Source organism: Drosophila sechellia, chromosome 2L (genome assembly GCF_004382195.2).
Source record: "Drosophila sechellia strain sech25 chromosome 2L, ASM438219v1, whole genome shotgun sequence".
NCBI lineage: Eukaryota > Metazoa > Arthropoda > Insecta > Diptera > Drosophilidae > Drosophila > Drosophila sechellia.
In genome coordinates this window covers 20099461-20171549 of record NC_045949.1, presented here as the reverse complement: position 1 = coordinate 20171549, position 72089 = coordinate 20099461, and the positions used below count along the sequence as shown (strand labels likewise).

The 72089-nt window shown below is 42.6% G+C and overlaps 4 protein-coding genes across 4 annotated transcripts; 2 read left to right on the top strand and 2 right to left on the bottom strand.

The window, feature by feature from the left end:
* Nucleotides 1–194: 194 nt before the first annotated feature.
* Nucleotides 195–846, bottom strand: LOC6618165. The gene is made up of 2 exons (XM_002042407.2): nucleotides 775–846; nucleotides 195–707 (listed from the first exon to the last, which is right to left on the bottom strand). Exons 1-2 carry the CDS (start codon nucleotides 818–820, stop codon nucleotides 271–273), a joined length of 483 nt encoding a protein of 160 aa, XP_002042443.1. The 5' UTR covers nucleotides 821–846; the 3' UTR covers nucleotides 195–270.
* An 18769-nt stretch (nucleotides 847–19615) lies between these two features.
* LOC6618162 (protein spalten) lies at nucleotides 19616–69142 on the bottom strand. Its single transcript, XM_002042406.2, has 5 exons — nucleotides 68708–69142; nucleotides 56472–56573; nucleotides 36045–36100; nucleotides 24765–25109; nucleotides 19616–20471 (listed from the first exon to the last, which is right to left on the bottom strand). The coding sequence occupies exon 5, from the start codon at nucleotides 20446–20448 to the stop codon at nucleotides 19744–19746; it is 705 nt and encodes a 234-aa protein (XP_002042442.1). The 5' UTR covers nucleotides 20449–20471; nucleotides 24765–25109; nucleotides 36045–36100; nucleotides 56472–56573; nucleotides 68708–69142; the 3' UTR covers nucleotides 19616–19743.
* Nucleotides 30757–31221, top strand: LOC6618161. Its single transcript, XM_002042405.2, is given in 3 exon segments — nucleotides 30757–30975; nucleotides 30977–31142; nucleotides 31145–31221. Coding segments are annotated over 3 exon segments (462 nt in total).
* LOC116801439 (uncharacterized protein K02A2.6-like) lies at nucleotides 42239–43168 on the top strand. The gene has a single exon (XM_032721002.1). The coding sequence runs from the start codon at nucleotides 42265–42267 to the stop codon at nucleotides 43120–43122; it is 858 nt and encodes a 285-aa protein (XP_032576893.1). The 5' UTR covers nucleotides 42239–42264; the 3' UTR covers nucleotides 43123–43168.
* Nucleotides 69143–72089: the final 2947 nt, after the last annotated feature.

Below are 72089 nucleotides of genomic sequence, written 5' to 3'. Positions count from 1 at the left end.
TAATATATCTACCGCAGCTAAGCCTAGGCCCCCTGGTTGTAGGTTAAAAATCTGACTTCAGACATCCGACGCCAAAAACCAGAGCGGTTTTAAATGAAACAATATAACATGCTCCAGTCGAGTTTCTCGACAATCAGATACCCATTTGTCGGCTGGTCGGAGTGCGAACAAAAATTTTCAAAAATATTTTGGTATATTAGTATTGGTAGGTGTTCGGTACAGGTTAACCAAAAGCGAGCTTTTATTTGATTTCATTGGACATATTTATAATCAATAGCCTCCATAGTAATCGTAATCATATCCTTGTATCTCCGGTCGTGCAGGGCATTCCATCCCATTATTTATATACAGCTCTTGCTTTCTCTGATTGGAGAGCTTGTAGGCATTTTTAAGTTCGTTTTCCTGATGCTGGTAGAATCGAACACATCTCTTGCCCCCTTTTCTTAATGATATTAGAGATCTGAGCGTGTTCAAGCGCTGAGTAATGTTATCTTCAAGCAATTGGCGTTGCTTATCGTATTGTTTGAATTCACTTTCTGTGTCCAACCTTGCTTCTAAGCTTCTTTGGGCAGCCACGTTGTTTATTTTTTCAATCCACTGGGAGAACTCGGAGTTTCCGGTGGCCAAGTATTTATACTTGTCTACAATATTTCGAAGCCTCCACGTCACCAGCCTGTCGTGTTCTTCATATAACTTGTTACTTAGGGCTGTGGAATGTGTTGTAATTTCCTGTTACATTAGAGGCTGATATCTGAATATCTGCAATGAACTCACCAATACCACCGAGATTAGCCAATACTAAGAGTGCTATTATCTTCATTCCGCTAACTAGTAAAGCCTACTGATACGGTTATTTTAAATATTGTTTATTTATAAAGCTAAAATAATTTATAAAAAAGTGTAGCAAACCAATTCGGCAAGCCTGATAATTGTATACAATTGATTTTTTACACTCTTCGAGGATATGCAAAGAAAATGCTAAGTAAAGAAGACTTGAAGATATTTGACCGTTTAACCCAACTAATAAATTCTATACAAACATGTTATGTTAATGATAGCCGAATACAAGTTAGCAAACTTAGTAACTCTTGCCCTAACAACTAAGTTGCTTTACATTCAATTCGGACGAATGTGGAAAGCTACGCCACGCTATATTGGTGGACCTTACATACCGATGACAATTCAACAATTCAACAATTCAACAATTCATATACATTCAACAAACATTTTTTAAAAGTAATTACGTTCTCATTAGAATCAATATGGGATTTTCCTGAAACTAATTGAGTTTCTCATATGTTCATGGTTTATTTAATTAGTCTTACACTCTGTTCAAATATGCTATAGATTAATTTATTTTCAATTGATTCGCGCGATTACAGTATTTTCTAAATAAGAACTATTTGGTAAGTAAAGCAAGCTAGTTAAACTAATTAGTGTGCTAAAATAACCAAGCCCATGTAACGAGTACACCAAAAACCATACATTTCATTAACTTAAAAAAGAAAAAATGCAATCATCAAATAGCAAATGTTATCTTTTTAGTCTTTTCTACCAGTTTTTTTTTTCAAATGCCAAGGACCAACAGAGGGACCGACAGCGAGACCGACCCGCTCTCGGTCAGGATCTCGGTCCCGTTGTTGGTCCCTTTGTCGGTCCCGCTGTTGGTCCCGTTGTGCGTCCCGCTCTCGGTCGCGCTGTCGGTCCCGTTGTTGGTCCCGTTGTGCGTCCCGCTGTCGGTCCCGTTGTCGGTCCCTCTCTCGGTCCCGCTCTCGGACCCGATCTTTGTCGGGAACAAATTGTTGCCACGCTCACTCTCACTCTACGAGTAAAGGGTTTACTAATTTTAAAACGTTTGTAAGTACATTAATGAAGGATTTTCTAATTTGTATAGACACATTTTTTTTTTACTTTTATTAGATTTACTTAATATTAAACTGCATGAAAAAATTCGATGTCACCCAGCCAAGATGCATTCAGAGCAATCAGCCTTAAATGGACCGCTCAGCTGCCACGCCCTGATCGGCCACTATCCTTTCCGCCATGACCCCAAACCGGGGGCCATCAACATCATCATTATCATTACCGTTATCATCGTCGGTCGGCTGGCATTTCCGCTGGGCTCGAGAGTTGGCCAAGGGCCATTACAGAAGTTGACCAACTTTTAATACCCGCACTGGCCATGTTGCGCATGTGTAATCCCATTAAAATCCAATAAGTTAAATTATTTCCATTATTATTATGTGAACGCACTTTGTCGCCGTCCGTCCATCAGCTTATCTGCCCGCTCCCCCTGCTCCCACTCTTTTGTGTCCTGCGTGATAACTGTTCATGTGGGCGTTTATCTCTCCTGTGGCTTTTGTCCTCCGCTGCCGTTTTCCTCCTCACCTCTACACTTGAAATGTTTTTAGAGAACTTCCCAATTTCATTTCGAATTTGAACGCTATTTTTGTTAGTTTCGAGGACTATTAGAAGTCGGTTAGTGCGCCTTCGATATTGAGAGAGATGGACACATAGTTCTCTTGGTTCCCTGTTTTTTAGACTCCTATGATTTACTCTTATTTGCCAAATTCTTAGTATATATTTCATACATATTTCCATAAACTTTGCCCACGTGAGTTGAAGAGTTAAATTTCAGTGTACTGAGGGTTTTAAATCCGACGGCAGCACTTTTGACCAATGTCTGCAACACTTCAAATTGTGCTGGCTGATTCTGTTTCATCTGCTGGTCGTTGTCCGAGTGTGGTCACGCCCCTCAATTCCCGCCCCCGTCGTTGGTCCCGTGTTTGTTAGCCATTAAATTGCATTACGTTCGTGCAATCATAATGATTGTCATTGCCATTGCCGTTGTTGTTTCCATTGTGTCGAGTAATTTGCGTATATTTTTTAATTACTTGGATGCTGGCTTTGAAGCTTAAGTGCGGCTGGGGTTTTGATGGGAATTAACTAAGATAATAGATTTTTCCGATGAGGCATCCTCAGAAGATTCTGGATAACTGGGAAATACATCCTGCTATCTTAAGCTCAAAATCAGATGAAGCCTAAAAAAGTTTAAATAACATCTTTTTTTTCTATTAATAACCTAAAATTTAGTTTGTGAACTAAGAGTTGGGTTTGCTTTTGTTTTAATACCAGCAACTATTTTGACCGAAATACCAAATAAACCAGATATAAGCCAGTAATGCCTTCTTGAAATATTCCAATAAATGGGTATTACATGGTATTGAGAACCTGGCCGGAACTTGCCCTTTCATAACTTGCTTTAAATGGCATCGTTAATGGCCAGATCCACTGGACGGATGCAATCACCACCAATATCAGGCAATCAATACTCGATGAGCCAATCGAAGGCAAACCAGACCATAAATGCCTGTGAGCCACTTGAAAGCCATCAAAGCTGTTATCTAATGGAATTCTTAACTTTTGTTGGTTATTTTCCTTTCTTTGACCATTTCTGCAACCAAAAGGGTCCGTAATTAAAGATGCAACGCATAATGGAGCTCTAATGGCTAATGAATGGGGGACTGGATTTTTTTGGGTGGCTTGGGAGGATTGGAAAGCGGAAGGAGATGGAATGCAAGATGCCAGACGGTGTAAAATTTGCATTTTTCTCCGCCGCGGCAATGGAATTCAAAATTAACTCATTAAACTTGACGGTGGCCAACGCGTTGTATACGTAATGGGCCAAGATCTCGCCAAAGATTAATGATTTTCCCAGTGACAGCGAGCGGTGGAGAGCAGGAAAACGGCCGATATACATCTCCGGGCTGGCGAGAATTTCCATGGAATTATTTCCATATCAACTTCAATGCGCCGTGAAAAGTCTCGCGATGAGCAGGAGCAATGAAAAACCGATTTGCTGTTGTGACAATAGTAATTTTTCACTCGCTTGCCTTCATTGTCCGAGTTAAACTGATGGTGCCACTGGCACTGCCATTGACACGACCACAGCCACTTCCTCAGCTCCAGCTCCTCAGTTCCTGAGATAATCAGAGGTTCGTCGCCGGGGCTTTCCTCCTCTGAATTTCATTTAAATGATTACGGTTTTCCATTTCCCTTTTCGCTACTGGCGCTTGGCCATCACGTGAGGCATACATTTTTCATTAGCCGCCCGTCTTTCGGGCATATTTTGCACTCCATTGGCAACTGGTCCGGGGGATGACCAATTGGCTTGATGACCCATTCCGACACACTTAATTCCTGCCGTTTATGTTGGTTTTCTTTTACGAGCCCCTTTTATTTTGTTAATCAATTTCTGTTTGCGTATTGCGCGGCGAACAGGCCTAAAACAACATTTTCGCAGAACTCAATAGTAACTTTCAGCTTTTACTGCACACTTCTTACATCCTGACCCGAATTTTCGAACTGCTTAATAGTTTTGAGCCTAAACTTACAACTTTGACATCTCAGAACTACGTTTGGACTTGCCTTTTAAAATGCATTTTTAGTCAGGCTAAAAAAAACTGCTTGACTTAATCAGAAATTCAATAAGACACAAACCCCTTTAATGCAATATGTCTTCTCTATTATTTCTATTCTATTCTATTCTAGCATTCTATCATACACAAATATGAATATAGTTTTACTTGCGGTTTGACTAAAAACTTGGCACGCATCAATTATGCAAATTCATTTTTCGCTTTTTTGGCCTCAACGCAATGCCCCCAAGTGTTTCGAAACGTTTTTATAAATTCATTAGAAAATAAGTTTCGTGTAGACCCAATGTCCTTTGCATCTTTCACCTCCCGCATAAAATGGTTAGAAACTACAAAAGTTGAGTTGGAAGTTTAGTTAAATTAGGCTAAAGTGGTGTGGGGGACAAAAAATGCAAATAGTTGTGTAAAAGTTGCCACGTGAATAAATTTAAAAATTTAAATGTTAAATGTAGCTAAAACTGAAAACTGCGTCCGTCGAACAAAGTGTATATTAAATCTAGATACCACTGATAACAAACGTTCCCCCAATGTGAAATATAGCTTAAAACTAAATTTCAATTACCGAATGATGGGCACTTATGAAATATTAATAATATAATTTATAAATAGGATTCGTGACCGCACAGCAGACATGATACAAAAGTAAGTGCAACATTTTTGAAATATCCGCAGCTCTTTTGTTGCCCGTCCAGAGCGACCGCAGCCAGTTCCCAAACATTGGACCAAAAGCCAAGGATCGAGGAGCGAAGGACCAAAGGAGCACAGGAACCAAGACCGAGGACCGAGGACAGAGGACCGGTCTCTGTCCCGGTGATGGGGCACTGAGTAATATTTATTATCACAAAACATTTGTGCAAATGTCCTGCTCGCATAAGCAACGGCGCTGTCGGCCAGTCCTTGGAGAACATTTATCTTATTATCTTTGCATATAGCGGCGGCAGCAGCAACAAAGTCGCATAAATAAGACTTAGCACGGCAACAACAATGCGATGATGAGCAACATTAGGCAAGGACAAACAGCGCAGGACGAAGGATTCAGCAGGGCTCAGGGAAAACCAAAAGTCAAGTCAAGCCAACAGACCGCAGAGACAACAATACAGGGCGGAAAGTTGAAATTTTTGGCAAGGCCTTGCCCACATGGCATTTGGTGGGAGGGGGGAGAGGGCAGGCGACAGGGGAGCAGCCGCAAAAGTTGCTCATACGCCCCGTGGCCCCCATTTTGTATTTGATTTGGTTTGCTTTTGCCATAGCACACACTTGCACACACTCGCACACATGGCAACTTTCTGCCTGTGGAAATTTTTTAATTGATTAAAGCCGCATTTGCATTGCAGCTTACAAGAAGCTTAACAATTTGCGTGTTCCCCCATATTATTTTTGGGGCTTTGGCGTTTATTTGGTTTTATTTTTGCTTGTTGTTTGCTTTCAAAAGCTGCAGCTGCATTTGTTGTGGCGCTTTCCTTCTGCATTTGCCATTTCTGGCCAATGCAACTACTGTAATTAAAAATATACCCCAAGCTAATGGAACTCGTTGGAATGTACATTTTGTATGAAATATTTACACAATTCCCCAATTCCTCGACAAATTTGTTGGCCTTGGAAATATAACAAAATACCTATATTTAATGTGGAATATTGCAAAATGTTTTTCCAGCTGTGGCTGTGTGTATGAAAAATATATTTTTTTGCTGCCCTGGCATTGCACCACTACTTATACAATTTAGTTTGTTCTCATCGGATGATATAACTATTACAATTGTAAAGAATGCTACTCATATACTAAATGTTTGCATTACTTTCCAAACTACTTTTTTCTTTTGATTTAAATAATATAACAAGAGAAGTAATATTTACGGGCTAAGCATATTTTTTATCAGTTTCTGTGACATTTTTTGAGCCAAAGCACCAAGGACGGGAAAAGGTGAAAAAACGGAATAAACAAATGGCTTCCAAATTGCCCACGGGGATTGCAGCTCTCCTGGGTTCCTTGACTGGGCCTAAGCCAATCTGCTGCAAATGGAAAAATAATAAAATCAAAAGGCCAAAGTGGAAGTCAGACCAAAACACCAAAAACCCAGCCAAAGGGGCCGCAATAAGCTAAACGAAAAACTTGGATTCATAATCAGGTCGAGCATTTCCTTGTGGCTGGCAGTGATTTTAGACCAGGGAAAAAGGATCCGAATCTTAAAGGTTGTTTCCCACGAGTGTTTGCATTGATTTTTGAAACATTTGTCATGTACAGCGACTTCAAGTCGCTATATAATAGATACATTTACCTATGTTTTGAGTTTATTTTCCGCAGAAATGCATGATGGTAGCATCCTAGCCATATTTATGCAGTCCCAAAACCCCGGGCCAGCAACAAAAACACCATCAACTGTGGAAAAACCAGCAAAAACAAGGGACAGGTCGGTCGCATGTTGAACATGCAAAACATTTGGCCATTTTATCAGCGCTTCTGCTTACATTATTATCATTGTTGTTATTGCGCCATTTTGCCAGATACGTTTTCGGCATTTGCTGTTTTTCAATATTTTCAATGCTGTGGTCACTGCAGTAATATTATAATATTCACAATGCCTTTCGTTATAACTGAGAGTAGAATCAGCAAAGTACTACTATATATTCATTTAGCTACAAATGTTAAAAGATGAAATATTCAATATGTTTGAGGATTTATAGTAAAATCAAATGATTAACATTCCTGTTTCATTTTACTTAAAATATGCATTACTTTGATTGGATAACAAGGCTCTTTCGGTTAACCTCAACACCAAGAGAATAAAGAGAACACCTTGAATTTTCCTCAATTTTCTTGGCTCTGCAGATTTCCATTTTCGCTAATACTGCGTCGATTTTTCCAGCGCCGTTCGAACGATTTCCATTGTCAGTTGTGTGTTTTGTGTTTGCTGCGCTTCGCTACTAATTTTTGCCGCATGTTCATGAACCAAAAAATTGCTGTTTCCATTGGCAATCCCGAATGCCACGCCCCCTGCATCGCAGCTCCCTTTGCTGGCGTACGCGGCGTATGCGTGTTGGCCAACTTGTCGCTTTTGTTGTTGTGGGTTTTGTTGTCTGGCAGTTGGCAGGAAAAATATTAACGATGCCACAGCGCTTTTAAAACACACATACCTACATCCACACAGTTCCTGTTTTTTTTTCGGGTTTGGTGGAAAATATTTACTGTGCTTTAACCGGTATTCTCGGTTGGTTATGTTCCTGTTTTTTCCGTTGTCGTTCGCACAGTTTTCAACTATTTTCGTAATTGCGGCGCATTGTCGCTGCCATTAGTTTTCCCTTACTGTTTTTCCCTTTTCACTCGGTGTTTATGGATCTTTTTTCCATTTATTTATGTTTGAAGTTGGTACTAACTATGTTTGAGGATTTATGAATTTATTTTCGGCGCTGTATAATTGAATTATTTTTTGACTGCTTCCCAACGCAGTTTTCCAGTACTATTGCCATCTTTTTATCTTTTAAAAATGGCGGCCATTCAATGGCCCACGAAATCGATGATGAAATATAGCAAGTTCTCGATTTTGGCTTGTGGGATCCATCCTCAGGGAGTAATTGAAATTCCATCGTTCTACCGATAAGGGAGAACTGAACCATCAACGGACGTTGGGGAAATGCACGATAAGTTCTTCTGACGTGGCCAATCATTTGGCTCGAATCCCCCCCTCACCTCTCTTGGGCCACCGCTGCTTTTCTACGTGTTTCGCGTTGCAATTTTCAGCTGAGCTCATGTGCAAACGAGCAATTTTCGTCAGCCCGAAAGAAGAAACTCCGATGCAGCCTGAGTTTGATTTTGAGCTGCAGATGCAGCTTGCATTCAATCAGCAAAGCTGATCGACAATTGAATGAAATGCGATTTGCTCCGACAGAACGATGCAGGACCCTCAATATTCTGTCCTCACTTGCGTATTCATTTTCCAATTTGGGGAAGGGCAGCGCGGACTAATTGGTCTCGTTTTAATGGGAGCTAGTGAACTAGTCTGTCCACTTCTGAGCTGCACAGGAAGGAATGTTGGTAAATAAGAAGATATTTTTCATAAAAATGAAATAATATGATAAGACACCATCGATTTTAACTTGAAATAAAAAAACGCTAATCCTAATAAGTATATTTTGAAAGCGCTTCTTCCTTTTCTTCCTGTGTAATTCCTAGTGTAACCCGCTTTCAGAATTTATATGAAGCCCTCGCCTCACCACATTCGACTGCCATCTTACTGGGGATCATTTGAAGTTCTTCTGGTCACTCCGATGAAAGTGCACTCCACCCAACGGCTGTTCATCCTGCTCTGCGGCGTCAAGGAAAAACTGCGATGAACTGTCTTTAGTCCCAATTGTAGATGCTATTAAGACTTGGAACGCACAAGAGTGCACTGAACTTACAATTAGATAACACTTACAATTTTGCTAAGAGAAAAAAATCCCTAGTAGGCCTAACTTAATTTTTGTATTTTTTTAAGTTATCACATATACTTCTAAGCTCGTTTGATAGTGATTATTAAATGCACATGTAGGTCCATAAAGTTTTCTTATTAAAATATAACAGACAAACAAACAAGAAGGCACAAGAAATATTGTCAACAAGGAAAAAGTCAGATTTTCCACTTTCTTTTAAGTATTAAATACATCAAAGAGAGATGCTTGGTAATTTTTAACAAATTAAGAACCTTTCAAATAAATCTGAACTAGCTCCTTTTTTTATTTATGAGCTGTAGTTATTGTGTTTTGTCGTTATTTAAAGTTTCAATATGTTTAGATGAGTGCTAGAATTCAATTAAGCTCCACTTTCTGCGCTGTGGTTTGCATTTTTCTCCGCCCACGTTCGTTGCTTTGAAATGTTAAAGTTCTCACATTCTCACATTACGCATACGCCACGTGGGCTGTTGCAAGTGCGTGTTCGTGAGCCGCTCTGGGTGTTTCGTTTGCGATGCGGTTCATTTGGTTAATGCACCTCATCTGGGTCAGCCTTTTATTCACGGTTGCATTGTATGATGACAATTTCTCCGAGTAGTGTGTGTTGTGTGTGTGTGAGAGAGGGTGGGCGCATCTGTGCATGGACAATGCACATGAGTGTGCGTCACAGGCACCAATGTGTGCGTGGCTTTGTTGCCTGGCAGGCTTTTTGTTTTGGCCTACTAAACTTTCGATGGTGGCTTCGTATCTCAAATGCCGAGGCAACCACCACCTGGAACTCATGCCATTTTTGACAAGGTCTTACGTTCCAATGATGGCAGAAAACAATAGGTGCACGCACTAAAGAGCTTAAAATGTTTACGGTACTTAAGTGCATTATATTAACTTAATTCTGTTAGTTGTATAAGCGTGTAATAAAATGAAACTATTTGAAAAGGTGAATACCAGCCATAGTGTTGTTGTTCCGCTTCCTAAAGAATGTTGCTAATATATGAGAACTCGCTTGCAGGGGAGTGGAAATAAATTTAAAAAAGCTACTAAAATAATAATTAGGTACCCGCTCAAGGTAACGCCCTTTTCGGCTTCTGTTGGTGGCACCTCATATGCATTTTTCCCAGCATCCGACTCACATATATCCTTGTTTATGGACGCGGATGAGCGGGCCATTGTGTTAATGAAATTTCGTGGCCGCGTGCGCGAAAAGGGCTTTCAATAAATAAAGCGCGGGCAGCGGTCGAGTGCTCGAGCATAATTACGCGTTAAAAAATTACAATAATTTTTAATTAACATTGCGAACGGGCTGCACTTTCGACCAGGTAAATGAAAGAAAAATACAAGAGAGGGCTATTTATAAATGCGCATTATGCAAATGCACTTGCTTGCAGAGAAAGAACAGAAGCTTTGGCAAAATTGGTGAAAAATCAAAGAAAGTGTGTGGATAAATCTAATTAAATAAATGTTTGGCTTAATAACGTCTTAAGCACGAGTGAAACAAAACAAATGTGGGAAATCGACTGAATCGGGGTCTGCCATTTGGGATTCGGCCGAGATTGCAGCTGCTCGAGGATTGCATTTCCACCACTCAAGAGAAAGTCCTTTTTCCTTTCCTCAATTGTCAAGGAGCACTTTCGAGTCAGCCACGCCCCTCACTAATTTTATCTATTTCTTGCACTTTGGCCAAAAAGGAATTGTCTTAGACAACGTTTCATCATCGAGGCAGACGTTGCCGCCCTCGAGTGGAAAAGGGCGTGGAAAACGGGGTGCTGGGTGGAAAAGCGGAAAAGTGGCGAGGGGCTGGGCGAAGGGCACTTGAGCTTGAGCTTGTTGAAAATCAATTTCTTGCATCATTGTTTGCCAAGTGAAGTGCACTGGAAAATTTCTTCGTAACCAACAGAGCAGCGCTCCACACTCCGCTCAATCCTCGCTGCGATTTCCCCTGCCGGCTGTATTAAAAATCAACGTATATTGATGCATCGAGTGCAAAGCCAAATGAAAGCAATTAAGCTGCTCAACTTTTCGACTCTGTTCACAGAGCCATCACAGGGAAATCAGGGAAGGTGCGGGGAGGGGATCGGGCTAGAAAAGGTGCTGGGAGGGGGCTTAGTGACCCCTGCTGAAGGACGCATTTTCTTTTTGCTGATTACTTTTGGCCAATTGCCGTCGTTGTTGCTGTGGCCCCAAAGCCTGCATCGAAGTTGGCTCTAACGAATCGTAATAAAGGAATTAGCCTGGCCAAAAAGTCCTGGTCGTGTGAGGATCCAAAATCTCAGCTTTCTGAAACAATACCTGACATGGTCCCCGTGTCACTCGACTATGGAAAACGTGGGACGTGCTCAAACTTCGGATACAAAATGATATATAAAAATATACCCTTTATAGAAGGAGTATATGCTGAAATTGGGGAGTTTTGGCTTTTCTGAGGCAATTGCCAGTTGTATGCCTACAAATAATTAAACTGACATTCGTGTAATTTCCTTTGACTAGCCAATAAAGCTTGGAATGTTTTTATGGCTATAATACCGGAGCTCGTTTCGCCTAGAGTATCTTATCTCTCGTCATTTGGCTTATCCTTTTCCCAAGGCTGCTTTGTTATGGCTGACACCGCCATTCATTTCGTTGCACTAATTTGAGGAACACAAGCGCCAATTCCTTTTCGGGAAACAGGCGAACGGACAAATTTGCCCTAGACATCCTGTTCGCAGTGCCTTCCTCGTCATCTTCCTTTTCGTCCTGGGCGAAAAAGTTGTAATTCTATTTTCAAAATTCGTTTAGTCCTCTGTTTGTGCAGGAATACGTTATTTTCTTTGTGTGCCGAACCCCTCCAAAGGACCCATTCCTGTCACTCGAAAACACGAAATGAAGTTGCAAACTTTTCACTCTTTACTCATTTCTGTTTCGCCATTTTCGTTTCCTACCCTCGAAAAGGGTTGTATCTTTTTGTATCCGGTCTTGGCATTTTGGCCTGGTCGATCGAACATATTGCTAAAAGTCAGATAAAATCTACATCGGCAAAAAACTCAGAAATAGGATTTTTCATTTGTATAATCGATCTGATCTCTTAAATATAAACATTTATTTGTTTTTATATTTATGGGTGTAGAAAATAATCACATTTATTTTAATTTCTGTACATATTTTTACTCTCCTTCTGTTTTTAGGTGGAAACCTTAGTCTAGTTTGTCCATGCGTAGATCAGGGAGTGGATTTTCACCAGGTGGTTCCACTGGGCGTTCCTTGGGGAGTTTTGTGGGTGGTTCCATGGGTGGTGCAGGGGCACTAACATCGGTGGGTCGTCTCAACCGCCGCTGTCATGTCATCATCATGTTGATGAAGCAACCGGATGATGAATGGACGTGCGCCACAGTGGAACTTCAATTGATGCAATCAGCGTAAAGTGACAGTTTTTTTTGCAGCCACCCATTTTTTTTTGGCTCGTTTTTCGCTGTCCTGAAGGTTCTTGGTGTTCTGGTTGTTGTTTCTGCGGGATTGTGTTGCATGTCGCACGTTGTTCGGTTTGTTAGATGTCTGCGTTGTTGCCATTGTTGTTCCTATTGTTGTTGTCACTGGTTATATGACTGGCGGTTTGATGAGTTCGATGCGATTCGCCTTGGTTGTTTTTTTCACCCTTTGAGATGAGGAATTCAGAAAGACGGCCCAAAGTTTCTCAAAATTAATTCATTTGGCACAAAGAACATTAAGTAATTTAATAGCGATTTTTTCGCATGCAAAAGTTAGTCTAGTAGCAATCGGAATGAAAGGAAGGAATTTAGTATATAATGAAGGTCTTTCTTCTAATATTCCTAGTCCCAAATCTACTCATCTTAGTTATAGATATAGATAAGTTGCATCCCTTTTTAGTCTCGATGACATATTAGAGTGGACCCCATCAAATCAACTATTTGGCCAGCCAAACGAACTCAACCTATATAATCAGCTCCATTTTCGAAAAGCAGGATAAGCCAGCATTTTTCTTTATATTGCCCATCCAATCGCAAAATATGAAAAGCTTAAAAAAGTAGTTATATTGTTTGACCAATGGTCTTTTTCTACTGCCACCGCTATCTGCAGGACAACAAATTCAACTTTTCTGTGCGATATGAAGAAATAGAAATTGCTTTTTGCCCAAATACACGCTAGTGGAAATCGCAATGGAAGCCAGGAGCAAAAGGAACGGGGACAAACAGCAAAAAAAAAAAATGGAAATTAAGTTGCCACAAAGCAGATATTCCAAGAGGCAGGCGGCAGTCGACAGTCGGCCTGAATAAATGCCCGAAATCAGCATAATGTAATGGAAACAATTTTTATGACAACAGACCAAACGAATCGGACGTCGGATGGGATCGGATGGAGATGGCACTGGCACGGGATGGACTCGGAATGGCCATGGCCATGGGAGGATGTTGTCTTCCCGGGGCACTGAATCAAGTCCCTGCTTTCGGATCCGGACCAATGTCAGCGTAAAACTGACAAATTAGCATTTTTTCCATTTTCCGGACCCGCCCATTTCGACCGGCCCGCCGACTAAATATTTGTTCGCCGACCGCAGCTCACAGAATGTGTATCTGCGTATAAAAAGAGTGACTGGTAAAATAGTTGAGTTGAGTTATTTTTGCAGCTGACCTAATTTTATAATGGAAAACTTGCGATAAGTCGGACATCGCAAAAAGTGCGCAAATGGGGGAGGCAAAGGATCTGGATCTGATACACTTACAGATGGAACATGCGGCGCAAAATGGGCTACAACATCAAAATATGGATTCCATAAATGGAAACACTATTTTAACTGCTGGATTCAGATAAAATAAAAGGGGGGAAATTAGTCAGGGTAGCATAGAATTCTACAATAGAATGGAATTCACTTCCGCGATTAGGATAGTGGATAAATTAGGATGAGCAGTTATCGTAGTCCAGATTCTCCTTATAAGGGGAATGGGAAAACTACGAAAGGGCGACGACAAAAAAATAGATGGACATGGAAGGGGATTTGAAGCCGAAGATGATGATGATGGGATGGAGATGGAGGAGAAGTAGCTCCCGGCGAATAAATAGCCGCTTGGCCTTTTCATTTCATTCCATTGCATAGAACTTAAGAGCGAGCGGGACGGATGGAGCGGTGCGACAGGGAGGGCGATAGGCGGCCAAATAAATCTCTTTGTGCGGACCTGAATTTAATTTCCACATGCTCATGAATAATTTTCAAATTTTCAAATTCAGTAAAACGTGAAGCGTATTTCCGGAGCAAAAAAGTCCACCCCCCGCAAGGACGACGTCGGCAACAGGGGCTGGTACTCATCTGAGACTCAGTCCTTTTAGTCCTTTTTGGGCATAAAAAGTTATGTCAGCAGGAAGATATATGGCCATATTAGGAGGGCCCGCAAATCCGCCACCACCATCCACCTGCTGAGATTTCAGCCTTCAAAGTCCTTTACATGAGTTATTTGACCAGGATTTGCGACGGGAAAAAAGAGGCAAGGGGACCCGCCCAAAATCAACTCGAATTCCTTAAATGCGAAAAATCCCTTTATTATTTTTACGCTTCTTTGTGGTTGGAAAACTGCTGCTATAAATAACATCCACTTATTATATCTTTAATAGCTCTCCGGAACGACCGCGCTCGGTTCATTTAAAATTATTTAAAATACTCACCATTAAATGCGAAATATTTCATGTGGCACTTCAATTAATGCGAATGTTGCGAGTGACAAAACAACGATAATTGTATGGCTGAGAGCGTCCGCCGTGTGAATGTGAATCAATTTTAATGGCCAGTCAGACAGGTGCGATCCATAACTATAAATTAGTCTCGGTTTAATACGAAATCGGGTCGATTAAGTTTGTTAATTGGAAGCGAATAGTTGGCAGTTGGCAGTTACAAAAGTGTGAAGATAATGACCCACATAAAACAACATTAAATGACCAAAACATCAAATATATTATTATTATTATTACGATAGCAGTTTGCAGTATTATTTATTGATTCCTTGATTAGCCCAAAAGTTGATCTTTATCTTTAAGATAAGATAACTCATCTCAAAACAACTGGAAATTTATACGCAGATATGTGGCAGCTTCCTTAAAATAAATTATAAATTTATTCCTGATTTGAAATATCAAGATGACGGTTTTTTTTAAAAGGATTTCACTATTTAATCAGCGAATCAACAGCAATGGCTTTTTAATAATGTGCCACACTTTTGTGTCGGAAACTGCATGAGTATTATAATTGATACAAACAAACTTGGTTAATGAGAGTGCGTTTTCTTTAAGTTGAGTTATTCGGTTAACCATAATGGCACTCATATTGATAGTAAATTATCGAAAAGTGGTTATGAAGTGAACATTATTATTTTTGCATTTTCACGCACCATTTTTAAGAACTGCTACATCGGTGAGACTATTAGCAGTGAAACCAGTAAGAAAGATTCGTGCGACTCAAATATTTACCCCCTTTAACATTAAACTGTTGGCAAAAACACACATTAGTTTGGACTCCGAGGATTGTGTTCCACTTTGCTGTGACAAGTGGGCATAAAATAATACTCGGCAAAATGAGGCAAAATATTTATGAACCGCTGACGTCGACAGCCGGTAAAGGGGAGAAACGGGGTGCGTTAAGCCCACTTCAATGCATTTATTTTGCGAATTTCATTTATCAGCGAGCTCTTCAGACGTCAGAGCATCTGGAAAATCCCCTTTGCCCACTGGTTCTGGGAAATCAAGGACCACAGAGAAGCTTATCGTGGCAAATCCTATTGTCGTCATATTGACATAACCGCACAACCGTCCGCACCCCGAATGTAATCCACCACTGGAACCACTTTCCCGTTTATTCTGTCGCGCACCACCGACCATTCGTCTTCCCAGAAATTTGGTAGCGATACAACTCGCCACCGTCCTTTGTCCTTCGAGCCATCTTTGCGGTCGCCAGGAACTCTGGAGTGTCGAAGTGGCAAATGGCTGTGGCACTCCCACTTGCAGATGTGGCACCTTTCGATACATTTTCTTTATATCCGAAGAATGCTCCTTCGGACTTCGAACAAAAACCATTTTAATTTGTTCATTTTCATTTTCATATTTCATTTTCGAAAGAACATTGGTCACGGTCCTTAGTAGACTCCTTTCTGGTAATTTCAGCAGCTTCCCCTTTAATCCTTGCTGTTGGAAGTCCTTATTTTCCACCACTGCTGTTCCTTGGCATCCTCGTCCTGTAGTGTGTATCCTCCGCTTCAGTGGCTTAAGTTCGTACTTGGCGCGACTTATCTTCTACGGCGACTTGTTTGCAAAATGACAAAATGAATGGTGCGGTCATCTCGTTCGTCGAGGTACTTCCATTATCCTTGGCGCTGCATTGGATTCCAAAGGATTTCCTTTGGAGAATGTTTCGCATTGCAATGACAAATGAATTGGTAGAGAATGCAACTAGCATTTGGTCCTGGCCTTAACACAGATGGGTGGACTCGCGATGGATTTGTTTTGTGTGCTCGACGGGGATATAATAAATATAGTTTACAACTATTTAGACATCGAGAAAGTCAAAATTAGATGTGTAAGCCAGAATAAATGTTGTATAAGGTGGAAAGCCAATACAAAATGGCTTCATTTGTACAATTTCGACACAACCGTTGAAAAACTGAACGTATGCGTAATCATCTTAAATTGGGCTTTTATTCCCTTGCAAATTCTCCATTATGTAAGTTCATTTTTTTTTTGGGGAATTGCACACTTTTGGCATCGTATAAATTTGCGGCCGGCCGCACACACTTTTTATTCGTGGCCAAAATGCAAAGTGTGTGCCATCATGTTGCCAACGATTCCGGATTCGCAACACCTATCCCCGAATCCCCCGGAGTTCCAGCTCCCAGTTCCGATCCCGGCGAGGAATGAGGCTGGAATTCCGGGTGCCGGTCATGTCGTAATTAGCGGAGCACGGCATTGCCGGCGATAATTAATGACGGTGGTCACGTTGGTTTCATGTCGATTTCATTTCATGACACGGCCGCAGGCACCTCCCAGTCCACCCCACAGTCCTTGCAATCCTCCCCAGCCACCCACTTCCTCCTGTCCAGGCGGTGATTTGTCAAACGTTTTCATTGGAAAAAAGAAAAACTGCTTCGACCTCGGCGACTGCATGTAAATCCACATTAAATTGAATTTCTATTACCCGAAAAAAGCGAGAGACTTTGGCATTTTATTTTATTTGGCACTTCTGCTCCATTTCGCTGGGCCTTCATTAAGCGCTGACCATTTTGAAATTCAATGCAATTTGAACTTTCAATTCAGTTGAGTTGAGTTCAGCTCAGCTCGATTCGATTCGATTCGTTCCGATTCGATTCAGGCTGCGCATAATTGAATAATTTATGGACGTGCTCAGCCAAAGTTGTCTTTGATTAAGTTTTCCCAGCGGAGGGGTTTCTTTTTTACAAATCCTTTTGTATTAATGTTTTAAAATGTCCTTAACTAACTTCTTGACCAAATGAGGAAAAGGAGCAATAATAAATAAATTTCTATTCTGCTTGAATGAATATATTTTTAAATGCGTTTCAAATAGTTAATGAGCTCTTCTACTTCATCGAGTTTTATCAAATGAGCTTTGTTTCAGAATCGGGCATATTTACATATCACTTGATTTGCCACATTTTCTGATTAGAGTGCGAATGCCAACACAGCTTGTTAACTAATTGAGTGGCCTTTCACCACATGGCTATAAAATTAATTAAATTCGCTTTGTTTGATAACCCGCGCATATGGAAATGCTCAGTTTCAAAGCGATGGATGGAAATCAGTGATGAAGTGAATAATCCAAATTGTTTGATTTTCTTGAGCTCCCGTGTTTGCCATAGCTAGAGTTTTATCAAATATTTGCATTCAAAGCATAAAAGCATACAATGACCATCACTGCGTTTCTGTGTGTGCGAATATAGTTGGTCGGTAAATACTTAATGCTCTTAGCCTTAATGCACTCGACATGAAAATGAGTTATTTGGATCCCCGAAATGCATTTATCAAATTGTCTGCGCAGCAAAACCAGCTGATTTTTACCTCGCAGGAAGCTAGCAAATGCATTTCGGTCAAATCCTATCTTCTGCAGAAAATCTTTTGAATCCACTAAGCGACTTACGCTGACTTTCTAAACTGATTATTGTATTGTTTTATCCCGAAATGGTATTTATATTTATTAAGCATCAACTTGAAGACACTTTTTGCCAACTCGCTTGTCAATAAGTAATTTATTCGTTTATCAACTGGGATTTTCTCAACAGAGTTATGGCATGTAGTTGTAATCGGCCATAACTGAGCAATTATCCTTCGTCCTTCGTCGCTCGCCTGTGGGTCAGGATTATTTGCATAGCTGCTCGTTGGAATGCCTGCATAGCAATGCTGGAAAATAACAATCAGGGATCTGAAAAATGCGGAAAATGAGTAATAGAACAGACATACCATATTTTGCATACACTCGCAGGCCTTATTTGCATATTTGGATTAATAAGAGTGTTTATCTGAGCTGTCCATATTTCACGGATTAATACAGCTCACCTGGAAAATAATAATCCATCGCAGTTCGCTAGGCTTTCGATGTCAGCAACCACTGGCTACAGCTGGTTGAAGGGGACCAAATGCTTAAAAAACAGATCTGACCCGATGTCAACCAGCTACACACAGCGTTGCAGGTGCAAATCTCGAATGTGGCGAAAGCGAGCCGAGTTTCATTAGGGCGCTGTTTGCATTTCATTAAGCACGTTGTGCCACACATTCAGATCGGTGATATCAATGGCATAAATCAATTCGCACTAATTACGGCCTTTGTTGTAAAACGGTTTTATTATTAGTCTTCTTGAACGACAAAAATGAATTGAATAAAATATGCACGCGCACTGGCAATAAATCACAATGCATCGGTCAGTCGACATTGACAACCATTTTTTCTCGCCCGGAAAAGCGATCTATAGAAGTTGCTAGATGAATACACTACACTACACTCACCGCGGATTATTGTTATTCAGTTAAATCAATATATCATCATATTTACTCACTGGAAATTAATAACTAATGCTAAATGTGAATTGAACTCTGAAGGCAGCCTGTCTAATTAGCAATACATTCCCCCTAATGAAGAGATTCTGAAATTTAATTCGCCAGCTTTAATGGTTTGTCACGACCAGGATCACACATCCTGCCCACCCCCCACCCCCTCGTCCTTTCTGCCACTCATTCAGCCGATTGTTGTTTTGCATGCGGCACATTAGCTTCATTTCTTCTATTGTTTTGATTATGATTTACAATGCCCAGTGCGCAGCTTTTGTTGTTCTGCTGAATGGGCGTTGTGAGTGTATTGGTAAGTGTGCGAGAGTGTGGGTGCGCAGATGGATGTGTGCGTGAGTTTGTGTTGAACAAAGAGCAATACATTTGCATAGGGGAAAAAGAAAGAGAGTGCGGCATTTGGACCACACAATAAATTTCATTTTATCCCTATAGAACATTACCCACTATTTAAATGGTCCTTTGTACAGCGTTTTTTCTCGTTTCAGCCAAACACTCACAAAAGTGTTATAAACGCTCATTACACTCCTGGGTTTGAATTCCCTTAGGGAAAAAACATAAATTGTGTACATTTAACAATTTAAACTGAGGGACAAACGTCACTGCACCAGATTTGTATGAACGGATTAAAGGTTCATTGTCAATTTAGATCGAAAGACTTAGTATGAAAATTTAAAGTAGAAAGAGAAATTTATTTATTTAATAATTTACCATTCCGGTTATCACGAGAATTTCAAATGAATCAACCGCTGAAATTTAATGTTAACTAATAAAAGTACTTCAAATTTGGCCAGGAATCGTATAATATCACAATAATTTTTGCATTCGGAAAATCCGAAAATATTTACTTTTCCCTGTTGGAGTTTGAGCTGCCAGAGGCAGTGCGGTTCTGGTTCGGAAAAAAGTGGTCCTCCAGTTTCTGGACACCATCGGGAGTGCTCAGATCAAAGGCGAACTGCAGGTACTTGTCGAAGTAGTTCTTGGTGCGATTGGGGTTCTGGCGGGCTACATTTCCCTTCAGATCTTTGGATTCCTTGGGTTCCTTAGGCGCCTTGCGTTCCTTAGGCTCCTTGGGTTCCTTCTGGTCTTTGGGCTCTTTAACATGCCTGAAGTCCTTTGGTTCCATGGCAGCTCGCGCCTCTTTGAGATCCTTGAAGATGAGTTCCCTGGTTTCCTTACAATCCCTGACCTCCTTTGAAGCCAGATTTGGAGCAGTGGCTCTGGGGACTGTTGATCGAACAGGTGCGTTGCTCACACTAACCGCGACCTGGTACTTTGGGGCCACTTGAGTATTTCCTCCTCCAGCAGCTCTGATCGGATTTTTGGAAGCCCGGGTTAGATCAAAGTAGTTGCATATTCTCGCATTATCGTGAATGGAGTCCTTGGGTGCTGGCTCTGCTGTCTGGGTCTTGGATGGTCTGGTGAACCGTTTGGTACTCATTTTGGGAACTTTCTCCTTGGCAAGTCCACAGCCGTTTCCCAGCTGTGGAAACGTTGGTGTCATCCCAGAATTCTGCGCTTTGCGCTGCAGTGTTGAATTGTGAGCCATTTAGTGTTTGAGACCTCGATGAACTGCAACGAATGATAAAATGAGTTTTAGAGGTTATTGTAGAAATGTAGAAATGAGTCAGGGCCAATTAGACCACTTGATGGCAAATTCAAGGATTGTATGAAAAATTTCGATGTGGTGCCTAAACTATAAATATGTTATGAATTTTAATTAAAGCTCTTGGGATATTGATTTGAGCTTCGCCAACTTGCTTTTTGGACTCTTTGCTTTACGATCAATATATTATTCTTTAGAATTTAAAATATACAACATTAGAATTAAGATTAATTCTGGGGAATATAACCCGGAAAGTGTTTCTAGAAAGGGTTAGGAATCCATTGTGAATACTTCTATTCTCCTTTTTCATGTACGACAAAAAGTCATGGATTAAAATGCGAGTAATTTACCAAAGAGAAATGTAGAGATAAAAAGACTTTATTTTTGCTGGATTACTTTTTCAGGACAGCTGCTAAAATGGAAGGAACAACAAAAACAATTAATTCCGGATAAACACATTTTATAATTAAAAAATTCCTTCGCTGGGTATATTTGGTTTTTGTGTGAGCTTGCAAAAACAAAGGCAGCGTGTAAAGTGAAGGAGTCAGGGAAAATGAGTGCAAAGGAAAAAGGAAGTGGAAAAAGGAGCTTACAGGAGTGACAGCTGAAAAGGAGCGAAGCGAAGACCATCAAACCAGGACATAGCCGAAAGTCCAGCCGCACACGGCGTATACGCAATATTCCTTTGATTTTGACACAGAAATTTAATCATCTTTTCCGAGCAAAGCAAAAAGTCCACTAAGCTGATTAGGGTCTCTTTTAACTAATTTCTTTCTTATTTTCCTGCAGTTTATTTCTTTTTTTTCGTCTGCGCCCTCCTTTTGTATCTTCTGGACCAAGTAATTTATTGTTTGTTGTACGTAATTAACCCGCTTCGTGGTCGCGTTCTTGGCTTTCACACTTTCCGCTGCAGCCTTTTGCCTAACGACGTAGTGCCGGCCCGGAGGCAAATTCTCCCTCCTGTTATGCCGTAAAAGAAATTTCATTTCATTTCGGTGATTAAAGCCTTATCGGCGTGTAAAGTCGTCGTCCACGTAATTAGTTTCATTCCAGCCTCCTTTTTTGCTGCCCCCAGATTGCGACCTGTGCCAGTTTTTCCCCTTTTTTGCGCTTACATTTCACAAAATGTGCGCAGCTCAACCGAAAGCCTGGGAGTAAGGCGGAGAAAGGTGGGAGTGGCAGTTGACGGGTCCAAATGTCAGCTTAGCCCTTGCAGGATATGCGAAATGACAGGCAAATTAAAGCTGAGTAGACGGGCACACAATTTATCAGAGATACATAGAACATGATAAAGGTATAAAAATGGCCACTTGCAAGAAATGTACGGGTTAGTCTCCCTGACAGTTACTAAAAATGGTTCCGAACCGAACAAGTTGCTTACAAGTTGCTCACTTGTTAAAGGGATTTTCGAAAGGATATGCTTGTGAAGCTCTGTCGAGGAATTGTAGCCCAAAGAAAACTGCTTTTGCTCCCAGTATTACTATACTGAATTTAATCTGTTCATTAACAAACTACTTTCAAGTAAGATAAAACCATCAAATTATTTGTCAAATATACTTAACTTTAAAGCCCTTTCCTTGCACCGCCATTAAAGTTTCCTAAAAAAGTAGGAGCCTAGCGAGTTGCCCTTTGTCTTCCACGGAATCGTACCCCCATTTTCCTACTAATGCCTTAACTTTCCCTAACAGACTTAGGGCGTAAGAACAAAGACAAAGCTTAAGGAGGGAATTGTCCTGAAGGAGTTCTTGTTCTTGGGCCGCCTGTTGCCGATTGTCGAGCAAATAACTATTTACTTGACATTTGCAAAGGAATGTGTTCTGGCGGGGGACCCCTCTTCACTGGCATTCTCCTCGTTCACTCAGGTCCTTTGTTGTCCTCTTTGCCTCTTTTCCGTGATCATTTCTGCTACAGTAAGGACTTAAAAACTTGAAAAAATTACTTAACTGCTGCATGTGGTGCACATAAAGTAAATGTGACTGGGAATCCATTATTAAAATGGCATACACTTTTCAACGTTTTCAAGACCAAAATGGAACACTTTCTTTAAAAACCTGTTTCTATCGGTGCAGTTTCCACCTCCAGCTCCCTGAGGTATCGATGTCAACAGAGCGTTGCAGCCACTTTTCACCTGCCTCGACTTGTTTTTTGCACTGAATATTTGCCAGCTCGACTGACAGTCAATTGCAGTTTGCCGAAAAGGGGGAAATCGAGGAGCACATATATAAATTGCAACATAAATTATACGCACATGGCTGGGGGAAATCGAGCTGGGATAGCTTGTCCCATGTGCTTAACCGGAAATCGTGTGCAAAATGAAAATTCGGGAGGAGAAAAGCCAGCGCCCACCCCTGCGTTTCCCTTCCCTTCCTTTCTGCTTTCTCCTTTCTCCTGTCGCCGGCGCCATTCGTTGCTGTTAACATTTCCGCTTTATTTGTCTGCCTGCCCTTTCACCCGCGCTTTATCTATCCAGAGATATATATATAAACGAGTATATATGTCCGCTTTTGAGCCCGACATTCCACCTACATTTGTTTGGATTTTTGTTGCTGCAGCTGCAGTTTTATTTTTGCAGTCCTCAGCTCGGTTTTTATCTCTTTTGTGTCGCCGCTGACGTTGTCTAATGTTTTACATATTAACTCGAATATAATGCAGAAAATAAAAACATAAATCAACGCAGAATCGCATTTGGATTTCTTTTCAATCTGAACAAGTACAGATAGAGCCGGAGTAACTTTTCCCTTTTGTTGCTTTGGCTTGTTTGGAGACCATAAATTATTCACACACAAGTTTATCTCTAAATGCGATAGTCAGGGTGCTCTCGGCTTTGCTCCTTGGGGTTTATTTTAGAAATAATCAGGATGCACTGGAAGGGAGTGGAAGGATAAATACCTTGCCCTATAAAGGTATTTAAATAAAGGTAATCCTTGTTCTGCACCAGAGGAATTTCGGCGTTTCTTTAGCAGTAAGTAGATTTCGATTGACCGTCATATATTTCGTTTAAAAATATTAACGAAGGAAGTCAGTACACGTTGAAGTGTCGAAAAGGCAATTTTCCAGGTGGACATTTCCATCGATTTGGCCTGTCACTAGTTTCCTTCGACTACTCATTGCATTAACATCACTCGCTCCTGTCTGCTGACTTGCTCGCATTTCCCCACTGGCCAAGGGAAAGTGACAGTCGAATTTCCCGGTAAGTCTCGCACCCTGATGGGCGATCAATCAAAGGTGGCATGCAAAGCGGGCCACCCACCCAGGATTGCCCCTCCCGCTCTTTGCTGGCTTCTTGCGAGCTGGAACGTGAGATGTGGATGCATCCGCTCTCCAGCTTCCACCTGGCCACTTAGCCACACGAAGCAGTTAATTAAATGATGAAAGCATTGACGTGTCGCAGGGACTAAATGGCCGGGAGCAGCCGGAGTGCCAGTCCGAGTTGGCCAGTGGTGTGCGAGAAGTGCCGACATGCCTGGCTGGAAGGCCTGCTGCCTGGCTGTCTGGCTGTCTGGGGGCCATGTCCTTGGCCAGGACTCGCAGCCTGACAGACGCACGTCGGCGAGTCCATATTGCAGCAGGGAGCTTGGAGTTCTGCGTGATATAGCCACGGAACTCGGGGAGCTTAGATAGTAAAGTAAATTTTGGCATTTTCCAAAGTTTAGAAGTGCTAATAATACACTAATACTAGTTTAAAAAACAATTATTTTGATAAACGAATTATACAAATGCAAAGGTTGCCATTTTAAGTGGAACCTCACTATCTTTAAAAGGTGTTCGTGAATATATTTCCAAGTTTCTTAACTCAAAATGGATGGATGAGCTTAAAGCGCCACTACTCGCACCACTGTGGTTGCACTGGGTTGCCTTTCGGGTGGAGTTGGTGGGATTCTGTGCTCATCGGGGTCACGTAGACGCTTCAGTTGCATGTAACACGCCGCTTGATTGGTTGCCTGATTCGTTGATTGCCTAGCTCTCCGCTCACGTGACAACGCGTAGCCCTCGGGCATTGTCCAAGGATCCAGATCCCGAACCACCAGCTCCGCCTGCTTCTCCTGCTCCACCGGCTCCACAGCCACACAAAACTCACTTGTCAGGCCGTCATTCAGTCAGTCGATCTGGGTGAGTGTGTGTGTGTGTGCTCATTCTAATTTTCATTTCATTTCCACTCGACAGCCGCAAACGCAAACTAACCGAACCGATGTTGGCCAAGTCAGTTGGCCAGTTTGCTGATTTGATTGATGGCCGGTCTCTGCTGCTAATGAACTTACATAAGTGAAACCGTTAACAAGTTCCTGGTGGGCCAACAGTGGCTCATGTTGGGAGTGTAAACAGATTTTGGACTAGTTTCTGGTTGGCCCTCTGGATAAAAAACTACGAGCGGCGAAGAGGAAACGCTGTTAATTAGCAAAGTTGATAAATCTACGCAGATTTAACATCAAGTGGGTGGCAAAGTTAGCATTTCCTCTCTCTGATGTTGGCCGTTGTAGGTGAAGTTTTTCCAGTTACTTTTTTTCGGACATGCGTGCAGGTACATTTGTGTTACCATCATAAAGTTGTTGGCCATGTCCTGGGATTTTTCGGCCGCCAGAGGTTGGACATTAATATGTGGTTTCCTGTAAGTACAGAAATATGAGGAACATAATTAGTACATTGCGTATACGCAGACTTGACCGGAGGGAAATATTTGAACAAGTGTGCTGGCAGTTGGGATCAAGTTGAGAACATAAATTGGGACTAACTAATTGGTTGTTACTAATATTTACATTTCACTGAAGCTGAATTAAACTTTAAAATCACATTTTCAAGCAACACATTTTCTATTCTTGTGCATATTTTATAAACTACATCTTGTTGTTCTTGCCAACAAATAACTATTTTAACTGCATTATCAAATCAATTGTTTGTTTTCCATTTATGTGTTACATTGCATTCTTAGAAATAGTTAGTCCCAAATGAATCCAGTTTCATTTATAAGATTTCTCTTCTAGCTGCCCACATCCTACTTATTTATTTAGTATCTGTTTTACGTAATTATTTATTTGGGCAAACTCTGCTGACTCTCCAATGAATTCAATTCAATTAACCAACTTTCATATTCAAGTTGCCCAGCCTGCCTGTCAGCTGTTCAGCATGACAAGCACACTCTGGCTAACTTCTTTTCTGCAACTTTGCTGGTCAAGGACGTATACATATGTGGGTGGCCGAGTCAACACTTGACAGCCAAACGATAATTTTCTTAACTAAATTGTCCAGGCAGGGAAAACAAGAGTTGGGCAAACAAATAAACTCGTCGAAGACATCAGGCCATTAGGTTCACTTAGAGTAGTTGGGCAAACAAACGGATGGGAGTGGTGACGAACAGGTGGAAAAGTGGGTGGAAAACCCACTAAGTTGCCTAAGTCAATCGCTTCAACTTTAGCATGTTCCACTGAGCACTTTTCCCTTCCATTTTTTTCGTGTTTGTTCTTCAATGAAAGGTTAACTCCGGAACAACTCCAGAACTCAACTGCATTGACTGACAAGTGGTCTTTTCCTCCATATTTTCCTCTTTTCGCGCTGGCAGACCCGGGATTTTGTAGCTCCAAGGCGAGACAACATAAATCATGAACAGACACAGACGCAGCGGAAAACTGGTGGAAACTGCAAAATTGTGAGCTGGCCACAAAACTGCGGCAGTAAAGCCGCAGTGGAAGAAGCAGAAGGAGCAGCTGGGAAAACCGCAAAGCGTTTTTGGTCTTTTGCTGTTTTGGCGGTGGCGCTGGCGGAAAACTTGCTTGGCTTTAAAAGGCCATCAACTCTAGAATTTTCCTCATGAACTCTAGAATTTCCTCGCCGAGCGGCAAACTTTGTTTGTGGCAGCTGCAGTTTGTCTGTGCAAATTGGCGATGGCAACTAAATTGAAAAGTGCCGGGCTAAACGCCCGAAAGTAGGCAATGGTTTCTGCTGCTCAGCAGGATCCATTTCGCTTCAGTTTGCGCCAAACCGCAGAAAGGATGTTTTGCTTAAAGTTCCCGACTCCTCGGGCTCCATTTCTTTTTTCGACTGTCTGCCCCGAACATTTCCCCCACTCGTCCTGTTTTTTTTTTGGGATACTGGCATACCAGGATGTTTAGCCATTGAAATGGTTTCTGTTCGTCCTTCTGGAAACTATTAATTTGAGTCGCTCTGCTCTCTTCAGCAATTTGTATTATTTATTATGTTTCAATTTCGTTTCGGCATTCACTTGATTTGTGGCTCGTTTTCCAGATTTTTCTTGGCCAAGAACATTTAATAAACTCCTCCAATTTCATTTCTTCCCTGTTGCTTTGGTCGCTATTTTTAACATACAATACCTTAAGTGAATATCTTAGATGTGCATTTCAAAAATGGTTTAATTAGCTTTAATGGAAAACATGAAAAGATTAATTCAAACTTAACCGAACTCGAATTTAAAGCGCTTTTCCGCAACTATTGTGGCAGCATACTTTCCCGTTTTGGGTTCGTCAAAAGCGAACGCTAATTGAAATTCCTTTCTCGAAAAAACCGAACAATAAATGCTGGGGCAATTCTGTCTGAAAACACACACACTGAAAATGGGTATCGATGCATCCGGCAGCTGTGGCAACTTCCGGTCGACTTCAGATTTCGATTCGGGACATTCAATGAGCGCGACAGATTAGCCGCTCGCCAACCACAAAAAGCCAGTGGGAAAGCGGGAAAATGCGAGGAAAAGAAGGCAAATTGGAGGCGGGCATGGCAGAGATGGCGGGAAAAATGAGACCGACAAAAGCGACAGAGTCCGTAATGATGCGGAAGTGGACAAAAGGCAGCCACAGTCTCACAAAAGCTAAAAGCTGTAGCTGCCAATTCCACAGCGCATTTGGATGCCCATGACCATGGCAAAAGGCATTCTAAAACTGCGGTCAATTGAAATGGCAATCAAGTTAGCGAGCTCGTCCTTGGTCCTTGTCAAAAGGCCACATACCCAGCCCAAGGAGCAACTGGAATGGGACGACTGTCCTGCCGTTGGCTGACATTCACACCACAGAAGAAAGCCAAAGTTCCCAGGCAATAATTACAAAGGACATGCCCTACGAACTGAAATTGATCCGTGATACAACAGGGATTGATGATTTAATTTATTATGTAATAAATTTAGTGAGGCATATCAAAGTTATTTTCTAAGATATTATGTTTTCATTACTTATCTGGTTAGCAAACTATTTTTCATAAATGGTAGGAACAAATGTTTTTCTCCCTTTAGTCTCTTAAGTGATTTTCATTAGTAAACGCAATAAATAAAACGGCCAACCGGAAATAGCTCCTAGGATTGATTGTCTAGTTATTGTTTTCGTTCGGCTGGCAAATGGAAAATCAGATAAAAATGGCCTGCCAGCGCGAAATGTCCAGCCTTTTCCGCAACGTACATCAAGTATATGCAACTACAGAAAGTTGAAATTCCAAGGGCCTTGCCGTCCGCCACTCTGGCACTCTGGTTCCCCTGCCTTTCCGCATTTCCACATTTAAGTGGGAAATTCTTCACCCAGTTTCCCGAGCACTTTAAGCCCGATTATGGCGTGGCTCATTTCTTTAACGCCTTTTGTTTGGGCCGCGCTCTTTTTGTTTGCCGCGCACGTATCACTGCACAAAGGAAAAGAAGAAGGAAAAGCGGGAGGTCATTACGTGTTCAGCCAAGTGTGTGTGTGTGTGTGTGTGCGAGAGTTTTCCGCACTCCATGTGCGAGTGCGCCTGCAATAATGATTGGAAAGTTTCGCTTTGCAGTGGGAAATGGGATATATACTGCAACCGAACACGCCCCGAGTCGTAAATATTTGGCAGGCCAAGAGGTCATTTGCATAACAAAACTGCATGCGGTGCAGCCATTAAATAATTAGAAATGTTCCTTCTCCCAATGCATATCGAAGGGAAAACTCTGCGAGGGGAGGCCAAAAACTTTGTGCAGCGCCTCGGCCATTAAAGCGCAATCAACTTTCGACATCATTGGCGCCGAGCGAAAGCCGCAAAGAGTGGAAATATTTTGAACCTACTTGGCAAACGGAATTTCAAATGCTCTTCGGGCTTATAAGTTGCCATTACTTATAGGCCAGATACAGATAGGATTAGAATCTCGTTGCATAATATTAAGCCCCTTTACTATAGCCATTGTGATAATGGGTTTGGAGTCCCATTAAAATAGTTACTCATAAAAATACACTTAATAATATTTTAGTTGCCCTATCCTAGGAAAGGGTATTGCTTAAACTTTGGCGCAGCATTTGGGTCGTAATGCCGCCTGGGTGGCATTCACATTTTGAGGTTAGTTGCTGTCATAAATTTTTAGTGCCCTGACTTGGCTTTTGTTTCGGAACTGCCTCCCCCCTTTTATCAAGGAAATTCTTTTGTTCCTTCGCCTGTTCTAATTGGCAGCATTTGATAAATGCAATTGACTTGCATTTTCCCTCTTTGTACAGTTTGCTTTTTTTGTGCTTAGCTGGTGATTTTAATTGCCCGTTAAGTAGTTTTAATGGGTGCGTGTGGCTTCATGGACTGCAGCTCCATTGTTGAGTCATTGCGAGTGCATTGGAGCCGGAGCTTTTAAGCCGGGCCATAACATTGTGGCCAAGAACTAAGCCAATCTGAGGCAGCCGCGAGATGTTGCTGCACTGGCTGGGAAAGCGGAAAGCCAGAAGGTGAGGAGAAGCATGCTGGAAAATTGTCAACGACAAGCAGCGACAACCACAACTCGAATTGACTTTGGCGCTTTTGGCTTTGACACGTTGACATACAATAAAGGTATTTGCCTTGGCCACGCCCGAAGCTCAGCCCGCCCCCGCATATAGCTTACAGCGATTGTCACATGGAATTTTCATCACCCGAAACGACGACGTGTCACTCAAACCTCGGAAAAGTGGGGAGCAGCCAAACGGAGGTGGAGTCTTCAGCCAGGAGAGCCCCATGTCATCGTGTATACTGAACTTAAGCAGGGCTTCGTCCTTTATCAATACCTCTTATTTGGATAGCTTAATCTATAAGGTACCTTGCATTTGATATAGAACTTGCTTCCAAGGTGAGTCTTGTTCATTTTCATAGGCTGAAAATTCCGAATATTCTGATCTATTTTATAAATTAAATAAGCTAGGTAAATACATTAGTTAAACGGCTATATGTAAGTCCCTTAATGGGTATATTGTATTCGAAAGACCTTTTTCTAGCTCCTCGCGTTTTTCTTTGCCCAGAGCTTTTCCTTTTTCTTTGACTTGTGCTGGTTTCACACTGATTACACAAACGTGAGTAAGCTGCTTTCAGCATCGCGTTCCACATGCAAACACCAGTTCATGCATTTATTCATGTACTCACTCATTCATTCATTCATTCACTGCTCCGACGATGTAGTCATTCATTTTCATCATTTGTATGTTGTTAAGTCAGCAGAAGGAGGGAAGGAAAACGTGGGGAAAACTTGCTTGACGCACTTTTTCCTGATTTGCACTTACCCATCCCCTCCTGAATCCCAGTCGCCTGATTTTCTTATCTGGACGAGTGTGTGTGGGATTTCCTTGAAGTTCTTTTCTGTTTGGTCATGCCAGCAGATTGAAAATGGCAACTTTATTTGGCCAGCTTTTAGGCCAGGCTGCCGGAGCCGAAGTTTGTTAATAATTTTAAGTGATTTGCCAGAATGAAGCCAACAGTTTTTTAATTGCTCTTCCTAGTTGAAGATTTTCCGAGAACACTTATCCCAGCAATGAAAAGCTTCAGTTTATTTTTAGCAAAGTTTGCGATGATTTTGGTCTCGTGCGTCAGCACTTTTGAATGAGCCCAGTTAGGTAAAGTGTTTTCAACCTCGAAAGTTGTTGAAAAACAGTCAAGAACGGCTTCTATTAATCCTGTCTGAGGCACAGTATTTGCCTAATTGGAAACGCAATTCCGTGTAATTGCTTCAAAATAGTATATTAATAGGTTTTAAGCACCTGCCTTCTGTTTAGGCCATTTCAATAGCTCACTTTTTACCAAAGGTGAGCACAAACCATGCACAGCTAATTGCTTTCATCTACATCTGCTTCAAGTCTCCTTTTTCGAATCATAGCCATACTGAATTTCTAATGGCATTCAAAGCCAAATCATCCTGCAATCCCAGCTGAAAAATGGAAAATGGAATATAGGCCTGGGAATGTACGCTTTAATTGACGAGCAAACAAACTAACGCACACAGATCAAATTCCAATATGCTAATACCTCAAAAAAGGAGTGGAACAGGCTGTGGAGCCTTGTGGCATTTCGAGAATGCAAATTAACGCTCGAGATGGGATTCAAATGAATAAGGCTCCTGGCCAGAATAGAATATTGATGTTATCCCCAACTAGACCAGTTAGCTGCCGACGTTGTGTGGTTATCAATATGGCCAATATTCCAATCCACAGCACATCCGCACACCAGCTGAGATACAAAGAGCCACACTCGCATATTGTATCTGCATTTATGAAGATGCAAACTACAAGTACGGGGCCGGGGGAAAACGCCAGCTGAAACTATCAAAATGCATGCCAAGAGGCAAACAACAAAAGCAGGCAACACGAGCTGCCGCAACATGGCAAACATGAAACCGAAACCGAAAACTGTAACTAAAACTGCGGCCAAAATCACCGCCCATGCCACCCCCTCGAATGCTAACTCCAGGCAGCAAAAAAGCGAGAACGGGCGAAATTTGCATGCATATTTACCAACTTTCGTTCGGAAAAGTCAGAATAATGGCAGTACAGTTGGGACATTTTTTTTTTAATTTTAAAGCGATGCTAACGAGACGTTTCGTACATCTGTGAATTTTTAAAAAAATATTTTCGCACTTTTTGGAATTTATGGGCACATATCTGAAAATTGGATCGTAATGAAGTATCACATTTCCTACATAAATATTTATATTTATCTAGCTGCAATGCCATGTTTTTCAGAGTGTTGGGACACCCCCACATAGACCTCCCCCTCCCCTCGACATCCCGCCCCTCTGTCAAGCCGCATTTGATGTTCGTTTTGGCAACTATTTGCAAATGCAAATTGCAAACATGCAACAGGGACATGTTGCGTAAATGTCAACGTTGCAACAAAACCCCAACCAGCCAACAAGCAAATACACATGCAAATGTCTCACTGCCAATCTCTCCATGGATTTTCCCCAGTAAGTGTACATATGTATATATGTATGTGGCTCCTCCATTGATAAGGAAGTAAGTTTTGTGCCGTGGGGCTCCTCCCTCACAGGAGCTGAATAACAAAGGGAAAGAAATTCCAAATGGCTGGGTGGCTGTCACTCGATTGACAGGGGAGTTGCATAGCCAATGCATGCCATATTAGTGGGCGTGGCCGCGACGAGGGGGCGTGGCATGATTCGAATGACGAAAATTGTTGACCACGAATAAATGAGTAGAACAGTCGGTAGATTATGCGAATTTAATCTCTTGCTAATTTGATAAATAAGTAAATATTCTTCTAAGAATTCTAAATTATGAAAGAAACGCTGGAAGTAGCCCCTAAAAATATAAAATTCAAGGAAATTTAACAAGTCCAAGTCGAATTTGTTGCTGGATGTAGATGGAAAAGAATGGGGGATACATAAGTCGAAGCCCCATTCATTTTGCATACGCTACAATATATTTTTGGAGCACATTTATGTAAGATTGCCAGCAAACTGATCTGAAAAAGCCCGAAAACAGAACATTTATTTCCACAATTTTGGGGCCATCGCTGGCACAGAGTTTCCATTTGTTTATGACCGTTCGGCCCGTAGATGTTTTCCCCATTCCACGCCCCATTTTTTATGTTTTCCCGTTCGCGAGCGGGCTTTTCTCTTTATCAGCAGTTTGTTATGCCAACTGGTCCACTCCGACATCCTTTATCTTTGTATGTTTGAGTGGGGATTTAATTTTATGCCCGCTCAATATTTCATATTTACTCTACGCACATAAACGCCACACATGTATGCATAAGTGAAATTTGCGAATAAAAATTGAAATATTTATGTGTGTGTTTGCCCTCGCTTATTTCTGAGTTTTGTTCCTGCCCTCGCTGTGCTCTTTAGCATTGTCCTTACGATGTCCTTGCCGGCCACACTGTCATTTGCTTCAAGTGCCAAACGCTGCTGAGTGGCCAACGATGTCGCCATTTCTGCTTGTCGCCCCTGGTTTCCTGTCTTTTCCGCCTGTTCCTCCTCCGCCGCCCCTTTCTTTCCCTCACTTTTCTTGCCAGAGATGAAAATTTGGCAATTTCTAGTTGTATTTGGCTTTATTCTCGTCCTCCATTATGCATAACCACTTTGCCTGTAACATACTGCCATTTTTATATGCGTAATATTTTTAAATATTTTACATTTTTAAAGGGTAACATTTTAAATGAACTTTTTTACTTTGAACAATCTACATTCCTTTTAAGCTATTTTTTTTTAAGAAATACTTTATTAAGATTCTTAGGAATGCTTTGTTAACCCATTTGATTTGATAAGAACATATATAAGAAGTACTGCAGGTAATTTTGTTCTAGCCTTTGATATATATGAAAATAATTCACTTCACTTTGTTCTGGATACTCTACGTTATCCTTGGTGACCAGTACTGTTCCCGGAGTCCACCTCTGGTTTCCCCCCGCCCATTTTCCGGGGTTTATTTGCGTTGGCGGCAAAGTGTCTCGTCGCCTGGGTCGCCTTCTTTTCCTTTTTGGTGCCATCTGAGAATTTTGTGTTTGTTTTGCATTTTCCGCTTTTCTCCTGCGGTTGTCCTTGTCCCTTTTCCCTGTCCCCGTTCCCGGTCCCGCAGATATATATTCAGATATTTTCCAACGCTGCTCTTCCCTTTTCCGCATATCTTATGAAATTGTTTATTTTTCTCGCTGTGTTGCAGGGTGGGTGTTGGGTGGTTTGGCGAGTGGGCCCGTAAAATGTGTTTATGCTGCCCAAGTGCCATTTACCCTCTCGATAGCATCGTACTTTCCACTTTCCACAGAACCCAACGTTTATGTGGAGTGCATAATGGTTGTTTACTTGTTAGCCTGCCCGCTCTCCTCCACATTTTGTGAAGTTCCCCATCGGGTTTTCTTACGATTTTCATTCACTTTGAAGTCTGTCGCTGTCATTCCAGTTTTCTGCTGGCAAATTTTATTTGCCTCGCTCCGCACAAGGACGTTGATTGAAGCCGAGCTGGCGAATTAATCTGATTCTTGGTTATGATTTGGGGTTCCAGACGAACGAAAAAAAGGTGAAGGCAACACTGGGTGGTTGTAAATTCGCAAACGGCATAATATAAAATGTAAATTAACTCATTTCTACATAGTCGAAGTATAGTCCAAATTTATGTTTTAAATACAGAATTCTGTTTTTAGATACTTGCTTCCTTTCAATATTTGGATGCTTTCCCTAGTTTTAACGATGGTTTCAGTGTTCCCTACTTCTTTGCTTATTATCCTCAGTTGTTCATCAAATTTTCGTACTCGGCTTACTGCACTATGCTTATCATTTTATTCTCTATGTGCCAGCATCACTTTCAGGTCTTTTTTAGCACTTTGAGCACTGGCACTTGCGCAAAACGACGCCGGCAAAGTGTCCTTAAAATAGTCATCAAATAACAAGCACACTGCTACAATGGCAGGACTCCTTCTCGTCCTTTGAATTTTGTATGCATGTGCATGCGCCGGGCTCTTCATAAAAGGTGTTGAATTCAATGCCTGCTTTGAATTACAGACGGCCTCCGTGGAGAGGGGGATTTGCACGGGCTTTAAGTCTTTAATTTGCCGAGAGCCGTGTTCCAGGAAGAGGATTTCCAGGATGCCGGGCAGCAGCAGGCGGTCCGTGGACCGGCCAACACTAATTGGTCGTGTCGCAGTCACGTAGAGAACTCAGTGTCCCAGTATCTGAATCTGTATGTGTCGGATGGACCGACACAAGCCACAGATGGCCGAACATGTGTATATCGTTTATTTTATTTGTCATCTAGAACAAAAGTCGAATGCTTTGTATGCAAATAGCAAAAACCAAGTTACAGGAAATCTGAGCATATGCCAGTGCAGTTGTCTTGTTGCCAATGTATCTGGCCAATGTATCTTTTACTTGAGCCAGTTCGTCCGTCATTTCGGCTTATTCAGTATTTGCTGTTTTATGTTTTCGGTTTTTGGTTTTGTGAAAAATCTGGCTTTGTTTGCGCATTGAAATAAATAAATGCATGGGTGCCGGCTTGTTTATTATGCAATATGCATGACCACTTTTTCCTGCTAAGGATGTGTGCAGCTCAAAGGATCACAACGAAAAGTGACTGGCCGGCGGCTCCTTTCCTTTCAAACTGGTAAAATATTGCTATTTGCATACGGCATTTCAGTGCGTTTTCTAATACAATTAAGGCCAACTGTCCTGTGCTCCTCTTTTCCATGTAATCGGATGATCTCTTATTTGACTTGATTCGTTACTAGCATTCTTCCATTTGCCATGGTTAGTTGCAAAATTTTGGCAAATTTCTCATGCATATATGCAGATGTGAATGTCCTTTTTACGGTCACACAAGCACGAACATGGCAAAGGACATCCTTGAACAAACAGCCATGGAAATGTGGAGAAAAGTCAAGCCGCCCATGCGGATTAGAATAAAGGATTCCATGCGGCATATGCAGGCTCTCGAGCTATTGTTCATATTTTACAGTGCACACCGCTCTTAATTTAAAGCAGACCCAGGCTGTAGTCAAAAGTAAATATTTCTTCAGCCGAGTGTGTGTGCCTTAAAGAACTCATGCCAACTGACAAATTAATTTAAAAAGTGCTCAGAACGTAAACAAATTTCCCGGGCCAACAATGTTTCCTGCCAGCAATTTGCAGCCAAATTAAATTCCTCGCGCGGACATCGTTCCCGATAGCTACACTCTTGCACTCAGTCAACAAAGATGTGCGGCAAATAAAACAACCGGAGGATCGTCGAAAGGATAGCTGCATCAGCAGCCCGAGGCAAACATCCAAAGGATAACACGGCCACGCGAACAACATGCACAAAACCAACAGCACGTTGGCCCCATAAAAAGGGCTTTAACTTCATTTTTGGCGGAGCTGCACAGGAAAAGAAGTGTCATCTGATTGAAAGTCCTTTCTTCCAGCCAGGACATGCGGAGGTATACCGCTACGAGGTGCAATGTCACATTTGGCCCAAACCAGATGGCATAGCTGTATTAGTTCAAATGGAATGCCAAACCACTACAAAGCAGCCCTAGGAATATTAATTTTGATTGATCCTGACAAACTGATTTGCCCACATGGCACCTCTCACATTTTCAAATTAATTTTCCGCCCGGCTGATTCGCAAGTTTGTTTATTCTAACGATGCCAAATGCAGTTGCAAACTACAAGCTACAGATGGCAAGCTGGCCGAAAAGGAAATGTTTCTTAAAAGCAGGCCTTAATTGCATTTCCATTTCCACTGGCGAAACATAAATTCAATCCGGAGACAAGTGCAGCCGAGTGGAAGGGCTGCCTCAATGTCCTTTGTGTATTTATGGGCGATATAAGCGATATTCTGCATTTGATATTTCGTGGTGGTTTACTGTCAACTTACCCGTTATGCAAAATTTGAAGTACTCAGATTCACTTGACCGCATTGGTTAAAGGACTCTGCGAATAGAAGAATGACCATAATGAAAATCAGTTTCCACATTCAAATGCAACATAAACACTGGCTTAACTGCAGCTGATTTATTTGTTTGATTTACAATTTAGCATTTAATTTGCCTGCCTGTTTTCCGTGCGCCCAGCCAGCAGTCGTATAATAACCGAATAAACAAGCAAATAAATGTGCGACTCGGCGCATTTATAGTTCAATTACGGCCGAAACGAATCCGAAAGTTAACAGCAAACATCCCCAAATCCCCCGGCTCATTTCGAACAATGCGGATTCAAAGGCAAAATCCATTTGGCAGGGTACTCAGAACTTCTGCCGCTTTGTATAAATATTAATGAAGTAGGCCATAGAAGTGCGAGTCGACTCGAGTTCGGTTCAGTTCAGATTGTTGTTGAATGGGCGCATTTGTAGCAAGAAATCCTGGCCCAGTTACAAGTTTCCCATCCATTGTTACACCTTCCCAGCCCCAGATTTCCCATCCACCGCCGCCGTAGCTCTTGAGGTCCTGGTTATTTGCATAGGATTCGCATAATGGCCCGGAGAGAAGCTCACTGGTTAAGTCACGCATCAGAGCTTCAATTGCCGATGGCGGCCACTCGGTGGCTAATTAGCAAATGTTTTGCTTATTAAATGGTCCATGAAATGGGCGACCACTGTACGCCATGCTATGCTGTGCATTTCATTTGAGCCAACTGTTTAGATACACGGTTAGAAAATCCATGCTAGTGTTGTCTTTGCTCACTAACTTCAATAGCTAGCTCTCAAGAAGATGCGATCTGACTTGACTTAACTGACACAGATGCCAGTTTTTGGTGTGTTTACCGAAGGCTTAATCATTTTCTCTCTGTGCAGAGGCTCAAGTCGAAAACATGATTGAGGAACAGATGGAGTGGTGGAGCTTCCTGCTCCGCATTATGCTCTCAAACTGAGACAAAAGGCTTGATTAGAGTCCCAAGAGTGTAGAGTGCTGCGCCACGCCCACTTTCCCAACGCCCACGCTCCGTTTGAGTCCATTAAAATCCACTCAAGTGCACTTAAACGCTTCCGAGTGCTCTGGCTGACAGTTTTGCGTTGGCACTAATGACAGTTAAGATTTGAATCCTGTATACGAATCACTTTGCGTTGTCTGAGACTCTTTCCAACTCCTAGTCCTTGTCTAGAACAGTTAAATGGGCAGAAATGAGAGTCAGAGGTGTAAAATGTATCCTATTTGTAATTAAGAGAGCATTTAGGAAATAATGTACGTGGGAGAAGATATCATCACTAAATTCTACATGGACTGTAAAGTTGAATAAGGGTATGAAATCAGTCGCCTCTATCGCTGGCTTGTCACAAGGATGAGTAATCGACTCCACCCACAAAATCTCGCCCCTGGAAAAGCAACTTGTCTGTAATCAAGGAAACTGCAAGTTTTCGCCTTAACTGTTATCGCTTGTGATTCATTTTTGTAGCGCTTTTGAATGGTCCATAAAATGTTGACGGGTGCAAGGGTGCAGAGTGCAACCAGTTGCATGTCCTTTACCATCCGCGTTTTACCCCGATTTTCCCGGAAAATCCCTTCCTCCCACCCCCATTTCCCGCGCGACTGCAACATTGTTCGCTGGAATTTGCGGCCATAAAGGACACCAAAGTTCAGAGTGAAAGGTGTGGCGACTTGGCCCGATCCACTAAGTCGCTTCGCTTTAATTAAATTGGCAAAGTTTTGCGCTGCGAAAACTTTCCAATTTATTTTTGGGCCTGGCCAGAAGACAAAGGTTTTTGGGGGGGGGGAGTTCGTCTTGAACGTGTGCTTTAAATGTAAATGACATTTGGTTGGCCTCCTTTTTTCGTTTAGTAGCTTTTTGTGTTTTCTATTTCTGGTATTTTTTGCCAGGACATTCGTTTTTATGGCAGCCGTGCGGATGTGTGGCTGTGTGTGCCGATTTCATTGTATTGCGGCTCGTTGTAAGTCGCAACTAACGAGGCCATCAACAGGATGCTGCACAGGCTGAAAAAGGATCAAAAGCAGCACAAAAGCCGGTTGCAGTTGGTAGGTGATTAGAGTGGGCCAGGAGTGGGGTTTCCAGGCAGCGACACGTTGCGAAAATTGCCTTAACTGTAATTGCCAGGACCTGCCTGCCTGACTACCAGACTGTCCTCTTTTGAGCGCCCGGCCCTCCCTCAAATTAGGCTTAAATGCTTGAGCCAGCCGCCTATCCAATCGTTCACTGTCTTCTGGGCTTTGGAACTCCGCATCCGATTGGCTTTTCAAATCGAAAATCTGCTCAAACGAGAGCTGATGTAGGGATTACCTGAGTTCGAACTAGTCTCAAAAGAACTTGCAGATACATTTGGTGCGGACTAGATTAGATCCCAAAGTTGGGCTAAAGATTGTTTTTCATTATGGGAAGAAATATGTAATTATATATGTAACATGGAGTAAGGCTGAAGGCTGGCAACAACCCGGTTGGCAGCGCTGTTGAGCAGCAACATGATTGTCGGAAATGGAAGTTATCGACAATCAGTCATCGAAGGAACGATCGCAAGGCAGCAGTGGAGTGGGGTGGAAGTCAGCGTAGCAGTCAGTCGAGTTCTCAGCAGCAGTCGTTCGGTCACAAACTAAGAATACTTTATATAATTACCGCATTTAGAATTAAACTAATAATTAAATTAATAATAATAAACAATCTTACATGGGGGCTCGTCCAGTCCTAAATCGGTTATATGAAGGTGCAGTTGTTTAAAGAAAAAAGACATTGTTGTGTGCGTGGATATAGTCTTTAAAAGTTGTAAAGTTGTGGCTATATCTATTGCATTTAAAGTTGGAAAAATCAGTTGTACAGATTTTGTTTGAACACAAGTCGGTAAAAGTCGGGAAAGCTGCTAGAGAGAACTGATAAAGTTGAAATTGTCGTGTGCGTGGATTTAGTCTTTAAAGTTGTAAAGTTATGGCTACGTTTACTGCATTGAAAGTTGAAAAAATCGGTTGAACTCATACAGACTCAAGTCGTTTTGCTGTTGTGGAATTTAAAACAATTAAATTGCAAAGGTGGTGAAATTCGTTTCTAACGAAAATCAAAATTTGTCTTTTAACCGGTGGCGCCGTCTGCAAAATCGACTACCGTCGCGCCGTTAGAACATTGTCGTTGTTTGCTGGTGTTAGTGCCTTGTCGCGGAATGTTCACACGTACAACACCTACAAATAAAAAACTTAACACCGACCAAATACAAGCAATTCTAGAGAACGAAAGCGAGGACGAAAGCAGAAAAGAAAAAATGAACGAAGAAGATCAAAAGTTGGCGCCTGTAGGAGAAGCAGAGGCAAAGAAGCAGAATAAAGACGCTAGTGCTAAAGTCGAAGAGAAATTTGAACAAATGATGAATACTCTAACCCAGAGCATGTTGGCAAAATCTAAACAAGAGGGGCAAGTAATTATCGCTGCAGAAAAATTTGAAAAAGTTGTAAGTGACTGTGATGGCAAATCAATTCCTATTAAAAAATGGTTTGAAATTTTTGAGAAAAATGCCGAGGCATATGAACTTTCGGAGAAACAAAAATATGTTCAAGCCAGAAGTAAGATGATTGGATCAGCAGAACTTTTCTTAGAATCTGAATGTGTCAGTGGATACACTGAACTCAAAGAGTTACTAATTGAAGAATTTTCAGGCAGCTATAATAGCGCCGTTATTCACAAAAAGTTGCAAGACAGGAAGAAGAAGAGGGAGGAGACTCTACACGACTATTTGTTACAAATGAAGAAAATAGCAGCCTTAGGTGAAGTTGAAACAGTTGCTTTGATAACTCATATCGTAAACGGCCTCGACATTAAAAAGGAGTATAAGGGTGCTATGCTCCGTTGTAAAACTCTTAAGGAATTAAAGCAAGAATTCGAAATCTACGAGAGTCTGAATATTGTTGACAAGCCGAATATTCAACCAAAACCAAAGCAAATTACACAAGGTGTAAAAGCAGATCACTGCTTCAACTGTGGTTCGAGGGAACACAAACGAAAGGATTGTACACTTCCTACCAAATGTTTCAGCTGTAATCAAGAGGGCCATATCTCAAGCAAGTGTCCGGAAAAAGTAAACAGCATGCGCATTCACGTTGATAGTGCACGAACAAAGCCAGTAATCATAAATGGGATTATCATCAACTGTCTGGTGGACACAGGATCAGATGTGACCATAATTAAAGAAGCTATATTCAAGAAGATGAAAGATGTTGATTTAAACCGCACTGCAACAGTATTGCGAGGTTTGGGAAATGCCTCAACACAGCCGATTGGATGCTTCAGAGCATTAATCAAGACCGACCAGGTGGAAGCAAGCCACAACGTTTTAGTCGTCCACGATTCTAAATTCAGTTGCGATGGAATAGTGGGACACGATTTTATCAGCAAGTTTCGTCTTATCTGTAGTGCAGAAGGCTATACTTTTCTTGACCTGGAAGCAGATAAAAAACAAGCGGTTGAGTATTCCCAAATGTTTAATATTTGTGAAGAATCTTCTTTTACAGTTGCACCACAATACCGAGAAGACGTTGAACGCATGATAGAGAGAACATACGAAACACCACCCAAGCAGATAAAGCAATGTCCAGTCGAACTCAAAATTATTCCTGATGGCGTGATTAAACCCTTTCGCCATGGACACACCCGACTATCTGAAGAAGAAGCTATAGCTGTAAAGAAGCAGGTAGAGGAATGGGTCGAGCAGTCAATCGTCCGTAAATCTACATCAAATGTTGCCAGTCGCATAGTCGTTGTCAAGAAAAAGGATGGTACCCTACGCGTTTGCGTGGACTATAGAAAATTGAACACCATGGTTCTGATGGATTGTTTTCCGGTACCCATAATGGAGGAGGTGCTTGAAAAACTGCAGAGTGCCAAATGGTTTACAACCATGGACTTACAGAACGGATTTTTTCATGTGGCCGTAGAAGAAGCCAGCAAGCCGTACACAGCATTTGTTACCCGAGAAGGCTTATTCGAGTTTAACAAAGCGCCCTTTGGTTTTAAGAATTCCCCAGCAGCGTTTATACGGTTCGTTCAATTTATTTTTCAAGAACTAATTAATTCCAATATAATGCAGCTATATATGGATGACATAATTGTATATGCCGCTACCCCAGAAGAATGCATGGAAAAGACGGAAATGGTACTTAAGAGAGCTGCAGAATTTGGTCTAAAAATAAAATGGAAGAAGTGCAACTTTATGCAGAGGCGAATTCATTTCCTGGGACATATTATCGAAGGTGGACAAATATGCCCTGGAAAAGAGAAAACATCAGCAGTGAATTCCTTTGGAACACCTCAGAATGTAAAAGCCGTTCAAGGATTTCTGGGTCTCACAGGATTCTTCAGAAAATTCATACCTGGATACGCCCAAATTGCGAGACCACTGACGGACCTATTAAAAAAAGATGCCATTTTCAACATTGGACCAGTAGAGCAGCAGTCGGTGAATAAGCTGAAAGAGATTCTGGTAAACGAACCAGTATTGAGGATCTACTCACGAGAAGCAGAAACCGAACTTCATACAGATGCCTCTAAGGACGGGTTAGGAGCCGTTTTATTGCAGAAGTTCGAAGGCAGTTTTCACCCAGTCTGCTTTTGGAGCAGAAAAACTACAAAAGCCGAATCAAATCGTCATAGTTACTACCTTGAAGTAAAAGCCGCATACTTAGCTCTGAAAAAGTTCAGACACTATTTATTGGGAGTCCCTTTCAAGCTCGTCACGGACTGTGTCGCATTTAAACAGACAACAAAAAAAGCAGACGTCCCAAGAGAAGTTGGCCCATGGATTCTCTATATGCAGGATTTTAATTTTCAACCCGAACATCGTGCAGGAGAAAGAATGAGACACGTTGATTTTTTAAGCCGCCATCCCCAAGCATGCATGATGATAACATCCGAGTTGACAGCACGTATTAAAAAGTCGCAGCAGAACGATGATTCAATTAGAGCAATCCTGGAAATTCTAAAAGATCGTCTATTCCAACCCTACAAGCTAAAAGGTGGCCTGTTGTATAGTATGGTCAATGGCAATGAACTACTGGTTGTCCCTGCACTAATGGAGAGGGAGCAAAAAGTTGGGAAAGCAGGAGGGATATCTAAATTGCATAGATAAAGGAGACGCACCGTTGCACACACTACACATCGATCATTTGGGGCCAATGGATTCATCGGCCAAACAGTATAAATACATTCTGGCAACAGTCGATGCGTTTTCAAAGTTTGTCTGGTTATTCCCAACCAAATCAACCGGACAGGAAGAAGTGGTCAAGAGGCTGACCGACTGGTCAAACATTTTTGGTTTCCCTAAGCGAATTGTTAGCGACAAAGGAACGGCCTTTACGAGTGGTGCGTTCGAACAATTTATGAGCAGCCATAACGTGGAACACGTCTGCACAACTACTGGAGTGGCCAGAGGCAACGGCCAGATAGAACGAGTAAATCGTTTAATTTTGGCAATAATATCAAAGCTGTCTTCAGACGAACCGTCGAAGTGGTACAAATATGTGCCTGAGGTACAAAAGGCGATCAACTGTCACGTGCATTCATCACTGAAGCTGTCACCATTTGAGGTCATGTTTGGCACCAAGATGTACACCCGAGTTGAGGATCGGTTACTGGAACTGCTCCAAGAAGAAGTGGTCTGTCAATTCAACGAGGACCGCTATGAGATGAGACAGCTGGTAAAACGCAACATCGAGCAGGCGCAGAAGGACTACAAGCGCAATTACGACAAAAAGCGCCGAGCTGAATACAAATACAAAGCAGGTGATCTGGTTGCAATTAAAAGGACCCAATTTGTAGCTGGCCGCAAGATGGCAAGCGGGTATTTAGGTCCATACGAAGTCACAGGAGTCAAAGACAATGGCAGATATGACGTTAAAAAAGCAGCAAACGTCGAAGGACCCAATGTCACATCCACCAGCTGTGACAACATGAAGTTGTGGAAGTACATAGCCGAAAATGCAGACCTATTGTCATCCGGGTCGGATGATGATGATCAGGAGGGCCGAATGTAACATGGAGTAAGGCTGAAGGCTGGCAACAACCCGGTTGGCAGCGCTGTTGAGCAGCAACATGATTGTCGGAAATGGAAGTTATCGACAATCAGTCATCGAAGGAACGATCGCAAGGCAGCAGTGGAGTGGGGTGGAAGTCAGCGTAGCAGTCAGTCGAGTTCTCAGCAGCAGTCGTTCGGTCACAAACTAAGAATACTTTATATAATTACCGCATTTAGAATTAAACTAATAATTAAATTAATAATAATAAACAATCTTACATATATTATATATAACCATTGTATCTTCTATGAATCCAACAATAAAACCGAGCAGGCTCATCGGTAACATTTTCCACCCAGAATGCGGAACGGAAATTTGCAAAAATTTAATTTAAGCTGCTAGCAAAATATTCCAATTTAATTGTGATAAAATTTTTTTTTTTTAATTTTATTAAGCTTTTCGTTCGAGTCCGCTCCGTTTGCCAAACAAGAGCGATAAATTTCCAGCTTATGCCAGTGCGCCATAAAAACAATTTAATGGCGTGCTCTCTCATTTTTTTGCCTCAGCGGCGAGGGAACAAAAAATAATGCAATTAAACAAATAAATTTCCCAATAAACCTATTTGAGGCGGGGCGAAAGGCGAAAAGGGGGAGCGGGTATAAAAATGGCGTAGTTTACCTCAATTAACACACCAGCTGGGCGGGCACATTCGCTGCAGGAGGCGGAGGAGACGGAGGAGCCGGAGGAGGACCTGGTGTGGGTTTAATTGCAGGCAATGGCCAATGGTCAGTCAGTCAGACAAGCCCGTAACCCAGCATCCGGCGCCGACCACGCCCCGTTCTGGATTTTATCGCCAGCCGTAACGACACTCCAAGTGTTCGTCCTGCGAAGCCATTAAAAACTGGAGGGGCAGCCGACTTGGACCGCCCTGCTCCAGTCGTTTCCACGTTTTTTGCCCCCTTTTTTGGCATGTAATGACCGAAAACAAATCGACGAGGAGCAGCATCGGTGGCAGGAAATGTCTGGTCCTGGAGCCATTTAATGCCCATGTAAATGTGAGCTAACAAACTTACAAACCTACCTGGTCGCCATTAAAGTTCACTTTATGCTGCTGGCCATTTTGCAGCATAAGCCAGTGAAAAGGATGGGCATCCTTGGCATGGCCCGAAGACACTGGGCTGCAACTGTTTCTAATTGTGTGCTATGTGTGTGTGTGTGTGCATAAAAATGCTAATTTTATGCCTCGCACACACAGGCGAAACAAGTTTTCATCTTGTAAATATTTTCATTATGGCCAGCCGGGCGAGCGGCAACAGCTGTCCTTCCAGGACATAAAATGCCCGTTTATGAACGTGCCCAGAATGGCCGAGCTGTTTCCACTATATAGTGGCCCACTTCGAGAGTTCAGGGCTCAAAAGCCAAACTGGGACGCATCCTAAATAATCGGAACGGCTTCTCCGGCTGCCTGGCCACTAAGTGCGGTAATAATTTGCGAAAGATAAAACGCAAGTAATTACCTCGACTTTTAAATGATTGTTACGATATTCGGGAAAGTGCGCATCTCTCAACTTACGATATTCGGGGACTTTTAAAAGTCTTTTGCACTTAATTTTTGGCTGCCTTGTCATAAAATTTAAATTATATGTTGAAGACTGTATTAAACTATTTTTCCAATGGCAGAATGAAAAAAAAGCTAATTTTATTTCGCATATTATTTAGATTGAGTCTTTGTTTTTAGAGTGATCTAGAACTGAAATTTCTCCACTTTTCTTTTTCTGTTTTTGTTTTAGCTTCTACTGCCGCGTTTATTTTTTCTAGTTTCTAGCCGCTTTCGAGCGAAATTTCCCGGAGCTCGTGCTTTTGTTTTGCAGCTGCAGCTTTTCCACTCCCCTGCTTTTCCTTTTGTTTTTGTCGCCCGGCGTTCCTTGTTTTGCCAGCTTCCGTTTCCGCCGAGTTTGTTTTGAGTGTGTGTATCTGTGTGTTTTGCTACTGAGTTTCGTCTTCCTGTTGGCGCCTTTTGGGAAAACTCGTCCAGTTGCCTACACTGCCTCTAGCCCTATATACACTCTAAAATAATTCGAGCTGATTCATGAGGTAACCAGGAAGTCGGCGGCCATTGAGAAAGTTATACCAGCTTGCTAGTCAAAAGAATAATAATTTTGTTTTAATGAATTATCAATTTTTTATCATTTTTTTTAGGGAATAAACATTTGCGGAATTAAGGATTTTAAGGAATAAACATTTCTTTGAATGCAAGCGGCTGCTTGCTCCCCAAACTGCCCTCATATTTCGCCATTTTCGTTTACTTTGTGAAATTGTAAAGTATTACACAAATAAAAAGAAAATTGTTCGGCTTCGGGGGAAAATGAGGCTACTTAGGATATCGCCTGGGGACCTCCAATGAAGCCAGATACCAAGTTTAATTTCTCCCCGACCGCGTATTAAAGTCAAAAGCTTTGGCGGCGCTCCCGCCTAAGAAGTTTTCCCTATTTTATTGCATTTTTTGGGTCTTGTTCCGAGCGCCAGAAAGTCGGTAAAGGACTTGATGATGCCGCGCTGACGTGGCGCATTCGTGCCACGTTGGTTGGGGCGGGGGCGTGGAGTCCAGTGCGGCCCAGGGGGCTGATGCTGGTGTAAACTCATCGCATTTGTGCAGCTGTTTGGCTGGCAAGTTGTATTTTTTTTGGGGCTTTCTGTAGTCTGCTGACGACATTTTGTCATGTTGTTTTTGCAGCTCAGCTCGCTCTGCCCCCTTTCCTGCAGTCTAATATCAACACTTTTGTGCTACGTAATTACTTTGAAATTAGTTTGCGTCGCAAACTTTGCACATTATGCGCATCCTTATGCCCACAGATCTCCCCAGCCCCAAAATAAATGTATGTATATATATGTATATAGTCGCAGCCCCGAAGCATTAAAGTTGCCATTAGCGCGCTTTCCTCCACTTTCTATATTTTCCCCGTTTATTTGTTTGCTGTTTTGATGCTGTTAGTGCATCTTGTTTGTTATTTCATTAAACGAAATGTTCGGGAATTTTCGGCGCCTCAAGCGAAAGCTGTTTTCGCTCAAATAAAAATAAATATCATTAAATTGCTTATTAAATAAGCAGCCAGTGTGTGGAGTGCATTTCGCTAACTAATGTTTTGGAAACAGTCGAAAAGCGAGCCATAGATAAAATAATCCGCATAATTAAGTGTGGTTTAGAGTGCTTAAACAACTGGAAAATGTCCAATGGTATTTTAAATGTTAGTTATAGGCGCGAATTTAAAGGTTTTTCCTCATTGTAGAGTGTACTGTTGTTGGGGGAAAATAGTATTTTTGCTAGTGCAATTAAACAAAGCAAGTGATTAAACGGTAGAGATTTGGTTCTTATAATATTAAGAGCATCATACACTGAGAAAGGCAATGCATTTCTGTTCGTGGACTCAAAAAGTAATGTTTAGGATCTCACTTGGGCTCGAGTTTACTGATGTGTAAGGACTTTAAGGACATAAACATCCTCATTCCCCCGATTTCGATCATTACGTGCAGACAATGCGTTTTGCTGTTTAGCTTTTCATTCCGTGAAATAAGAAACTGCACCGCAAAAACAACAAAGTCGGCACAGCAGCTGCATTCAGAGAAAACAAATAAATAAACAACTGGCGAAATGAGAACGGCGAATGAAAGGACGCGGATGCGGATGCGGCTGCGGATGTGGCTGCGGATGTAATGGAGCGGGAATGGATGTGAGCGCACTGTGCAGTGCGGCTAGTGGCAAAAATAATATTTAACCAGAAAATGGGGCATGGGAAACTATGGATTTACTGCCTGATATATGTGCGGGAGGGCGTGGCTGTGGCGGGGGGCGTGGTCGTGAACATTACTATCTCTTCCGCCCTTTCAATTACAAGCGCAAACATTATGTACAGCGACCACGTTGCGTACGCGCAACATTAAATGCAGTCGTTGCAGAAACGCTGAAATGATGTTGCCATCGCTCCTGCAAGCTGTGCAATTAAAATCATGCAATTTTAATACGCAGTGCCAACACGGGCATAAGTAAATAAGCGACAAAAGCAGCAGGACTGCCACCGAGCGCTAAGCAAACATTTTAAAATATTTAAATACCAAGGAGCAGCAGCCACTGGATCACAAAGTATACAACACCTTCGGGTAGCCAGCCCAAAGGTACTCTGCAATAATAGTAGTCCACGTGTGCCCAGAGGTGCTATGCGATGCATCTCAGATTTGCATAAAATATGGATGGAAGCAAGCACATCCTTTAAATAAATACTATTGGCCCTTGTATTTATATTTCCTTTCTAAGAGTTGTAAGTTTATATAAATACGAATTGAAGCTGTTATGCTGAAAGCCAATATTCTAAATTTATTTCTATCAAGAGATGTTTTCGCTAAACAGCTTGATAATAAACATACAGAATAGTGCAAATAAGATGTACCTGCGTATTTTAAACACCTGCATAGCATCTTTAGTGGCCTTCTGGCTGGTTGGTTGCCTTTATGTCGCCATCACATTCTTAACTGTAGTTGGCCCCATATATATTCCGGGATATAATATACCCGGCGACCTTTTCGAGTACCCTGCACATAAAAGGTAAAAACCGTTGACGTGTCGTGGATGTCGTGGTGTGGGTCTTGGCGATGGTGTTGGCCGGGTTAAGTGCCCGCCCTGTATTTTTACGCTTGATTGTGTTTTATGGCCAGACGACGCCCAGCAGGAACAGGAAGAGGAGCAGGAGCAGGAGCAGGCGGGGTGCACATTACTCGTCGCTGTCCCCGGCAGCCACAGGACCATAAATACTGTGGCTTGTTCTCGCATGTCCGTGTCGGCACGCCCAAAAGCCCCACTCCTCGCCCACGTCGCCATCATCGCCATCCGTGCCCTTTGCCCTTTGCCCTCTGCGCCGTGTGCTCGGCCAAAAGGACCCAGCTGCAGCGGCAGCCTGCTGCTCCTGCATTTTTTACGATGCAACCCAGGTTGCACAAATAATGCACAAGCCAATGAAGCATGCCACTGGCACGTTTGCAAATTCGTCCCGCAGTCGGACAACCCGCCCCTTTTCACCAGCGATTTTCAACTTTGTGCGATTTTCATTTCTTTATTATTATTTCCTCCTTTTTGTTTGTCGCGCACTAATGAAAAACTTTGCATCCGGCAAGTGCAAACAATAATTATGGCCAAAAGGGGCTGAGCATCGGGGCGGGATCGAAGAAGACGAATCATAACTTGGCCCTGGCAGACACGCCTCCTTTGAGGCGGAGCGCAAAAATAATTGAAAAATTCTTGGCAACCAGTTGCAAAGCAATTCCATTTCCTTGGCCAAGAGCTCATAGACAATATTTGGCAATCGAAATTGTGGTAAACAAAATGAGAAATGTACTGAGATGCCTCGTACCATGGTATATACTCTATATATATTATTTGTAGAGATTTAAAACGGCTTTTAGTTGGTGTCAGGTGCCTTACATCATATTGCTCAATCTTACATCAATCATTATTAATTGGACGTCTTCAGACGTCATTCCATGCGTTGGATCAGACCATTCCTCTGCTGTTATAGGCATTCATTATGCACCCCGTTAAAGTTTAATTAATTTGACTGACCCTCGGCTGTATAGAAACCGAAAATCATTTATAATTTTAATTAAGTCAACAACTCAACTGCTGCCGTTGCTGCTGGCCAGGTGGAAAATTGCAGAAATAAATGAGCCAACTGTCAAGCGCCGGCCTCCAAGGCGGAAAAGCGGTAGTTTTCAGGGTTTTCCGGGTGGAGAAAGGCGGCAGCAACATGTTGCTGACAGTTGTTCAATTCGCATCTGAAAGTTGGCTCAACTGTTGTGGCCTTTGTGCCATCATTTTTGCATTAATTAATAACGAGCTTCATTTATTGATTGAAGTGCGCAATCAGTGGGGCTCACTGCCTCGGGACAAATGCTGTCAGCGGCCATTTGCGGAGCCCTCATTTGATTAATTAAGTTTATTGTGCGAAAAAATCATAAGCAACTGAAAGGGACTTCAGTGGCTGCCAGGACATCACTTATGTTCCACGTCACCATTCGAATTGTGTCCCTCAGCTGACAAAGAAAAGTTGGAGCCTCCTGTTCTTCAGCCTTGCTTTATGCATAACAAATTTCCGCATAACAAGGTTACTCCAGTGCCTGCCTTTCGTGCATATAAATACGAGATGAAATGCTCCAAAATAAGTACACATATATTTTTCGAATATTCTTTTTTCTTTTTTTTTTGCTTTTTTGCTTGGCACTTAACACGCCGCGTGTTTATTATGTATGGAACGTAGTCAACGAGAGGCACTCACGCACATTTGGAAAAGGACGAGGAAGTTGCTGAATAGGTAATATTCGCCGCCTCCTGCTCTGCGGCCCATTTAAGTTAGATTAGCCGAGAATAATATTAATCAATCACGCCTCGGGATTTGGCCAGGCACGCGTCTTCATCCTTCGGCGGCCATTTTGTTGCTCCATTTGCCTAAGACCATCGGCAGTTCCAGGCGCCCATCTTGGGCATGGGGGCATGTATACGTGCACATACATCCCGCCGACTGATGTTGATGAGCTCCATCATTTTGTCCTGGGTCTCGGCTGACAGCTGCTGCCCCTTGGAATACGTGTCCTGGCTTAGTCCTTCGCTCTGCCTGTTGTCAACTTTTGGGGCGCAAGAAAAATGGCCAAAGTTGAAGCGAACAAAAAAGCTGGTTATCTGGGGAGGGCGGAGTGTACGCGATTGGGTGGCAGGCCCCAGGACCTGTGTGTCCTGTCAGTCTGCGCTGCTCTCGCTCTGTTATAACATCATTTATTTAGCTGCACAGACGACAGACAGCATCCACTCTCGTTTTTATTTGAATTTATGCTGATAATGTGCAGAAACAACAAAATGAAAGAGCAAGCTAGAACAATGGGTTTTTTCGGTGCTGGAGCCAGAGCAGCTGCAACTAGGTGTGCTAGGTTCCAGGTCCTGGGTCCCCAGGGATATGATTAATCTGCCCAACGCCACGCACTTTATCATGGGCTACATGCAAAAAGCATATTAAATATTTACAACCCACTGCCATTTCTTTTGGTGATGCAATTCCGGGTGATGGAACACGGAACACGGAGCATGGAATATGAAATGTTTTATGGCAAAGTCAATTCATTTATTGATACACGTTTAAGGAGCTTCTGCTAGCAGCATTTATATCCCAAAGTTTGCTGACGTTGTAACAATTTGGCAGCTTGTTGCATAGGGAAGATGTTTTCCTCATCTATCACCATAAATTTCCGTTGACGCACCCCATTGGCAGATGTTCTTGTCCATGCTCCCTTCATGTTTGCTTTTCGTGTCGAATTTCCCCCAGATTTTCTATCATTTTTTACCTCCTGGCGTAGGTGAGAAGTGTTTCCGCTTGGTGGGAGGTGGGCGTAGGGCGTGGCACGCGATCCAGCTTAATGTCTACTAAAAATCGAATTGTGATCCATCACATCAACTATGTCCGCTGAAAGTGCAAGGTCGAGCTCGGGAAATCCACACTTTTCCGCCACCCTCGGGAAGTGATGTGATTTTCGTTGCGCATTTATGTATGATTTTATATTTATGAGTTGGCTGTTAAAAGTCGCTGGTGCCGACTGGTGTATTTATGCTTTTAATGCCATTTTACGACGAGCCGAACAGACATATGCATAAGCGGAGGAAGCTCGTATGAATTCGCGGGCTGTGCAAACATTAATCAAACTTTTATGCCAGCTTAAATAGCATAAAAAACGGGTGGCCTACTCATTATCAATGCACATAAACGGCGCTGTGTGCATACTCAAAGCGGAACTACTCGCCTTAAATAATACATTTTCCCCAGCCTCGGGTGAAAAGGACTCGACGGCAACATCTTGGCGAAGTAAAAAGTTGAAGAGCACTTGATGACTTGCCGCCGGCAGTGGGCGTACACCACTGCGGATACGCGACGCGTCCCAGGCAACCGCAGCCGTCCCAATAAGCCACTTAAAAAGTTTATAATTAGCAGCAGCGCGGAAGCGCAAAAAATGTAGAGTAAATTAAAAACTGTAGCTGATAAGTAACAAGCGACAAGAAATCGGGAAAAGCGAGAGGAGGCTAAAAAGTACGCTGATTATATTAAAGTTACCTAACTTTAATGTGCATCAAATTTAAAGACTTGTTTGATTGTAAATTGTTTATCAATTAGCTGATTCGAACTCTCGAATGAATTGGTAACTTTATGCAGTGGGCATATTTAAAGCTTGAGTTTCGACTTTGCAAGGCTTTTAAAGGATTACACTTAACACAAACTCTTGTACCTGAAGAGTAATCTAAACAAAAAAAAAACAATTGTGTTTCCCTTATGCCTTCGTTAATAATTATGCGGCTCATCAAAATGCGCTTCATGTAGTCTTGGCTTTTCTTCCGCAAGGCAAAAGCAGCTGGAATATTATTTTTAATCAATTAAGTTTTGTCAGGCGCGCCCAAAACTAAAACATAAATGATGAGCTCGGCACGTGACATGTCTGCTAAATGTATGGGCTTTTCCGCTCGCCGCTCGTCGTTCTGTGTTCGCTTTTCCATTTTCCTTTGCCACTTTTCCCCACTCAGCACCAACACTAACTCAGGGGCACTCACACTGGCATAAACATACAATGGCCTCGTTATCGCTGTCCATTTGGTCGCCTCATATTTACTTACGTCCATGCAGTTAATAATTATGTCAGAGCCTGTAGCTCGGGCTTTGGCCGGGTTTGTTTGTGTGGACTCACGCCTCCTTGTTATGAAATGCCCCTATTATATGCTCTGCTGCTTCTAATAATGCGCCCGTTGCTGTCAAGTGCTGGCCTAGGACAAAGGCGGGTATGGGAATGGGAATGGGAATGGCCCTGCTCCTTTTCGATCCCTTAAGATGTGCAAACAAAAGCGCAGCGGCATTTAACTGGTGTGTGCCTCTGCCCCGGCATGTGTGTGTGTGTGTGTGTGACAGCTGTTGTCCTGTTGTCTGGCAAGCGGATGTGCGAGCATTGTGTTGGCACATCCGGTTACATTATGAAACTAACACACGCACACACAAGGATCGAGAGGAGCGTACGCACACACCAGCACACTGGGCACATAAACTTAAATGGTTCGCCTTTTTTTTTGATGCTGCAGCTGCTCCTGATGATGAAACCCGAACAGTGGCACTAAAAAGGACCTCGTCCTGATACGTGTTTTGACAAGGGAGAACGAGCTGGGCATTGAAAAAGTGCAGTTTAAATGTGTACCTACATGGGAATGGTTTTTTTTTTACTTTAAAATGCACTTTGAATCTTAAGATTATCAAATCAGATTACTTGTATTTCGGTGTAGAGAATGAATACAAATCCGTGGTATCTCCACTGTACTCCCCAGTTAACTATACTCATTCGCCGCCAAGTCCCTACTGAACTTGAAGTAACTGCTCCGAAGTGTAACTACAGGAGCTTACACGTTGCGGCCATATTTCATGGCCATTACCAGGACCTGGACAACAGGATGCTTTTATCCAATGCCAGTTAAAGATAATTTTGTGTGCAGAAAATCACAGGCTCCTCCTCGTTTGATGTTCATACAGCCGTAGCAGGGACAAAGAAGAATCCTCTTTGCTTCCTACTTGTCCTTTGGGGTTCCCTGGGCTCTGGTGTAGGCAGATAATTACATAAAAATGAATAATAATCCCCACAGAGGGCACTAGCGTCTCAAGAGCACCGACCAGGGCTTATTGACTAAATGTGTTAACGATTTTGCAAATTGAATTGGGGGCTAGGTGGCGGCAGGAAGCCGGGAAGCAGTCACCTGCAACAGGATGTCAATTTAAATAGCCGGAAGCCAGTGCCGGACTCCAAGGGACGTGTGATTTGTGTACGTGGAGCGGAAGTGGCCGCCCGATAAAGTCCAGGAAGTATCCCAAAAGGAGTTGCCGACGAGGCAGAGGTAAGTGGATATCCTTGACTACACTTGCACAAGTTTAGTGGTTGGGTGGGCAGCTTTGAAGGGTTAGCAGCAGTACAGTACATAACTAAATATTATTGTTAAACCTTTTCTAAGGTATCAATGCTATTCTCATTGCAAAATTCCCACAAATTCAATTACAACCCATCGAATTGTTTTTCAAGTGCAGGGCTGGCCAAGCGTCAAGTGCAGCGGAGGAAGATAAAAGAAAAGCCGGAGGAAAAAGGAAAATCGCGCGATGGAGAGACAACGGAAAAGTTATTAGTTTGGCGGGACGCTAAGACAAATAGCGCTTATAAATAAGCCAGTGGGAAATGCGGCAGAGACCAACGGATGAACCTCTTGCAGTCTTAGCCCCAAAGCAAATAGAAATCTAATAATGCGATAAGAACAATGGGGCGAACTATCTGGGGGGCTTTCCTCAGAGCCGTCGGCCTCCCCCGATTTCCGCCAATCCATCTCGAATAGCTGAAGCGTGATTATGAGCAGCCTAAGCGTATTAGGGCTCGGGTGATTGGACCTTATTCTTCTTCTCCAATCTCTCCGAGCGATTAAGCAAATGAAAATAGCGCTTTCTGTTTACTTTCGCAGGGGGTGTGGCCAGCACACACAGATACTATGTGTACGTGATGTATGGCCGAGACATATGGCCAAGCTGTCCCCGGCTGACAGATGCTGCCATAGATGGAGCACCCTGCAGACAATCTGCAGTCTCAGCAAATTTGCGCCACGAATTGAGTTATCGCAACGACGGATTGGATGGGCCGGGATGGGAAAATGCCTCATGATTGCCCAGAAATTGTGAAATTTGTTAAATGACGTAACTGAAGAGTTATGGGAAGCTTCTACAATTTATGGCGGATCATTTTGTACACTGGCTCACTTAAATTACCCCTTCTGCAACCCAAACTTGGATGCCTTAGCATGTTTCTCGATCACGTCTCTGCTAGTAATAATAAGCGTAGCTCCGATATCTCAAATACCTGCTAACTTTATCACTATGTATTTTATGCAACCCTGACTTAATCTAGCAAATTGAAAACTTAAGAGTCTGCTGGAGCAACAGAAGCGTTCGAGGCATCGAATCCTGCTCAGCTGCAGCTTAGTTGCTGTCATGCCCAGACAAACACTGGCCCAGTTTGGCCCCACATCTCCCCAGCCACTGGGCAGCCAACCTGGCCGGGAAGCAGGAGCAACCATCCCTTAGCCCCATGTCCCCAGTCGTCCGTATCTCAGCCCTTCGCCCGATTTCCGATTCCTGTTCTTTGCTGTCCGCCGCAGATGCGACTCGCCTTTGCCGCTGTGATGCGATGCCTTTCCTTGCCTCATTTTCAATTGATGTATCTGCCGACGTTGTATTTTTAATGCGAGGAAATGATGCGGGGGCGGAGTGGGAGTGGCAGTGGGAGTGGCCGGGTAACTGGCTCCGTTGGGTCTTTAAGCCATGTGCAATCATCGATGTGTCTGTTGGCCTGGATCCCCTCGCCGTCGTCGACGCAGCATCTGCCATTGCCACTGCCTTTGCCCAGGACCTCCTGGCTGCTTCTCGATCTCCGATGGCAAAATGTGAGCCGCATTTCCGCAAAGTCGGTGAGCTCAGCCACGATGGCATAAGGAGGAGGATGGGATGGTAAGGGACTGTGAGCAACATTATAGCTATTGCGGCACTGTGGTTACAACCCATTGATTAAAAGTAGATTTAAATTTTATAAATAACTACAACGATTTTTAAGGTATTTTCTTAGGAAGCCCAGTAAATTTCGATGTTTCTATGAAACAAAGAGATAGATTTCTCTTATATCTTTAAAATATAACTTTTCAGCAATCGAATAACTTTTCAGTTATATGAGACCACTCAAAACTAATAAATTTAGAAACAGAGAACACCACTGTGCGTGGTATTTCCGTATCCAATGCGGAATTGCGAATGCAACAGACAAGACCCGGATGGCGGAGGAGTGAGCCGTGGGAGGACTCACACGACTTTGTCATTATAAATTGAAAGACATTTCTAGTCGCGTTCTCCCCGCGCCAAAGGACCTTCCTCGGGAAAGTAGGTGGAGGGGGGACAGTAGGTGGTAGGTGGGACTTGGTGGATGCCCCGGGGTTGGTCGTACAGCATAGTATTAGTCCTGGTGGCCCGTCTCTCGTTCTGAGGTCGGCTGATGCGTTGCGATGCCTTTACCTAACTGCATCCGGCAGACAGCTGGATCAAGCTTCAGGCTCGCTTTCCACCATTTTCCCCGCCCAAGCGATTCTGCTATCCCTAGTCCTGCTTCCTGTTCCCAACTCGGCAACATGTGTCGCTTGAAGGAAATTGAATTTTTATTAAAGGAAAACATTTTTATTGCAGATTATTTTCGTTTTGTGCCCCAGCTGATTGAAATTTCAACTTCCGCCTGGGACGAGGAACGTCAATTGAATTACGAAACTTTTGACATTTGCTGCAAAAGTAATACTAAGGTATGCTGGTAATTAAATTTTGCAAAAATAGCCGAGGAAATAAAAAGTGCATTTAGCTTTTTGGTGGATTTTTTTTAAAGGTTTTATGGTTATTAAGTGTGCAAATTTGCAGCAACTTGCTAAACTTGTATGCATAGCAAGATACATATTTATATGAGTTACTGGTAGAGCAAGGGGTATTTAAACTTTGAAGAAGAGCTTTTAAACGGTAGAAGGGATCGTTTCTGACCCTATTAATAACATATGTATAATATTGATCCGAATACCCAGCATAGTCAATTTGGTCATGTACGTCGAAAGGAAAAATAGATAGTAAGTCGGAACTGAAACTGTAGTTTACGGAGTGCTAGTTTTGGACTTTGGATTAGTTTAAAGGACTATAAGCGTTTTATGCAGCCGCCGCTAGTCACTGTGCCTCTGTTAAACCAAGAAACGGATATCTGATAGTCGAGACTCTCGAATACAGTGTTTTTCCTTGCTTGACTTCAGATGGTTGCAGCGAACAGAAAAAGCATGGGTAGACTAGAATTTTTCGATTTTCCACTTGCTCGATTCGGTTTTTCTTTTTTGCCTCTGCAAACTCAAGCTCGACTTGTGTGCAATTTGGATTCAGAGCCACAAATTCACTTTGGCAGACAGTCTGGCCCCGTTCCCTGCCCTTGGAAGTAGAACCACAACCCATACCCGTTCCCATTCCTCGGATTTTGTGGCTTTAAAATTATAGTCGGTTAGATGCGCAGGGATGCGCTGAATGGCGATGGCGCATAATATTGCAATGCCATCTTTTCAGTGCCGGCACAAAAGTCTGTAGGTTAAATGTCGTCGTTGTCGTTGTCATCGTCTATTGCCACAATGGAAGTATTGAGTCATAAAATTTATAAAAGCATTTGCAGTAACCAAGCAGCCAAGAAAGAAATTCAGCTGGGCGAGTACTCACCAGTTTATTGATTTTCGGGGCTAGGTTTTGGCCGCTCACTATCTCTTTCCTTATCAATGCCTTCATCTCTTTCTGATCTGGCCGGTTTAGCTGGGTCTTGGTCTGCAATGATGAAAATTTGCTTCAATTTGGTTGTTTTCAGTCGAGCTGATGTAGTGATATGCAAATTGGGATATTCAATTTGGTCAAAGTTTCGTTAAATTAAGTTTTGCTTTACAAAATATATCCCGCTGTTGTAATAATTTTAGGAACATTAAGATTAAGCTTTCCATTGCCATTCCTCCTATAAAATTACCTCAAACAATAAATTATTCTTAAAATTTTCCTTCTTTAGTCCCACATTAATTTGTAAACTTACATTTTTGAACAAAACTTTAGTGGTTTACTCTACTCCTCACCCAACTCAGCACCGTAATTAAATTGTCCAAAAATTAGCATATAAGCTGGCAACCCATTTATTCAAATTACACTCATTAAGGCGGCTTACAGTCGAATAAAAAAGGTATGTTTTAAGTGTGCTTAAGTTGACCAAGAAATTTGCAATTCAAAATTTTTAGTTAGAATAAGGGAGAAAACTATAAAAGGAGCGAGCCCGGGGGAAACTTTGCACTTTTGTTTGCCGTCACGTGCACTCAATAAACTTTGAACAAATTTGCATTTGCAGCGGCAACAACAAAGGGCTGCTCTGAACGGCGACATGCCCACAACGCCCCTAACACCTACACACCTCTGCATATCCTGGCGTATCCTGGCTAGTCCTGGCACATCCCACACAGCCCTGCACTCCACACATGATTTTGCAATGCGTTTTTCCTGCTGGAGATAAACAAAAAGCGTCGCATTGAATTTCAAAAGAAGGAAAGCGGAAACAAACTTGAGCACACAACGTCCATTTCCTGTTTGTGTTTGTCCTTGCAGCCGTGTCCTTGTTATTGTCCTTGCCCATTCGCACATCGATTCGGCTTGATTCAGCTCGATTTGCACCGGCTTTTGGCACAGATTGTGTTGAGTTTTGTTTGGCATCGTTGGACTCCGGTTACCACAGGCCCCTGCAACCGAAATGCAACTTTTTTTGGCCACCTTTCACCGTCGAGGGCGATGAGAACCCGTAACGGAAAACCCCGGAACCCCCTTGGTTCTTCGGAAGCGTAGCTCGCATTTTCTTTGCAATTTTTTGCAATCAACTCGAACAGGTAATGAAATGCAAATCGATCCATACACGCATTAAGTCCGATGCATTGGCAGTTTCCCGAGAAATGAAAGAACAGCAATTTCTAAGAAAAATAGAAACTATTTGCGCTCGGAAATAACAATTCTACACTGAACTTATCGCACTTACTTTCAGTTCACAAAATACATTTAATAGGTTCGAAACAGCAAATGGATGTATTTAAATACGTTAAAGAAAATCTCAAGAGTTTAATATTTCGTATTAGGGATGCTGACTTGAAACTGTAAATTCAAAATGATGAGACTGTTATAAGTGCGGCTTAATAGACGTAGTTTCTTCCTGTGTATGATCTGTATATATAGTTGAGTGGCATACAAATTGCCGCCCATCTTATTAACATGAGGGCGATGGGGTAAGCAACGAAATGTGCAGGTAACCCAGCCAAGCGAACCACAGAGGTTGTCCGCTCCCGAAGGCATCAACGGCCAACTGGAGCTGGCTGAGATGGCGGTGGGAATGGCGGAGGAGCATCATCAACAATGGGGCGGAATCCGATGGGGGAAATGTGGGCGGCTGTGGTGCACAATTTTGCAGCTGCAAACGAAAGCGGGAAAATTACTTTTCTTCTTTTCAGCAATTTTGTTGCTTCTTGCAATTTATGCAGAAGTCAAATGTTGATTTGTAGCCCAGGACGAGAGAGCAGGGACTCGGAGTCCAGGCTCCGGAACACCTGGACAGGGCAGAGACCACATAATGCAGAGCCACCACCATATTGATTTAGTGAGGTCCCTGCAATCTCCACAGCCACTTCCCATTCGCTTGCCTCGGTTGAACTTTGCTACCCTTTTGCCATTTGCCATTTTCCATTTCCATTTCCATGCTGTACCAACTGCAGGAGCGTGGGTTATTTTAAAAATTTCCCTCCTACGGCTTGAGAGCGGAAAAGCACTTGGCTATTTGCATAACAATTGGCTGGCAGCCGGGCAAACGAGCAAACAACTTTAGTTTGATTTGCCGAGTGCCATTGATCTGAATCATCATTATTATGCTGATCTCGAGCCCTAAGTGATTCTGGCTGGATTTGCTTGTCTGTCGATGGCGCGCCTCAATTAGTTCGTCTCCGATGTACGGAATTATGGCCTTAAAGTATTGGCAAGTCGATCCGCTTCGAGTCTGCCACTCTGGCACTTATTAAATTGGCCGCCCCTCCTCGCTTTGAGCTCTATAAATTGTCAGTAAGCCGAGTGCCCATTTCCCAGCAGTTTCTCAACCTTTTTGCCCGGCTTTGCGCTAACCCGTCTCAAGTTGATTGAAAAGTTACTTTTTCTACCTTCTGAAGGGGTTTCCATTTAATGGCCAGCAGCAGCCTTCCACTTTTCATTTGACATTTTTTCCTGCTGGTGATCAATATGTAATGGAATTTGCAATGTCGTTTGCATACCATAAATTATGCAATGTTTTCTTGCGCACTGAACGTTCTACTGCAGTTTCAATTTGTTATAATTTATGACACACCTGGCCTATAAATTAACTCAATTAATTTTCTGCGACTGGCACACTTTTATTGCATATTGTGCTCGCCTTATTTTTTTTAACTCGACGTCTATGATAGGAATGCAGATTTTGGAGAAATATTTGTCCGATGAAAATGGAAATGCGCCACCATTCAATTTCGGAAGGCTGCTTAAAGTGCTCCCATATAATTTGGTCGAAACCCCAAACAAAGTTCATTACTCGTATGTCAGGCTGTCAATTAAAGGCTTTTGATGGGGGTTGAATAAACGAATTCCTATTTCTGGAATCCGAGAAAGATTTCAACTAATTGAAACTGTTTTGAGCCGCCCCCGGCAGATGTCATTCGAGCGAAGATAAAAGGGGAACACATATACACTCTCGGAAGCAATTGCCAAAAGCACTTTAAGACCATATTTTCCCAGACAGGCATGAGGCACTTGGGTCGAGAGGTTATCGGATAGCCGGAGTTCAGAGTTTGCTGAGGTCGGCTCCAGCCAAGGGGCCGTAGAGTACGAGTGGAGCTCCGTGCTGCCAAAATCTCTGTGTGCATTGGCAATCAGTGTTAAATAAACGAGCAGGCCAAGTGCCACAGACAGGACGCAGGACACAGGACACTGACACCGACGGATAGCTGACGACATGCAAAATGCATCGGGATTTCAAGAGTCTGGCAGAGATGATGAAACTTGCAGGAGGCCTCGGACCAGCTGATTGATTTGTGCCAGAACGGTTCCCCAAAATAACCAGTTCCTCTAATGCGATTTGGCCAAGCTGATTAATATGCACGTACTTATGCAATCGCATTAATTGGCTTTACTACTCTAATTGGCTTGTAAACTGGGTTATTTTGCCTGCGTCTTATGAACGCTGCACACACTCTTCTGGCCATTTCCTCACCAGGAATACCATCTTCGAGTCCTAAGCCATCATGTCGACACATTCATTATGCAATTATGTTAATGTTCCACCTCACACAATTATCTAAAATTAAATTTACCTAGGTGCACACAGAAAAATCTTTTCAAACCCAAAACAAGTAGTCGATAATTCTTTAGGTAATTTCAAATCGTTGTAGTTGAAATATATTTTCGAGAAATTGCATTTTGTTCTGTGTAGAAGCCTGTATCCAAACGTCTTTGTTTCACAGCATCAACAATCATCTGGTCATAAATTTCAAGGGATTAAGTAAGCGTGAATAATTCATGTGGAGTTTTGGTTTATAGCGAGCGAATCAGCTTCTCGGAGAAAACACAGCCTGGGCATTTACGTTAAATTAATTGCCTCCCGAAAACTTTTTAAAGTTTGCTGCAAGTTTCGCGACTCTAATCAAACTTGCGCATTAGACAAATGCAGCTGGAAACTCGGCTGTGTCAGCATGAACTTATGAACTGCAATCCAGCCACTCAAGTAGATGATATGGCACTGAAGGCAAGGAAAAAGCGAGCAAAACTCAATCAATGACGGGTGGAAATAAGGGAAATTTCTCATGCCCTGTCGACACCTAGAACATAGAAAATTATGTGTCGAAAAGCATCCATATACATATATGCACGGAAAAATGTGTATGGAAAAGAAAACTGCCAGCGACATTGACAGGATGATGCCATGCGTCTAAGGCCAAAGGCGGAAAAGCAGGGGGAGATGTTGAGGAGCATAAGTTGATATATTACAGGAAGCACGGAGGAAGTGGGAGGAGCGGCAGATAAGCCAGGTCCTGGCAAATGCAATTGACAGGCATTAGGGGCAGATAAAAGCGCTGGAAAGGACGAAAGAGAGTTCATCAACTTCAGTGGCTGCATTGCAGTTTTAATGAAATTTTTACCACAGCGGCAGCGAGATAAATCAGCCAAAAAGGTGAACTCGAAATTTACATACTAAGCGTGGGCCAAAGAGATTGCAAGTCGTTGGAAATCCATATTTATATATATGCATACATAAATATAAGAGTAAGGTTGAAACTCCATTAATATTGTGCGCTTGTGGTTGCTGAAGTTTTCTTCGATAGTATGAAAATGCACTCCCAGGGGCTGCTTTTCAGCGCTGGCTTTCCATTTACCATTTTTTTTAGCTGCTGCATATTTTCCGGCATTGCGATTTTTCCCTGTTGACAATGACATTTAGAAAAGTACAAAGAATGACACAAAGCTTCATTGGATAACTTCATCGTTGCGAAAAAAGGAGTCACGCAATTATTCTTGGCTTGAAATAACAAGGAAAAAATTCACTTTTTCAAATGCTAAAATAAAATAGTAAAATATATCTAAAAAGCTGTAAATTGAAGTACCTACGTGACTGACACATTTTACAATTAAAACTGGCAAATCACTTTTCCGCTAACCCACTTCAGATTAAAACATTTAATAATCGAAAGGTCCTTGATTGAATTCCATAGCTAATAACAACAGGCGGCGGAAAGTGAGCAACTTTCGACGCCATTCCAACAGCCTTCCCTCACTCTATCTAATTACAAAAGTTGAACGCGATTCCGGCTGACAAATGGCCGAGTTGGCCATATTTTCAATATGTTGCCAGCGCATAAACCAGAAGGGGCGGCACATCCATTGTCCTGCCGGTGACACCATGTGGTCCACATACATATACTCGCACCACATAGGGAACAGAGATGATGTAGGGATGTTCGGAGGAGGCACCACATTCGTTGCTACCCGTTTTTGTGGCACGTGGAGTCTGCTGCTCCTGCGGCAGCCGCGCTCGATAGTTGGCCTAAAGTTTTAAATTAATGGCGCAAAGTTTGTAATTAAATTACTCGCTCGCTCACACACACACACACACTGCATTACACTACACCGTGCGATACTATAAATATTAAGTATGCCTGCGCATAAAAATAAGCTGCATTGAATTGGTTTTCGCCTTGCTTTTTACTCTTCTGCTGTCTATGTTTTTTCATACATGCCATGTGCACCCAGGCACTGCAGCGGTGCATGTGTGTGTTGCAAGGATATTATGCCGTGGCAGTCGCAGCTGCCGGAACAATATATTAAGCCGTTAAGTGAGCCAACGACGAGCGCTCTGTTCTGGCACAGATTGCGGCACAAATTGTCCGGGCACTACACTGCGTATACGTAACGCAGCTATGCAGCTTGTCGCCGCATCAGAGATACTAATGCACTGAAACGGGGATTTAATTATTTGACCAATAAAATAATTATAGAATAGTATTGCTATTTTGTTTAAAGTAAATGAAGGAAATATCAAATATAAATTCAATGTTACTCCCTTCTAATATGCATTACATCTTTTAAACTTTCCTAAATATGTGAGTATAACTGCGACATTTTCTTGAGTGCAGGGAATCGTTGAAGACGGTGACACAATTACAATGCATTAAAGTTATGATGAAGCCAGCCATGGTGATGATGATCATTGTGTCCTGGGAAACGGGAATCGTAATGGGAATGGGACGGAGGATGGCCATGGATCTGCAACAATTATGAATCTCTCGCGCTGTGTCGCGTGAGTTGAATGCCTGACTGACAGCTGAAGGATGGCAAGGACACAGGACACAGGACTTGCAGGCAGTCGAGCAGGAAAATCCCGCTGACAGTTGGAGCGAATGCGATGGAGACATCACATTGTCCCCGCTGGCATTTCACATATTCACATATAAAAAAAAATAAGAATCATTCTGGCTGAATGCTGTTTCGCGTGCAAAAATATTCCCGATGTCGTCGCAGAAAATATTTATGTTCTGAAGCCGAATACAGTCCAAATTAAATACGATTCAAACGGATTTCTGTCCTTCTTCTAGGGCATTCATAATGAATTTGAGTAATCGTTTTATACCTAAATTGATTTTGCATGGTTTAAAATATCACTTTACTAGGCAGGTTCCACTTTCAAGGTACAGAAACCAAGGAATTACGAAATTGATTTACACTTCCTAGGGCAAAAACCATCACTGTATTGCAGGAAATTATAAATGGCACGAGCAGGTTTGATTAATGGCAACTACTTTCGCCATGATATTAAATTTTACCTAACCAAAAAGAAGATGGCAAAATAAGAGGAGATCCCACAAACTGTGGCGCATCATTCGAAAAGCCATTTGTAAATAACATAACCGAGGGCATTAAAAGCTAATCCCATTTGAGCCAGAGGCAGTAAGGGCAGCTGAACACGTTTACATAGGAATAAATATGGATGCGGAGGCGAAGGTCGATGAAATACGGATGAAATCCGTGGCACAAATCCACGTCACTGGTTGCTGCTTATCCCGCTTCCTTGCCATTTTCCAGTGCTGCATATTTATGTGATTTATGCTAAATTTCTGGACCTTCGACCCCGATTTGGCTACGGTTTTATGGGCTTACGTGTTCTGGCCAAGGGCGACATTAGGGTCTTTCGCAAAAAAGGAAAACAAAGGCGGCGGCGTAAAGGAGAAGTGCGGAAAATTAGGTCTGAATTTCTGCACCCCACCTGACAGGACCCGCCACCTTGGGAACCCTCTGTTGCTGCCCCATGTGGCAAATACCTGGAACTGGCTGCTTATGTACCTGTTTACATATTTATATAGGCTTTGTGGGGCGTCTACTCGATTATTAGCCCCGATGCCTTGTGGTTATACATTCAAAGCGGCAGACACCATTTTCGATACTTTCCTTATTTTCCTTTTTGGGTGTGTTCAATACAACGACTTGTTTTGAAGGGGACCTACATTATGTGGGTCCTGCTGTGTTGCCTTTTAAATGTTTATGCCAATATTTACATTTCTGAGGTTCGGCCCAATGATAAAATATTTGATTTTAACACGAATACAAATGGCAAAAACACGAAGGCCGCAGCAGACCCAAAAATAAAACGCCGACGACCCGTCTCAGCTGGAAAAACAGGCAATCGTGATAAGCACACACTTGATCGATGGCGCTAATTGTGGCTTATTTATTTTCCTTCTTGACTCAGAGTCGCAAAAAAGGACCAAGGAAGGCGAGGGTTAGCTGAACATTTTAATTGAAATTGCTTCAAGTTTAGATGGAATTTTGCACAAATTTCAAAGTTGTGCATGTCTCTCAGGCAATTCATTGCCCCATAACAATTAGGCTTAAATCCAATCAGCAACTTTAACCAGCACATACAATGTTCACCGAAGGTCTTGCTGATTTGAATGCTGCTCCCAGCTCACACCCACCCATATTTTACAACCCATTCGTATCAATTAGGCCACTAATTAGCCTTAATTAACTTGCCAGCTGTCAATTAGGCCAGGCCCAAAACAATTGCCACATCCCAAAGCAATGCAAGATGCAATGGAAAGTGGCTCAAGAAGCACGGCACTCGGAAAACTTGCGTTTTGCATTGCGGAAAATCGGCTTAGATGCGCTCAGCAACCTTAAGATGTTTTCTCATCCGCGGCGCTGTTTTTCCATTAATTAATTTACTGGCTTTGCGAAATCTTCTCCGGCTGCATAAATATTTGACTTGCCAGCAGCAACAGCAGCTTGAGATTTATTTCCCTCGAATTGAAATGAATGACTGTCAGTCAGTCAGTTAGTCAGTCAGCCAGCTGGTCGGTTTGTCTGTCTGCATACTAAGTACAATTAGAGTTGGTTTCAGCAGCATCCTTGCCGCTCGGCACTGGCATTGCATAAAGAATAAGCTGTCTTTGCATCGAGGAATAAGAACAACAAAGTCGCGGTCCGCCGGGAAAATCCGGCACTAAGCCTTTCCGCCCTCCCCGCCGTCTTAGACCAAGTTTTGAGTAATGAAACCGCTTCGCGAAAGATTCCGTGCTGTAAATCTGTTGGATTAATTATTACAACTCGGAATTGTTTACAGCGAATCTGCAGCGCTTTGACTTTTTGCTTTTTGCTGATTATGCTTTGTTGCCCTTTTCCAGGGTTTTCCTTGTTATATTTGCTGCTTATCTCTGCGCAGTTTCCCTCCACCCGCCCGCTTTTCCAAGGATGCTGTTATCTAAACGACATGTGTATAAGCATTTTGCAGCCTCATTTAGCTGGACTTTGGGACTCAACGAGGCGCAGAAATCGACAGCCAAAGATTGTGTCCCAAAAACAATTGGGTCGCAGAAGGGTCGTCAGCTAAACGCTCACATAAAATGCAGTGTCAGTGTGACGGGCCAAAAGGTCCACAAACTGCGAGCTTGGGAAGTTTTTTAATTAAAATCTAATGTGGCAAAAGTGTGGCGATGGGAGATACGAGTACGCCCTCAAATGCTCACCCGCACACCAACTAAATTACGCCTAATTGCGAGTGTTTAATTATGCACTAGTTTAATTTTATGGTCTTGTGGCCGGGGCTCCCGAAAATATATGAAGACATTCGGGTTGATGGCGAGTGTTGTGTGGGCTGGTTGTCCATGTGCCCCACAGGATCTGGAGTCTGCCGACGAGTCCTTCTCCCCTAATCTGCGTGTGTTTGCTGATAATTCCCAGCTTTAGTTTACGCAAGCGTAGCCAAAGTAGCAAATAATTGCTTGCTTGTCTAGTTGGTTGGGTTGATGGACTTGCGGGCACACAGAAAGAAATACTACACATGCCATTTTAATTAAATATGAGGATTTCTACGTTCTCTGAGCAATATATTACACAATTCCAGGCAATATGGCACAAAGGGGTTCGGGTTGCTCTGACTGCCAGCGAAAGTTCAGCCAACTTATACTTCTAATGCTACGCAAATTGTTTTCGGGGCATAAAAGAAATTTACTTTGAGCTTAAGGGGAGCTGGAAAAACAGGAGCCTGCTTATAAGTATTTGAAAATTCCTACGCCTCAGCACAAAAGGAAAATTGCTAAAAGTTTATTTTCTCGCTTTTCCCTCAGTTTTGTTGTCGGTATGCCCAAAGGGTGTGGCAATTTGCGGTTGCAAACTTATAATGTGTGCAAATTGGTCTATGAAAAAATCATGTGTGAAAATTTCCAAAGGGAGAACGGGCCGGAAAAGAAAACTTGGGAATGCTATTGCCTACTTTTACGGGCTGCTGAAAGTAGCCCGACGAGGTTCCGCTGGCCGGAGTGTCCGTATCCCCCCGGTATCGTAACGACCTTTCGGTTGCGGTTCTCCGCCTGCCGGCACTCAGACTTCAATTAGCCCCGGAAAATAGATAGCCCAAACAAAGGGACGGCAGTGAAAGAAAGCGGAGCTGGCCAAGGAAAACCTTTTCCCATCGACACCTTCTGCAAATTGAACGCTCATTATTCAGACAAAAGGGAGACTACGTCGATTGAAGGCCGGGCCTGGAAACAATTTAAAATTAATTGGTTTCGATGTCTGTCCTGGATGTGGTTGTTGATCATAGTAGATGAAAAACCTGGCCTACAAATTGGCCAGCTCTTCTTCGCCTTTCATTCTGAGTGGTTTTCCAGAAAATGAAATCATTTGAAAGTGTTTGCAGCCCCATCGCCCCATGCAAACAATAAAGCAGAAAAGGGTTTCAACTTTCTTCTGCAATAAACTCCCTTTTTTCACCAGTTTGCCTAACCATCAAAAGGTTGAGATGACGGTAAAAATGCGGGGTGGCGGTGGAGGGGCGGCCTAATTAAATGAAAATTCATGGCGTATGCTCTGATGAAACTTTTCCATGTTGTTTTCCATCTGCCTTGTTGTTGTTCCTGTTTCCCCTGCCGCTCTGAAAAGTATCCCAAAATTACGGCCAACAATACTTTGTATATTTTTGCAACAAGGCGACTCGGTGCGGTGGGTGTGTCTGTGTGGGGTGTGTAGCGAACAGCACACAACCTTGTTTTGTTAATAAGATACAATGTTGTTCAAGCATGTCTGATACTCTTACGAAACAATACTCTTTGGTTTGCGGTTTGGCTTACATAATGTTGTGGAGTTCGATTTGACCCTATTCAACGTTTAAATTTCTATTCATCAAGCTAATGATGTGAAACTTGTGCAATATATTTAACTTTCGAGAAGCACCTATGAAAATTAGAAAGGATGTCAGTGTACAACTGCTGAATTCAAAACTAATATCAAAATGATTGGATATTTATATTTATAGGTTGTTTTTATCTCTTTATACTATAATTCTGCAGAAATCTACTAAATTGTCGACTTCGTTAGAGCATCACCAGTTCGTAGTCCCGTCAGATTTTTCGCCCGTTGTTTTTATTCTTCTTGAAAGGCGTTTTGTTGCCTGGCAGCCAATGCAGACTGAGCTGGGTGTGTGGTTTGGCAATTATTTGAGTAGTACTACAAGATACACACACCCACAGTCGCGCCGAGCAGAAAAATACACAAGCACGCAGATGTACATAATTACTTTGTATACATTTGCATGGCAACTGGCGAGGAAGAGGGGAAGCGGGTAGGGAGGGGTGTCCTCGCAGGGAACAATCAGTGCAAAACATTGTAATGCGAATACGTATACGCAGTGTGTGCCACTGCGAGTGAGGCTCAGTTTAGAGCTCACTCGCCGCTTTCAGTGTAATATGCTGCCATGTTATGTCGTAAATGTCGCTTTTTATTATTTTACATGCATTCTTGTGTTCGCCAGGATTTCTCGCCCAGCTTCCTGCCTTCCTTTGTTTTATTTACATTTCAACACGCGCTTGCAGGATGTCGTTCCTCTCTGTCACAGACAGACTTGGCGGATGTCAGCCGGGGCCAGAAGCGGAGCATATCTAATTTTCTGTGTAATGACAGCCAGTGCCAGTCTGGAGCAGACGAGGACGGAATGTCTGCAGCCGGGTGAGAAATATTTAATGCCGTTGATTTTTCTAATTAAATGTCTGCCAACGAGTTGGCAACTGATTAAAGGCGGTTATATATTCGCTGGAGCTGTGGCGCTCGCCACATTTGTCCAACCTGGCGTATGCGTAATGCATTGTAATATTTCTTGAAACTCTCAGGCAATTCCTTGGCTTTTATTGCCCACTCTAAGCTGATTTATTTGCGCTCTAATGAAATTTGTTTCGTGTGCAACGAGGCCAGCAAGAAAAGAAAAAACCTACGCTTCAGTTCATTTTTTGAAATATTTCCTAGCCAAAGCAACCAGGGTGCGGAGCTTTAAAATATTTCTCCGCATTGGCTACAATTTTAATTAGAATCTTAAAGTTAAATAAGACATAGTAGTACTAAAAGTAAAATTTAAATTGACATTGAAATTGGGTGTATTAAGGATAGCAACCTGGCTATAAAAGGCGTTGAAACTAATAGTTTTTAGGTATTTCTTGTAAAGCTCTTGCTGCTAAAATCAGTTGTTTTATTCAATGTAAAATAGTACTTTCATATTTTTGATTTCCCCCGCATGACCAAATTCAATTTACTAAATTGAACACTAACTGGTATATTCATGATGCGAGTTTCAGCCGCAGAAGCTAAATAAAATTTGCATGTCATTAAACAAAGCTCGGGCATAAATCAAAAACAAAAAAGCAACCGAAAGTATATTGAAATGGCTACCGAAGTGCAAACGTAATTAATTAAAATCCAATTGCCACCCGCCCATAACCGCAGCAGTAAAATCCATCAGGATCAACAAATTCACAGCTAATAAAACGCCATTCGGCGATTTACGATTCCCATTTGTTGATTAGTTAAAAATAACGTGAGCGAAAACTTACCGCAGTATTGTGTTTAGTTTTTGGCCCAGTTAGGTGGGTTTGCTGGCTGGTTTTGCGGTAGTTATGGGTCTGTCTGTGGCGTTTTAATTAAATTGATAGTGAGTGTGTGTGGGGAACGTGCCGCAAATTAAACACGCGACTCACTGAGACGAGACTTTTTAATTGACACACATCCACGGCACTCGAGTGGGAGAGGAAGGTGATGGGTTAAGGATCGGTTCAGTCACCTTGCAGTCTGCTTGCTTTACTCGGCCGAACACTACGCGACATGACGTTAGGCCGTAGGACGGGGACTGAACGCGACGCGTCTACTTCTGTTGCCGTGGTGTGAGTGTTGCAGGTTGCAGGCGGATGCAGCCGCAGCAGCAGCGGCAGCGGCCGCAGTAGTAGCTGGAGGAGGAGCAGTCCAAACGGAGCTCAGTAGACCAGGCCACCTACAACACGCAACGACGACTGAACCAGCGATGGCCCAAGGACCAACAGCACAGCCCCAAAAGCACTGAAGTCCTTCGCAGCAGCAGCAACGCAGCAGCAGTAGCAGCGGAGCCGCAGCAGCGACAGCAGCAGCAGCAGCACAGCAGCAACATTAGCAAAATCTCGGCTGAACGGGCGCGAGAGAGAGAGAGCGAGCGGCACGGGCAGCGGCAGAGAGAGAGAGCGCCGACACGAGGCGGGCTTTTTCCGCTTTTCCGCTTTCCACGAAGCGTGCAATTTGCGTCGCGCATCGGTATTTTCCGACGGTGCACGTTGCAACATTTCACTGTGGGAATGTTGTCGCTGCTCCTTCGCGAGAGCAAAGCGGAACAAGATGGAATCGAAACAACCAGAGCTGTGATGCGATGTAAAGGAATTTCGGTGGGTCTATGGATGAGGGAAACCGACTGTTCGCGGAGATTTTGCAATGCTCGTATGAATTTTTAAAATCAAAGTGATATCGTCTAAGTTAGTGAAACTATACTTAACTACGTAAATACTTGCTCCTTAAATGGTACACCCAAAAACCACATTAAGTTTCGGAGCTTAGGGACCTTTCCGTCAACGGAACACTGGGCGCAGCTCTGTAAGGACTTAACAGGACCTCGTCAGCAGCATCACCGAAGCGGAAGTGAAACAGTTTCTGCGGCTCTCTCGCGCGCTCTCTCCGTCGCTTTTTCGAGTCTCTCCCGATACTGCGCCTGCGTGTCCAGGACGAAGCCGAACGGCAGCCGAATTGCGATGATGTCCTTCGGACTTCCGCTCGTGGACACTTGGCGTCCACGAGTTCCTGGCCACGAACAAAGCGCAACTTGCTCCACATATTGTAGCCCTACTTACACACATACACCATTTGCGGCCCGCACTCACTCACACACACTACAGCTCGCACACACACACACACAATCGGGAGCAGGATTACAGCGCTGCTTTTGCCCATTAGCCGATGCTGCGCTGCCGGAGCCGCAGTCGCTGCGCAGATTGGGCTTTGTTGTTGTCTCGAATGGCGTTGCTGCGCCGCTGCTGCGCTGCCGCTGGCTGTTATCACCAAACATTGACGCTGCTGATAACAGCAAAAGTGGCAAGCGAGTCGCATTAAAACCAACAACGACCCAATTCCTTTGCCGCCACCGCCAGTCCTGCTGATAATGACGAGGATAATGATGATCCCGGTGCTAGTCATTGGCCCCACTTGCCAATTCCCAGGGGTCAAGCCGGGTAGCAGGTATTTTGATTGGTTTTCCAGCTCGGTAAAATAGTTTGGTGCACGGGAAAAAGCTATTCAGGAAACTCTCAGGAGTCCTGAGCCTAGGGAATATTATAATTAAGGGTTCAATTTAAAATGTTATACATATTGTAAAATTAAAGGAAAGTAATGTATAGAAACTCTTTTTAGAAAGGAAAACTCTTCCATTGTTACACGTGCACCAAATAATTTTGCTCAGTGGACTAAACTGTATGCCTGTGAATAAAAGCTTTTTAAACAACTCTCCAAACACGAAAACGATTTAAATGAACATCGGCCAGGCAACAAAAAAGAAATCATTCCACTTTGGGGTCCTGGCATTTTAATTCTCATGTTTAACTTTGAACATTTTCCACCTTGGATGCCCCACACCCTGTACTTAATTAAATGTTGTTGGAAAAACGCTTTTCATTTGGGCTGCATAAATTACAAAGCAAAAGTGCCACTCGCAACTTCAAGGAGGAGGCCAAATCTTTCCCGACCCCCAAAAAGCCCAAGGCGTTGACTAGTGGCTAAATTATGGGGTGTGGCTGTGGCTCAGCTTATGCAAAATAAAATAAGTGTCTTGGCCGTTTCGAGACTCCTTCGGGCCATTAAAAAGTATTTCAAATTACTTCAGATGCTTGGCTGGGAAGACTCAGAGTCTGAATCCATGAATATGCTCGATTTAATGAAAAGGTAACGTACTAAAGTCCCTTATTTATTCTTAAATGTTCACTAATAATAATCATTGGGACATTAGGACACCCCAAGACTTCACATGAGGCCCCACAAAATGATGTTTGCCTAAAAAGGCGTAGAAGCGAGGATACTTCTCTCACCGCAGGACACCGGGCAAATTGCACTGGGAATGTCCTGCAGCGCGTCCACAGCCCCAAAAGAAAACACTCCACTCCGAGTTGTCATTTGTTTCTTATTGTAATTTATGTGCAGGCAGCGATTTATGATTACATTGTGATTTATAACGAATAAAGGCTTCAGCTGCTGCCGCACAAAACATCCAAGGGTTGAGCAGCGGGAGGCTCGAAGGACTCTGCCAGCTCTCACCTAATGTCACACGGCTGGTAAAAGTTTTGTGCAAGTTGTCAAAGTTTTTCAGCAGTTTTTCAGCTGCTTGTTTCAGCTGCTTTTCACCGGCAAAGTTTTTCCCTCGATATTGTTGCAAGTACAAGGCAAAAAAATGGCATACAATCTGTCAATGTTAAGCAGGAATGGAAAAGCGGCAGCCGAGCCAGTCAAGAAAATCAATTGAAAATTGGCCATCGAGTTTTTGGGTGGAACGACTGTCTCAGGTGTTTATGGAAACTTTTATATTACAAGTCTCCGAAAGGATTTCCTTCAATCCAAGAAAACTGACCCCGAAATGCGCATTTAATTTCATTTTAAAATGGACGGATGTAGTAGTACTTGATTTAGAACGCAATAAAATAAATATGCATTATGCATTATGACGCATTAAGTTCGAAAAAAGCTGTCACGTCGTCAATTTTCCATCACTGCTTGAGTATTTTGCCAACTTCAATCGATATGCCAACAAAATGTTCACCGTTTTCAAAAATGTCAAAAACATTGGACTCTGATACAAATGTAAAAAATAGAAAGAAATATTTGAAAAATTAAAGAGCCTGCAGTAAAATGTTTTGCTCGCTTCACAATTGACAA

What these genes read in the sequence shown, in the direction of transcription:
- LOC6618165 (XM_002042407.2), bottom strand. Translation starts at nt 820, where the DNA reads ATGAAGATAATAGCACTCTTAGTATTGGCTAATCTCGGTGGTATTG. An exon ending in GGCTAATCTCGGTGGTATTG is followed by an intron (nt 708 to 774) that starts GTGAGTTCATTG and finishes CACATTCCACAG; the next exon opens with CCCTAAGTAACAAGTTATAT.
- LOC6618162 (XM_002042406.2), bottom strand. Translation starts at nt 20,448, where the DNA reads ATGGCTCACAATTCAACACTGCAGCGCAAAGCGCAGAATTCTGGGATG.
- LOC116801439 (XM_032721002.1), top strand. Translation starts at nt 42,265, where the DNA reads ATGGATTCATCGGCCAAACAGTATAAATACATTCTGGCAACAGTCGAT.